Source organism: Rhamphochromis sp. 'chilingali', assembly GCF_963969265.1.
Source record: "Rhamphochromis sp. 'chilingali' genome assembly, chromosome: 4".
NCBI classification, from domain to species: domain Eukaryota; kingdom Metazoa; phylum Chordata; class Actinopteri; order Cichliformes; family Cichlidae; genus Rhamphochromis; species Rhamphochromis sp. 'chilingali'.
The window spans coordinates 21252882-21320831 of record NC_137948.1 but is presented as its reverse complement, the minus strand read 5'-3'; the positions used below and the strand labels follow the sequence as shown (position 1 = coordinate 21320831).

The following is a 67950-nucleotide window of genomic DNA, read 5'->3' as shown; positions in this document are numbered from 1 at the left end:
TGAAAAAAAAAATCATACAAAAGCAGTGGTGGCGTGAGATTCATTCACACGTCCATTCATTCCCACAAATATCTGTTATCTTAATGTGGATGTGATGAATGATGATAAAAGGAAGCGTTGAAAATGGGAGGACATGGGGCAGGATGTTCACTATTAATTCAATCATTCATTTTCTTTTATTTATGCAAAACATTTGCATGTTCTTTTTCACTATCCACTTAGATTGAACATTATGCTCTTAGCATTTTTATTCAATCAACATTCAATCAAAGATGATGGTCAAAGAGAGCCTGCAAATGGCTTGCATGTGTAATATTTTAAGAGTGGTAAAAGCGTGGTAGTGTGGAAGTGAGAGCTGTCGCCTCGCAGTAGGAAGATCCTGAGTTTGAATGCACCTGCTAGCATCTTTGCATTTCAGAGTACTCAGGCTTCCTCCCACAGTCCAGAGACATGTGTGTTAGGTTAACTCCATCCAGCCATTTTCTACAGCTTATACAGAGTCAGACTTCCCTCTCCCTGCCTACCTCCAAGCCAGCCAAGACATGTATCCTCTCCAGCATATCCTGGGCCTGCCGCCGGGCTTCCTCACAGCATAACATACCTAAAACACTTCAACTGGCTCCCTTTGATGTGGAAGAGTACTGGCTCTACTGATCAACATAACGCTCAGCTCTCTCTTCAGCACAACAGATCAGTACAGTACTTCATCCACATCACTGTAGATGCTGCATCAATCTGCCTGTCAATCTCCTGGTACTTAAGGTACTTAAATTAAACTTAAAGTTGGGGCCATCGCCTTTTTCTGGTAGAAAATAATGGCTTCACAGCTGCATGTGTCAGTTGTCGTATCTGATTCAGATCCATGAGGCCACAACCTGATTAAACCAAAAGACCCACATCATCCACCGTCCCAGCGAAAATAAAGAGTTTGATTCCCTAATTCTGGAGCACATCTTCCAGGAAGGAAGTCAAGGTGAATCTCATCCAATCCAGTGAATGAGGTTAATTGATGACTGCAAATGGGTATTAATGCATGTGTAATTGGTTGTCTGTCTCTGTGTGTCAACTATGCAACACACTGGCATCCTATGCAGGGTGTAGCCTGCTTCTCACCCAGCAGGAATAGGCTCCTTTGCCTGCTCCCAGCCACCCTGAAAGGATCAGCAGAAATGGGTGGATGAATGGATGGTAAGAGTAAGACTGTGCACCACAGTGACTGACTAGAGGCAATGAAAACTATTACATGAGCTCCACCACAGTGAGTACCTCTCAAGGATGCTCACTCTTTATCAAACGCTTTAGTGAACCAGACCGAGGTGAGCATTAATAAGACTTTACTGATTACTTTAAAGGTTCTTTGCAACATCACATCTTGATCTATATATGAAGAGCCTTAATAGTAAAGGACCAAAGGGACTCACTTAGTGGCTTTTTTCTTATTGGAATTTTGCTGATAGCCATTTTAATATCGGTCATTTTTTTTGTAAAATAACAGTTCAAACGTGTTGGTAAATGTATGCATTTTCTGGCAAAGAGAAGAGAGAAGAAGGCTACCACTCCTGCTTTCTCATTTGTACTGTTAGGATGCCTGGGTCGTTGACCCAGGCTTTTGAGTTTATTATATTAATATCATTTCTAGTCTTCGGTTTCTTTGTTAGAGTTCTGTCTTATGGTTTATGTCTCTGTGTTCTCTAGTTGCTCTGTCTCCCCTGTCAGCTGTATCCCCTTGTCAAGTTCGCGTCTCTGTGTTATGTTTCCTGTTTTACTTTGAAAGTCCGTGTCTCATGTAAATGCGTCTGGTTTTGCTTCCTTTGTCTCGTTAGGCCTGATTTGCCTCAGCTGTGTTTCCCTCCTGTTACCCATTCCCTGATTGCTCCCTCTGTGTATTTAAGCCTTGTGTTTCTCTGTGTCCCTGTTGTAATCTACTGTTATCTACCCTCACTCATGCTGTGTGTTTTGGGGCTTCCTGCCTGCGTTAATGTTTGTATTTTGGAAGTTTGTTACTTTGAGTTCAGCATTAAAGCTGTTTTTTGAGTTCATATCTGTCTCTGGAGTCTGCACTTTGGGTCCTTTTCCTGCCTGCACACAGCTGTTCCATAACATGTACACTGAATATAAAGTGGCAACAACCGTCTGTTATCTTACTTCAAACACGGGGAAAGACTAACCTGGCTCTACACGAAGCCAACTAAATCTGCCGAGCAACATCTTTAAGGGGCTTCTTCCTCTTGTGGCATGAAAAAAAGCAAGATGACAGTGCCAAACTGAATTTTTAAAATCCTCTTTGGGGACATCCCACCCAAAAATAAATTATGCATGTTTTTTCTCTATCCATCTGTTTTTGGTTAGAACTGGTGAGTTTTGGCAAGAATGGACTGTTTATCTCCCTGGCCAACTAATTGCACTGTCCTTGTGGTTCTCTCAGCAAAAATGCTAAAAAATGTGATGCTCACATTCTCAAATGCAACTTGCTCAATGGAAAAGGAAGGCCATTATTGTATATATGCTGTATTTGGGATTAGGGGAATGTGAGATTTCTCTCTTTATAAATATAATATAGGATGCAAACATGTGTACACCTGACATGTTACCCAGTAACAGCTTTAAAACTGTAAGGCCAAAATCAGTGGCCTTGGGTTCCTTGAATAAGAGACAGGTTTTAGAATATTTTCTCTTCCTTATCATAAATCCAGAGTAAAACATATAAACTCTGCCTCTGCCTGAAAACCAGAAAAAAAAACTGAGAATAAATAACAACCAGTGAGTCACTAACAGCTATTGTACCTATTCTAAAAGATTCTCAAGTGTAGCTTGACCAAATTTTATCTAACAGAAATGCAACGCAACAGTTTACAACCTTCTGAAGTGAATCTGCCATGTTTGATACCCTTTGAAAAACATGGCTTATTTCCTCTTTATACCAGACCTGGTAGAGGGACCAGTGAGAGGGAAGGATCAAGAGTTGAATTTCTTTTTATTTTGCCCAATTAATGGCATTTTAACTTTTAAAGTTCTCATTTTCAACTAGAGTCACAAGAGAAGGGATACAGACTCACCTGTGTTTACAGGGACCTCTCAGCAAACTGAAGGATGGTGGGTAACGTCAGTAAACATCTCATTTCTGAAGTGCTGCACAGAGGGCACATTGTCATCATATAATGCATACAGTAGCGTCTGGGTTTTTGCTCTGGCTCTGCTTTGAGCAGAGGCAAGCAGTAACATACTGCTTTAACAAGGGATCAGCAGCATCATTACAGCTGCACAAAGACATCTCCTCTACTGCTGCGGCGCTTTGTGGAAGTTTCCCAGCCGAAGCACAAGCAAACACCAGATCACCAATAACGCAGGTTGCCAAAGTGTGTGTGTGTATATATATATGTATATGTGTGTGTGCAAAAACATATTTGTCAGCACAGTTGCCCACACACACTTTTTTGCATGATTAGATCAAAACTATGCAAAAAGTATGAAAAACACATGCAGTATTTTGCATGTGGATGTACTTACCAATACCTGCAGTGTTGCAAACCACATATTTTGTACCTGTCACTCTGAGGTTTCTTGTTTGTTTGATTTTCATGTCTAAAAAAATTCCAGGGTGATGCCATCCTGAGTGTTGCTAATGCACTCACTCTGTTGACTAGTTAGAGCCCAGGCCTATTTCTATTATCTTGCTGATGAGCCATCTGATTGATTCACGACTCTCGGTGCAAATGCCCTCAGAAAAATTTTAACAGGGTGGAAAAGAAGTCTTTTATATTTTAGCTTTCCAGCTGTGTTGACATGTGTCAAAAAATGAGAATAAATTCTTGTGACATTGCTTTGATTGGCTTAATTTCGTTACATTTCAAATGAGCTCCAAAAGATGTGTTGTTTTTTGCAGAATGGCTGGATGAACAACCTTTGCCTCGGAGAGAGTGTTGTGGAGATAACAAGGCAGCTGCTGAACATTAATCCTTGGCTGAGGTTTAAATACTATAAAGGCTCCAGGCGAGATCTCGCAAAAGTCCGTCTTAATTTTTTTTCTCCCATGTCCCCTGCGGGGCTCCGTAATTTATAGCTGTTCGAAATTAAAGTTATTCCAGCAGGTATTATGAAAAGCAGGAGTACACTGTGTTTCAGGGATAACAGCGACCTCTGTGGCCACAAGTGGAAATTACATCATTTTGGCACAGCTTATCATGTGCCCGCGAACCCAAAACAAAATCTCATCTCATTACAAAACAGCAATTTTACAGTTCACAGTCATTTAATTTAATTTAACTTAACGCGAGCTCAGTGTAAAATGTGGTGGATAAAACATGCCAGCTTATGCAATGTTAGTTTATTTTGTATCTTTCACCCTCCTAATGTGAAATTTTTGAATCATGACTACAAGCAGCAATTATGAAATAATAACGTGATTCCAGCATTAAAATTATACCATCACAGCTGATATCTGCACATTCACATTTGGTTCTGTTTTAAAAGAAAAAAAATGTTTATTGGTTTGAAAGGCATGCCTCAAAAGCTACAGTATGTTAGGGGTCAGGGTGAGATGGTGCTAGATGATCCCTACAGGGAGCAGCTGAAAGAAGAAGAGACATGAAAAAGAATAACAAAGTGCTGAAAACTTTGATGGTTTGGCCTACAGCAAATTGCCAGACATTCATTGTGATAGTTTCAGCCTGGCCATTTTACCGCTGCCAGTCTTCAGGAATAGTGTCCAGGCTCATTGAAGCACATTCAGAGCTCTTCAACGCTTCACTAAAACCGAGGTCGGAGCTCTGGAGAGGCCAACCCGTGACAGACAGTTTGTTATTGTGTGTTTTTCTATTCATGTATGTTTTTATTGCATACCTGGATAGAAATGTTTTTATTGATTTTTTTTATTATTATTATTGTTACATTGGCAGTGTGTTTGGGGTCACTGTGAAAAATTAAGCTGCTGTTAATCAGATGCTTTCCAGATGGTATTACATGGTGGATCAATATCTAACAGTACTTTTCTGTGTTCATAATTCCATCATTTTGATGAGAGCTCCAATAATACTGCCTGAAATGCAGCCAATGGACAACTTAGTTTTGAGTTGTGGGAAAAAACCATGACAGAGCCTCTACTGTTGCTCTTCTGTGTTGGCTGTAGACTCTCACTTTTGTACCTCTCCTCACCCTCTCCTTACATACTCACTCAAAAGACTTAAAACAAATGTTTCAAATTTAGATTCATCACTCCATCAGACCTGTTGCTAGTGATTTTTAGTTTGGTTCTTGTATAATTTAACACAGTGGCCCCCAACCTTTTTTGCGCCCTGTCGCGACCTTTAAGGTGTCACGGATAAATACGTTAAAATAAAACCAGTGCTGGTAACAAAAAAAAGATTTATTCATAACACATGGGAAAAGACCCAGAGAAAAAGAGTTAATGATAAATGTGATTTTTTTTTAAAATAACTCTAAAAATCAATAAAAACCCTGAAAACCATAAATTTCACGCCAAACCTCAACTCTCACGGCCCGGTACCAAACAACTCACGGACCGGTACCGGGCCATGGCCCGGGGGTTGGGGACCACTGATTTAAGAAACCTTAGCCTTTTCTTTCTTTTTCCTTTCATTACGAATGGCTTCTTGACAGCCACCACCTTGATACCACGTCCACTGAGACCATTTCTGATGATTAGACTGATTAGCTGAAGGGCCAGATGCATCTCTCAGGGTCTGTGTCAGATTTTTTTCTGAATTTTTTACTCATTGTGAAAGACATGACTTTCAGATACTGTTCATCTGGTGTAGATACTTTGTTAGACCTGCCACTTTTTCTTTTGTCCTCCACTTTGTCCAATTTCCTCAACTTTTTTTAGGACACCTTGCACATGATATGTCAAGTTTTCAGTTAACAGGTCTTGGGAATCACCTTGTTGGTGCAAAAATAAAATTTCATGCCTGTCAAATTATGTTTACTTTGACATTTCTCATGGATCCAACCAAAGAAACTAGAACAAATGATTATTTTTTTCCCACAACTTAAAACTAAGTTGTCCGTTTTATACAGACACAACCAGTGACGGTCCTAGCCTGTTTGGCGCCCTGGGCGAAAACTCCCTCCCTTATTTCTGGGATTTCGCACAACCTAGGATCCAAATCATGAATACATAATGGGCTTGGATTTACAAGATTATGAATGAAATGTGCTCTATTTGGAAGCAGCCGGCCCCCTCCCCTTTCGATTGTTTGTGTGTGAGACTTTAAATCATCAAACTGTAAATTATAAATTTTGAATTGTTATTGATCCCTTTACCCCTGGTCCTAAAGTGTATATTTATTTTCTTACTCTTCTTATATTTATTGTTTGTTTACTTGCACTGCTGTAACTGGAGCCTCGTCGCCTCGTTTATGCTGGACTGTATGTAGCGGAGATGACTTTGACTTCGGCAGCGAGCAGGCGCACTGAGGGCTCTCGCGCTCACTTTTCGTGTATAGAATTTCGAAAAAACATCGGTGCAAATTATAAGTCTGTATCATAATATCTGGTGTTTTCGTGTTTGTTGGTTTGTTTTTATTTTGTTTTATTTTGCGAGTTGGTTATTAGATGCCACTCCAGCCAGCCAGAGAATCCCCTGCTGCCCCGACCTCTCCTCCCTGTGCCGCAAGCAGCAGGCGCACCTCGCAAACGGAGGGCACCCTTACTCCCAGCAAATAGGCGATAGAAAACCAATTGGTGCCTATACCATTCCCAATATGCGCTGGCATGACGTTGGGGCAGCATGAGTAGGCTACGAGCATTCTTTTTTTTTTTTTAAATTTTGCCGATGCCCGTGATGCCGCCCCCCACAAGGTAACCGTATCAAACCGTATCAAAAACCGCTACTGGACACAACACCAGTTGACCCCTTTAATCAGGTGCATTTTTATGTTTGAATGGTTCACAGGTCCGTGTTAAAACACTCCTATGAAAAAGTTCACGTAAAAGGACTGGACTGAAAATGAGTGGAAAAAGCAGCCAGTGTCCAAAGAAAAACTTCCAAAAGCCTTCAGAAAGCCTGGAGAACTATTGTTCAAGATCACTTTAAAAGATTACCAGAAAGTCTCACTCCTTTTAAAGAAACACAAAGATGTCAGGCGGCTCAATCCGATCACTCTACACTATAGATACAAATGCTGGTATTGATCAGTGCCAGCACAACTGGATCAATACTGTAACGTTCACAAGAACCAGACGGTTGGGGTCTCAGTTTGTCCGTTTATTCGGCACATAAGCCAGCGGGTTGTTAACTCAGGGGGGAAGCGCTCTCGAACTACACCTCTCTTCAGCCTGGCACACACACAGAACAACCAGGTCCCCCCACCCCTTCCTGTACACCACCCTCACTACTTCCTGCAGCCCAACCAAACATGAATCTTAAAGGAACAACAACAGTGTGCAGAGAAAACCAACATGTCACTGTCCAGTAACACTTAACCATCGTTACAATACTTTATTTCTATCCTCTAAGTTTGGTATGTAGCCCACTAAATTGTGTTTAAAAAAAAATTTTTTTAGATGACTGCCATAAAATATATTTTCAAAATAAATCAAAAGCAGGTTTGTTTTTATTAGGAAATTATTGTGAAAACTAAAACTCACAGTGCTTTAGTGATCAGAATTTGCAAACTAATCATAATTCATCTCATAAACCATGGCACACTGCTCTCCCCTACATTAGCTACCTTTTTAAGTTTAAAAGTATCGATATCGGTATGTTCAACACTTCCTCCGTGTTCACTACTAACTGTTTAATAAATCTGTATTTATAACACCGGCACCAATTGTTCTGCCAGACGGAAGCAGCAGTTTTACTACCAGATGTCGAATAAAAGAAGAAGTAACCCTCCGCGAGCGTTTGTGGGTAATGGAGTCTTTCAATGGCGTGTCTGCTTGGCGCTAACTAGGCGAAGAACTACATATCCCGCTTGTCTTCACTGCAGCGTGTTTTTGTGTGGACGAGGTGAAACGTACTTCGCTTTGCTTTTCTATGCTAGCAGTTAGAGCAGTTACACTCGTGTCTGTGAGCGGTGCTTCACAGATAGTGGACGTCAAAACACGGCCACCATACGTCACGGTGCGGAATGTCAACAACGGCATCTGGCGGAACAGTTTCAGGTGTGTAAGTGTGAATTAAATGTCGTGAACTGCTTGTAAAATTAATCTAACGCCTTTGTTTCACTCATAGTCACTTGGATGAGTGACGAAACGTTTCTCCCACTGAAAACGCTCCGTCCAGATGAACAGAATCAACCTTTGGAGGTCTCCTAATAAAGTTGTCATGTTCATTTTTAAGTGAACATTTCTCAAGGAATAGGGTCGTTGTCAGGTCATTTAGGACCCCTTAAAGATGTTTTATTTTCATTGAGTTGCATTACAGCTCCAGTTCTAAACCCTACATTATTTTTGCTTTACATTTGAGCATGAATAAAGACTTAATGCTGAAGAAGCATTGATGAAGATAATAAATTTTTAATGCACATGAGTCAGGTTAACAAGGCTTTTTTTCTTTTGCATTTACAGTCAAGTGAAACGATGAGCAAATTTTAATACTATACAAAGGTAACCCGAGTAAATACAAAATGCAGTATGTAAGTGGTGATTTCATTTATTAAGGGCAAAAGTTATAAAAACCGCACCGGCCACTGTCAAAATGTAATTCCCCACCTTGTTAAGTCACAAATTCAAAGCCATTAATCACATTTTTTTGGAAAGCTAGCCATGCAAAGACCTGGTTACTGTTGGACCTCTTCAATTATGAAATATGTAAATAGAACCTGTTTTTCAAAGTGAAGTAGATTTAAAGATCTCTAAAAGCAACACATCATGCCACAATCTAAAGAAAGTCGAGAACTCCTGAGAAACAATTTCTCATCTATCAGTCTGGAAATTATTACACAGATATTTCCAAGGTTTTGGACTCCAGCAAACTGCTGTGAGAGGCACTGTCTAGAAATGACCAGCTTCACCACTGAACTTTTCCAGGAGTGGCCAGCTTACCAAAATTCCTCCAAGAACACATCAACGACTTATCCAGGAGGTTGCAAAACAACAAACAGGCAAAAACCACTGCTGACCAAAAGGAACACGACGACTTGTCTCACATTCGCCCAAAAACATCTTGATGATGCCTTAGACTTTTGGGAAAATATTCCATGGACTGAGTCAAAGGTTTCATAAAAAGAGCATCGTAGCAACAGTCAAGCATCGTGGTGGTAGTGTAATGGTCTGGGGCTGCTTTGCGGCTTCAGGATCAGGATGACTTGTCGTAACTGATGCAACCATGAATTCTGCTTTCTACCAGAAAATTCTGAAGGAGAATGTCTGACATTCATGCCCTGAAGCTTGAACACATTTGAGTCCTGCAGCAGGAAAAAGATTTGCAGTCCACTTCTTAACGGCTCCAAAACAAAAATGTTTGGAGTGACCTAGTCAAAAAAACCACACCTGATGCCTCTTAAAGTCACCTTTCTCTGCACCTCTGGACCGTTTCCAGTGCAGTTTTCTGGAAATCCCTTTCACTCTCCTCAATCCTGAGTGTCACTAATGATGAGAGCGGAGCCTCACGCGACAACCGGGTGACCAAACAGAAGTTCCCAACATCAAAGCCTGAAGATAAGCCCCCTGAACAGGAGCATGTTTGTTTTTGTTCTGACATTTACAGTATTCTGCACTGAGAGTCCACCCACAACAGTTGCACTGTCAAACCAGGGTTGTGCTCTAACATCCTGAGTCACCCAAACTCATCCGATTTATTGTCCTAACCCTATTTTAATAAGCAGCAATCACTTAAAGTTTTTTGATTCACACCATGTAAAATTAAACATTGTTTTTACTTTGATACAATTATAATTTTCATCACTTCCCTTTCAGTAATTTTTCAGTTAATTATTTTTTAGCCACTGAGAGTAGTCAGCTTTGTCCTACCCGAGAGATTTAATTTAGACTGACATAAAAGGGAGAAAGGAAAAAAAAAAGCTAAAAACCTGATGCGAGAATGTCTGATCATAACAAAAATGACGATAAAATGGTTTCTGTTGTAAAGTCTGCCAGTCAATTAACCATTCTGATATTGCAAACTAGGAATAATGGAATGACAGCTCACATTTGAGAAACTTGAAAGGTCTATATTTGACATTTTCCAGTTACCAAAATAGGTTTTAATTATTTTTCTACTCATTAATTCCCTCATTGTGTCAGTGCCGCAGCTAAGAAAGAATCTGACAGGAACAACAGATGTGATGGCTTATTGTTTGTCTACTCTTAAAGGTGCGAATATCAAATTTAAGAAGCAACAGACCAAAAATAATTATGAAACCATCTGTGCATGCCAGATTCTTCTATAATGACTGTTTGTCAGCAGTGAGGTAGCCCGAGCCCGGCAGCTGGATATGTTTCTGTAATCCTAATGATGCTGGACATTTTTTATCCAATGCGGTCTATAAAGAACTGGGGGAAATAAATGAGCCACAAGGCTTTAGGTCGTTGCACACTTACATTTTAAAGATCTGGTAGATCATATCTTACACAAACACTAGGTAGAAATTAATTGGTTCTTTGGGTGGCTCACTGGTGTTTGTGTCTACTTCAACCTTAACACGAGGAACAAACTAATAACTCTGACGTGTCTTCTCTGTCCAAAGCAGCGACTGATGGAGTTTCCAGAAGATTTTAACCAGCTCGAGCTTCTCGACACACACGGACACCTGATCCCCCGAGGGTCTGGCAGCGTGTGGACCGGAAGCAAGGACGATGAAGAAGAGCCAGAGGAGAGGGAGCACAGTGAGGAGTGGTATCTGGAAAAGGAGGAAGCTCTCAAAGATGAACCCAACGAGCTCATTCTGTGGGCGGCAGAAAACAATCGCGTAAGTCCAGTTTTGTTTTCAGATTAGGGGTGAGCGGTAGAGCTTTAAAATAATATTATTATTTCAAGGAAATTTGTGAAAATGATATTATGTATGGGGAAAAATCTTTTCCATCCTTGTTTTACAGTGAGCTACTGTCACTGCTGACAGGCTATCTAATTTGAAGTGTGAATCTATTGAAACAAAGTGCCAGTTTTTCCTGGTGCCAACTGGTACCAATTCCCTTCTGGCTTCATCTTCGTTTTTGCAGCGTTTAAAAAAAAAAAAAAAAAAAAGAAAAGAAAAGTTTAGTTGTTTTGCTTCTCATTTCCTTCCTTCTTCACGTGAACTACAGTAGAACCCAAAGGAAGGAGATAATATCCTCGTTTATATTGTAGCCTGAATAGTTAAACTTTGAGTTTTTCTTCCATCTGTTGCAGCACAAACGGTATCATCAGTCATTCAGGTCTTTAAACTGAAACATGGTTTGATTTTCATCCTTTGGGCATCCAGTTTTTTTTAACCATCTATCAACATGAACATCTTGTGCTGCTGCAGTTTAGCTCACTTTTGTCAACTACTGTAGGTTTTTTTTTTGGTAGTTTAAGATGAATTTTACCCGTTTTGATCCCAACTCTCTGTAGATGACCTTTACTTAACTAAAGATACCAAACTTATACAAAGTTCACCTAAATACGCTGCAGTCTCAGAAGTGACCAGGAAACGAGTTAACACTATTATTGTACCGAGATTAAACGGCTGTCGCAGTACAGCTTCTTCTGCAAATGACTTTTTCCTGTCGTGAAAATGGCGACAGCAGCTTTCAGTGGTCTCAACATAATACCACAAAAATACATTTTGCTGTCATCTTAAAAGCAGCACTTTGCTTCCCCCTCACACACTCCTGCCCTCTTCCCCATCATCTTCCTCTTTGCAGTCAGCAGCTGCGAGCGGATCAGTCTGTTCTTTTTCCTTCTTTGTCGCTGGTTTTCTTTGTAAGATACTGAGTTATCCAATGTAGCATCTGCTGCTGACTATTTGTTGACAGTAAAACTACTCCTCTGGAAACCTATGTTATTTTAAAGCATGAGCTTTTTTATTTTAAAGGTCACTGGGAAATGAAAACTGAAGGTATAGAGCCGCCGGTCTTTGCTGTTGCTGATGTCTCCCCTAAATTTTAGTTCAGGATACACTGACTGCCACGTCTATTTACTGCAATTTCTCAGCCAAGCATCCCTCTTGGTCAATTACTAGACACTAGTTATTCTAGTTTGAATTAAAGTCCTGGGGGCACACACTGGGGAAAAAATCACAACACAAGCTGATGCTTTATGAATTTCAAACCAGTCATGACCTTTGAGTCTTCATCTCAGGATAGAAGCAGAGCTGAATAAATAGTAATTACAGCATTTAGGGACACAAATTAAAGTCACTCCATTAAAGTCAAATGTTTGTCAAACAAATATTTTCCCCCGACAGATCTCTGGCCTGCTGCGAGATCTAAGCAGCAACTAATCGTAACTGCATAAAATTCCTACTGGCTGAAGCTGGACATCATCCAAGTGTGAGGGTAGAGCAATGGCAAAACTAATCAGCTTCGTATATTCACTTTATTTTTACACTTCACCTTTAAGGATAAATACAAAGATAAAAGCACAGTTTCATCATATGCATCCTTTATTTTGGCAGATTTTTGTTCTAATCCCACGGAGACGTTGACCACACACAGGATGGTTTGTGGTATCCTTTAAGTTGTTTCCACTTGAGAAGGTTAAATAGTGTAAATAAATAGTCTTGAATGTTGATTTTTTTTTTTTAATGATTATTTCTTCTAGTTAAAATTACACATGGCTCTCTAACCACAAATGGGAACTCGTGAATTAGTTGTAAATATTTCACAGGCAGCAGTGATTATATTTGAATTTCAAATTTTAATACTCAGAAGGCATCAATACCTTTTCCCCAGTTATATAAAAAATAAAAACAAAACACAGTCAGAGTTTACAAAGTGACCGTCTAGATTAAAAATGATAGAACTATATACTAATGCACCAGTATAGCTGTATGAGTAACCTGCTGTCTGAGACTTGTGGTAAATTCAATATTAAATGTCAAGAATTGCAGAAGTTCCACCGAGGAATAAAAAATCTCATGACTTTCTACACCATGAGGCAGGAAGCAGCACAGAAACACAGCTGCATTTAATACAGCCTGAACTCCCGAAAAAGACAAAGCACAAAAGCTGAATGAAAAACAATATACACTTGCAGATAATTAAACTTGCGTCAGCGTAATTTAATCAAAGTTCATTATTTGCATTATAACACTGTCACATCCAGCAGTTTCCCTCAACACACCATAATTGAAAAAGATTCGTGCGTGGAATAAATTCCCAAATAATTCAAAGTTATTTGGAGTCATGACAAATTTTCTTGATTTTTGTCTTGATTAAGTGAGTAGAAGAATTCAGCTGAGCAGTTTCCAGACAGTAAGTCCTGATAATGTCAGGAGAATAATTTCATGGAGCTGTCCAGAGTTTCCTTTTTGTACATGTAGCCCACAGCAGGAGATTTTCATCAGATGTGTTCTCATTGTTCTCACCTCTGGAACAAGTCAGCTTAACTTTGGAGCTAAGAAGCTGGGTAGAGCATGTAGGAGGCAGGATGCGCAGCACCCACTCATTTGCTGTAAATTCCCAGAGCTTTTGCCTTCTGTGTTCTCAGTTTGACCTTGCACTGACTTTGTACAAGGAAGCTGGCAGGGAGAAGATCTTTTGACGCCTGATCCGGGGCTACAGTGCATGTGTGAATATAATTTAAACAGCAGTTCTTCCTCCTGCAGGGTGATTTTCAGTCTGACATTACTGTCTTTAAATCATAATTTGTGCATTGCGCTGTATTTAGCAGTTGGACTTGGGCCCCAGTTACTCAGGCATAGCAGGAGGTTGGTAACTCCCTGATAACCACCAGCTGCAAGGAAAGACTGTTTATTGCCAACCGGTTGCTGGAAGTCAGTAGTTAAAATAGGTATACGGTGAAAAAACACTTAAATGGAACTGAAGTAAATCAAAATGGCAACTGCAAATATGCTTATCTTAAGGTTTAAAAATTGGTGACATCACAGTAACTACATTAATCTTTTGTCTGTCTGTAGTTACAGTGGTGAGGCATACCCATATGGAAAAGAAATAGTAAAAACTTATATGTGATTACTCATGAAAGTGGCCACTTTCTAATTACTTTCATACATTGTTTTAGTAAGTATCCAAAACATACAAGTTTCATTATATACTTTTTCAAGGGATCTTATATCTGTTTTCACTCTTATATGCTTTTCATACAAGTTTCACACAAGACAGATACAAACTTTATAAGATTTATATATATCTTTTCCATATGGGTAACCTTTACTTTGAAGCTGAACAGTCTACGTTTCCAGTTTATATTAAAGTTTCTCCACTGCTCAGAGACTAGTTGACAAGTGTTTGCAGAGTGTTCCTTTTGACCTTTTTTCTTTGTTAGCCTACGTTATTGGTATCAGTTTGTTGGTTAAACCGAAGCTTTGCTGAAGAGGTATCAGAAAGTCTGAAAATCAAACTGCTGCATCAGGTCCTTTGACAGCTTTTGGTGCCTTTACCGCAAAGTAAAAAATAAACGAAGGTGCTTATGTGACTATTTAAAGTTTGCATGAAGCACAAATGGAGCCGACCTTGTGATCAATGTTGCAGAAATGAAGTTTTATTTGAGAAAGAGCAGCTCAAATGAAAGGTTTTCTTACAATCACTTTATGTGGTTTTCTTTCAGCTTGCCACAGTCCACAGTTTGTTAGCTGCTGATCCTTCGCTGGTGCACTGCTGTGATGAAGATGGTTACACTCCCCTGCACCGTGCAGCATACAGCGGTCACATCGAAGTCGTCTGTGCTCTGCTTGCCGGCGGCTCTAAGGTCAACCCCCGCACCATCGACGGCTGGACTCCCCTTCACAGCGCTTGCCGCTGGAGCCGCGTTTCTGTGGCGAGTTGTCTCCTGCAGCACGGAGCGGAACTGAACGCCCAGACCAACGGTGGACTCACACCATTACATCTCGCTGCTTCATACACAAGCTTCTCAAAAACAGACTCCAGACACACCTTAGAGCTGCTGCTCTCTCAGCGCCATCTGAAGCCGGGGCTCCGCAGCAGCAGCGGGGAGACTGCCGGAGAGGTGGCTCGACGTAGTGGGCCCCATCACTTTATGTTTGAGATGGTGGAAGACTATGTGAATGTGGTGCCCATCTCATGAACAAAAGCACAGGCCCACACAGGCTTTCACATTAGTATTGATGTCTTGCTCATGGTCAGGTTTCCTTTTGAAGCAACATAATAAACGTGAATGTCAAATCTCCAATTCATCTTCTTTACAATTAGACTGAAAGTTTCTTCTCTTTTATTCTGCAATAGACCACAGGTTAAAAAAAGGTCTCTTTAAACCTGAAATTGCAGGATTTCTGAGGAGCTGAAAAGATGCTGTGATAAGATTCAAGCTGTGTTTCTGAGTGCCAATTGTTCAGTGACATTTAGATATTAGAAATTCAAACCATTATATATGAGTAGTTATTTTAGTATCTACCTGTTAACTAAAAGTCTTTTTCAACCTTGAAAGGTTTTCTTTGGATTTGTGTAGGGCCTAACTTTTACACTCATTAGCCACTTTATTTGTTGCTCGAGTAGGCTCTGGTACTCAAACGATGATCACTTGGTACTATGGTGCCCAAAATGTGCCAAGTAAATATAACCCACACCATTACAACACCACTACTAGCCTGAAACACTGATTAAAGGTAGGATGGATGAGACTTATCAGATCAGGCAATGTTTTTTTACTTTCTATGGTCCAGTTATAGTGAACTTGTTGTGTAGCCTCAATTTCCTGTTCTTAGCTGACAGAGATGGCATCCAGGTTGGTCTTCTGCTGCTATAGCCCATCTGCTTTAAGGTTTGACATGTTTTAAGAGATGCTTTTCTGCATAACTTGGTTGTAACTTATGCTTATTAGTGAATATTCATACTGATCTTCTTTTGGCCTCTGACAGTGGATTTATGTCTGTGCTTGTATGGCTAAACCTCAGTGCAGTGTTTGATACTGTTGAGAATATTTTATTATAGAAATTAGAGCATGCCATAGATACTGCACTGCTGTGATTTGAATCATATCTAATAAACCCCAATGTGTTAATGTAAATGGGAAGTCCACAGGGTTCTAGGATTCTGCTGACATTATATATGGATCCCTTAGGCCAGGGGTCCCCAATCCCAGTCCACGAGGGCCGGTGTCCCTGCAGGTTTTAGATGTGGCCTTGATCCATCACAGCTGATTTAAATGGATAAATTACCTTCTCAACATGTCTTGCAGTTCTCCAGAGGCCTGGTAATGAACTGATCATGTGATTCAGGTGTGTTGACTCAGGGTGAGATCTAAAACCTGCAGGGACTGGCATTGGGGACCCCTGCCTTAGGCAATATCATTAGCATGCATTTTTATTGGTTTGCAGATGATACCCAGGTTTATCTATGAAGTCGGAAGTCAGGTAGCACACACCAATTAGTTAAACTGCAGGAACATCTTAAAGACATAAAGACCTGGATGACCTCTAATTTCCAGCTTGTAAATCCAGATTGTCACAGAACACGGAGTGTTCAGGTAACAGGACCCCAAAGCAGACTCAGCACACCGCAGCTCAGAACTATGTACAAGTTTTTATTGAACTGAAGAATCTTTTAACAACGCTAAGGAAACGAAAAACTAAGGCTCATACCACGGGGGGAAACGAGGAGCGTGGAGCCCAGGAGCACCGTAATCGGGACCGTGGGGAAACTGCAACAGAAAGGGGAGACACAGTTAACAGCACGCAGGTTGTCAAGAAATGAACAGCTAGACTTCATAAGTTGCCGAGGCTTACAGGTAGAGCAGGACCGTGGAGCTTGGAGGGGAGAGGTGCCCGTGAAGGGAATCCTAGGGAGGGAGGGAGGCCACAAGCTTCCACGCCGAATGCTGGTCACACTGGGAGGAGACTTACGGACTGGCGAAGAGAAGCTGTCAGAGCTGGCTGAAGTAGTCCTCCGGTGATTGCCTCAGATGAGACGTAGGTGGTTTGGAGGCGGCCCAGCCCGAGGGTGTGGCCACCGTAGCCTCCCACGGCTCCCTGGATGCCGAGCCATGGGCCGTGACACAGATAAAACTGAGCGACTGTTATTGTGATTTGGTGCTGTCTAGTTAAAGTGAGGTTTAATTTTTGAGTTCCCATTGAGTTAATATTTGATTTACTGCTGGCCTCCCTGTCAGCTCAAAGCAGTCTGGTTATGCTCTGACCTCTGGCATCAACAGTTAAAGTAGTTTAAACATGCTGTGTGCAACATAGATCGCAACTAGAATATTTTTCTTTTCAGTTACTGCTAAATATTAAAGTTTTTAATAATAGCTTCTTACTTTGTGTGACAAGGTTTTACAGATCTTCTTCTCTGCATGCTTTTTCTCAGGCAATGACCATTAAAAGGAACCCCGGCTATTAAGACATGTTTGTGTTAAAATATGTATGTGCTTTCAATAATATATATGTGGAATTAAAATACGCCAAATGTTTTCCTTTTAAGCACATTTTACAGGGAGTGCAGAATTATTAGGCAAGTTGTATTTTTGAGGAATAATTTTATTATTGAACAACAACCATGTTCTCAATGAACCCAAAAAACTCATTAATATCAAAGCTGAATGGTTTTGGAAGTAGTTTTTAGTTTTAGCTATTTTAGGGGGATATCTGTGTGTGCAGGTGACTATTACTGTGCATAATTATTAGGCAACTTAACAAAAAGCAAATATATACCCATTTCAATTATTTATTTTTACCAGTGAAACCAATATAACATCTCCACATTCACAAATATACATTTCTGACATTCAAAAACAAAACAAAAACAAATCAGCGACCAATATAGCCACCTTTCTTTGCAAGGACACTCAAAAGCCTGCCATCCATGGATTCTGTCAGTGTTTTGATCTGTTCACCATCAACATTGCGTGCAGCAGCAACCACAGCCTCCCAGACACTGTTCAGAGAGGTGTACTGTTTTCCCTCCTTGTAAATCTCACATTTGATGATGGACCACAGGTTCTCAATGGGGTTCAGATCAGGTGAACAAGGTGGCCATGTCATTAGTTTTTCTTCTTTTATACCCTTTCTTGCCAGCCACGCTGTGGAGTACTTGGACGCGTGTGATGGAGCATTGTCCTGCATGAAAATCATGTTTTTCTTGAAGGATGCAGACTTCTTCCTGTACCACTGCTTGAAGAAGGTGTCTTCCAGAAACTGGCAGTAGGACTGGGAGTTGAGCTTGACTCCATCCTCAACCCGAAAAGGCCCCACAAGTTCATCTTTGATGATACCAGCCCAAACCAGTACTCCACCTCCACCTTGCTGGCGTCTGAGTCGGACTGGAGCTCTCTGCCCTTTACCAATCCAGCACGGGCCCATCCATCTGGCCCATCAAGACTCACTCTCATTTCATCAGTCCATAAAACCTTAGAAAAACCAGTCTTGAGATATTTCTTGGCCCAGTCTTGACGTTTCAGCTTGTGTGTCTTGTTCAGTGGTGGTCGTCTTTCAGCCTTTCTTACCTTGGCCATGTCTCTGAGTATTGCACACCTTGTGCTTTTGGGCACTCCAGTGATGTTGCAGCTCTGAAATATGGCCAAACTGGAGGCAAGTGGCATCTTGGCAGCTGCACGCTTGACTTTTCTCAGTTCATGGGCAGTTATTTTGCGCCTTGGTTTTTCCACACGCTTCTTGCGACCCTGTTGACTATTTTGAATGAAACGCTTGATTGTTCGATGATCACGCTTCAGAAGCTTTGCAATTTTGAGACTGCTGCATCCCTCTGCAAGATATCTCACTATTTTTGACTTTTCTGAGCCTGTCAAGTCCTTCTTTTGACCCATTTTGCCAAAGGAAAGGGCGTTGCCTAATAATTATGCACACCTGATATAGGGTGTTGATGTCATTAGACCACACCCCTTCTCATTACAGAAATGCACATCACCTAATATGCTTAATTGGTAGTAGGCTTTCGAGCCTATACAGCTTGGAGTAAGACAACATGCATGAAGAGGATGATGTGGACAAAATACTCATTTGCCTAATAATTCTGCACTCCCTGTATATATAACCGATTTACAAGTAGGCCGCCATTGTTATTTACTTCTCAATACACTCTGGGTAGTGTCATCATACGGTTGCACCGCATCACAGTTTGAACCAGAACAAACCGAGAGAGAGGATGAAAATAGTCAACCAGTACTTAGTTTAGATGAAGATGAAAACAATCTGTCACACGAGGACGCGAGAGTGAGGGAAAACTACTGGTGTCTATGGGGCTGCTGCCTGCCAATGGCAACGGCGACTGAGAGCGTTTGTTGTAAAGAGCTCAATTTTATGGCAGCAGCTATCCATAGTATCACATAACAGCATGATAAAAACATTAATAGAATTCTAATTTTTATTATACAGTGAAATTACAATATCGTTATTTTTACAGATATTCCATGCAACACAATGTACCAAAACTTTGAAGCCGTATGTCTTATTCCAGTTCTTTGAGCAGCCCTTGTTAGTCTCCATGACCAGTATAGCACTGGTCTACCAAGTCGTAACTAGGTCACTAATAGGCAAGTTAATTAATACCAATTAACTTATATAGGAGATCACAATGCAACACCATAAAAAACAAAACAGGTTAGCTGAACGAAAGCGCCTATACTGCCGACAACCACATGTCATCGTCCCAGAATGCATTGTGTGCGACAAAAACATGGCCGCTCCCACGGCTCCAAAACAATTTTAAACAACAAAGATTTAATGAATAACAAAAAAAAAAATTAGTTATTCTCAAGTATGTTTTTATGTAGTGGAGATAATTTGTAACATATTTAGAGTAACTTGTCAGGGTTCCTTTTAAACCACATACGACCATAACAAAGCTGTGAGAAAGGTTAAAAAACCAATACAGACTTAAGCTGTCAGCTATCACTGAGTATCTGTGCTGACACCAAATTCTTGTGTCGGGAGTTAAAAAGCATCACGAGTACAAAATACAATAGCAGAAGCAGACACGTCATCCGGTTTTTATCACACTCCTTGGCTGCTTTGACGCCTTTGAACACAATGACAAGTGATCTGCTCTGTGGGACAAACCCACCACTTTAACTCTCAATGCCACGAAAAGACTCAGAAGAGAATTTCAAAAGGAATCTGACTGAGGCACTGCCAAACTGGGAAAACCAGGGAGGAGGTGTGATTAGACTTTAGGTTTGTTGCGGCTTCCTTTTGTAAGTACCTACAATGTCCTTCTTAGTCATGAGACATGGATGTATTTATGAGTCACAGAACTATAATACTGTGAATTCACAGCAGCAAAAATTCTCTGTTGCATGTTGGTTGTGAGCATTTTAACACAATATTCATGTCTCTGTCTCTCTCCTGGTTGGGCCAAGCTTTTTATTAAGGCACCGTTTACAACAGCATATTGGGTGTTTTTGAAGGACTGCATTCTGATGGGCTGCGCGGTCTGAATAGCAGAGTGCAGTTTTCTCACTGATTGGAGGATATTTCTGTTCAAGGGCTCTGTGCAGAATGTACAAAACTTTAAACAACACAAACACTTTTTTGGTCCTCAGCTGTCAGTAGTTTCTTGTATATAGACAAGACCAGCAGCTTATACAGTAGCATATTATACATTTAATATGTATATGAATTCAAGAAAAAAATCCATCTACTTTCGCTTATTAGGGTTGTGGCTAGGGGCTGGATCCTATCCTAGCTATCAGAGGGCAAAAGCCACAGTACACCCTGTTGCCAGACTGTCCCAGGTCCAACACAGAAAGACAGACAACCGCTCATATTCCAGACTACTGGGACAGACTATGCAAACGCCACACAGAAAGGTTCAGGCCAGATGAATGATTCAAACCCAGAACCTTCTTGTGGTGAGGCAACCCCCGCACCACCGTGCTGCCCAGTTCAAGAAAGCACAGAATATAATTTTACTAGATCCATATTCTTATCTACGGAGCCCCGCAGGGGACATGGGAGAAAAAAAAAATTAAGACGGACTTTTGCGAGATCTCGCAAAACAAACTCGGGATCTTGCAAAAGTTTTAGCTGCATTCTTCAGAGGCCGCCAGCTCGAAGCCGACTGGGAGGTCGAGGCAGGATGTGCCGGGAAAGCGACGTTCCTCCTGGCTGTAGTAGGTCTCGACCTCCCGTTAGCTTCGAGATGGTGGGTGTCAGATCTCCGAAAACGTCGGAGCACTTTTGCAAATATGTGATGTCTTTTAAACCGAGCAGATATCTGACGTTTACACAACTACATTCACGCCTCAAAATATCTTAAAAGTGTATTTTGTAACCCAGAAAGAGTAATATTACAACTAAGTAGCTGCCGCCATTGTTGGAATCCAACTTTTGCGACATCTCGCATTGTCTCGGTCATTGTGTCCTTGGGCAAAACACTTCACCCGTTGCCTACTGGTGGTGGTCAGCAGGCCCGGTGGCGCCAGTGTCCGGCAACCTCGCCTCTGTCAGTGCGCCCCAGGGTGGCTGTGGCTACAATGTAGCTTGCCATCACCAGTGTGTGAATGTGTGTGTGAATGGGTGGGTGGATGACAGGTTGTGTAAAGCGCTTTGGGGTCCTTAGGGACTAGAAAAGCGCGCTACAAATACAGGCCATTTACCATTTACCATCAGGAAATCAAGTTCCTGGAGTGTGAGGTGTGGAGAGACTCTAAACCCAATGTGTTTGAAGTCCAGTGTGATGTTTCTGCAGTCTGTAATGATTTGGGTTGGCATGTCAGCTGCTTCTGTTTGCAGTCGTTGGTCCATTGTGTTTTATCAAATCCAAACTCAACACAGCATCTACCAGGAGATTTAGGAGCACTTCATGCTGCCATCTGATTATAGGGTTTATGGAGATGCTGATTTCCTTTTCCAGCAGCACCTATCACCTCTGCACAGAGCCCAAACTAAAGATTTGATGACCATGTTATTACTGGGCCAGTTAACTCACCTGACCTAAAACCCACAACATATGTATGCAGTTTTGTTAAGCAGAAAAGGAGATACACCCGACTCAAAGTACAGACGAGCTAGAGGTTGATATCTGTCACGTTCCTGGGTCTGTTGACCCAGCGTTTTGAGTTTTAGTTTATTTTGATGTTTATGGTTTATTTTTTTAGTTCATTAGGTTATCTAAGCTCATTTGTTTATTTAGATTCCCCTTGTGTCTTCTACCCCTGTGTTTTAGTCTCCTTTTGCCCTTTATGTGTTTCATGCTGTGTGTCTTATGTTGTCAAGGTTATATTGTCTTGTCTGTGTCTCATGTTTCCTGTTTTATTTTGAAGGTCTATGTCCTATGTCAGTGTAGTCAGCTTTGCTTCCTTTGTCTCGTTATGTCAGACTAGTGCCAGCTGTTTCCCCATGTGTTTCCACTTCCCCTAATCACCCTTGTGTGTATTTACTCTGTGTGTTTCTGTTCATTCCTTGTCAGGGCCCTGTTTCAGGAAGCCGGTTTAGAAAACTCAGAGTGAAAAACGATACGCAGGGTTGAGTAACCCCGAACTGTCCAACTCGGAATATTCGGTTTCAGAAAGGCTGATAACAAGTAGTTCAGTCAACGCGGAGTTGCTTTAACCCCAAGTGAAGCGCGCGGACGAGGATACATAAAGCCCTGATCAGTGGAGCACAGATTAAGTGAGTCACCATGGAGACGGAGGGAAAGAAGGCGCGGTCAATGTATTTTACAGCGCTTGAGGCCGAAATTCTGATGGCAGCATATGCCGATAACATGCAAATTCCGCGGAAAAAAGTAACACAGCGACAGCTGCAAAAGAAAGTGAGCATGCATGGCAAAACATAGCCGACAGAGTCAATGCGTGAGTGTTAATTTAAACATTGATCTAGGGATTTCCACCCATTTAACACGTTATTTTATCATATGTTATTTTATTTGTTATTTTATACATTTTATTTTGTGACGTGATGTGAGCGCAGGTGCAACCCAACAGGCCCCAAACGTTCCTGGCAGCAAGTAAAAATGAAATATAAAAATATAGTCCAAACAGGTAAGGTGTAATTGTATTATGAGCCATAGTGCTTGGTCTGTTTGTCCGATGTAAATCAATTGCAGTTAGAGGCTACATTAATTTTCTGTCTGTAAGCACTTATTGAAATTATCTGAGCACATTACAAGTACATATTTGCTTACTCTGTATGCTCAAATGTGGCCCGTTATAGCCAACAGAAAAAAAGCGGAGGCCCGAAAAACAGGTGGGGGTCCTCCACCACTCACAGAGGCTGAGCAGTTGGCCCTCAGCCAAAACAGTGGGCGCCCTGTGGCCGAAGGCATCTCTGCGGGGACATCCTCTGAGTCAATAACCCCGCAAGACACAAGTGCCTACATAAGGGGTAAATTCAAAATAATACATGATGTGCATACATCCTTTCTTCACAGTCACCTTTGCAGTGCTACTCATTCATTTGATAAACTCTTTACCATAATGGATTATTTTGTAGTGAAGTTATTTTCCTACTGATTTTGCCTTCCCTCAGTCTTGGTTGTCTTTGAGAGCATAATGACAATGAAGTGTAAGGTGATTGGTATGTTTGTTAATTGCCATTTGGTCCCTTGTAAGTTATAAGTGACCTGTATAAACCTCATATTCTATCAGTTGATGGTGATGGTGTACTGCATCTGGTGCAGCCTCCTGTTGAGCCAGACCAACATGCAGTTGTGAGTAATACTCCACAGATTATATGAGTTTACAGTAGAACAGCAATGTTGTTTATTTCTTTACTACAGGAAAATAATGAAGAAACATTGACAGCTGTTACAGAGGAGGAAGCAACAGAGACACTTTATGAGGTTTACATCTTTTAATACTTTGTGTACAGGAAACACAGGTGACCAATAAAGCCAGTTGAACAAAAAATCTGTTTATTCTTCTTTCAACATGTTGAGGTGATGGGTCAAAAGAAATGATTGTGACATATGGTGTCTCTGACTGCTCTTCCATCTTGTATGTCCGTGGGAGGGTCAGGATGTTCATGGTTTGGATCACTGCTGTTTGGTTCAGAAGGACAGTGTTCTCCTCTAATTGTGGCAATGTTGTGAAGAATCACACATGCCACAATAATGTCACATGCCCTTTCTGGGGTGACCCTGAGTCTTTGCAGGCACTGGAACCGGGCCTTAAGCATTCCGATAGTCATTTCAACTCTGGCTCTTGTCCTGCAATTAGCCAGATTATATCGCTGCTGTGGGCCCGGTTCAGGGTCAGAGTAAGGGGTAAGCAAATAGGGTAAACATGGATACCCCCTATCACCAAGCAAGTAGCCAGTGAACTCTCCTAAGACAGAAGGATACACTTCAGTTCAAATGTCCCTGAAGCAATTGGTCTTTATATATTTTAAAGTATTTTCAACTCACCATGTCCAAATTTTGTGCTCAGTGTACATTCACGGAATATTTGTGAGTCATGGACAGAGCCTGGCCACTTGGCTTCCACATTTGTGATAATGTTGGCAGCATCACATATGATCTTCACAGTGCAGAGAACACAAATTAGCATCCATTACTATGATGAAATAATTTGTTAGTTTGAAATGCTACAGGGAACTATGTACCTGTACATTAATGCTGTGGAAAGACTTCCTGTTCACATAGTCTCCTTCATTTACTGAAGGAGCAATGATTGGAATGTGAGTACCATCTATACAGCCAATCACGCCTGGGAACCCTGAAAATAAATGTAAAATTTAAGTAGTAGTTCAAGTATCACCACATCATAAATTAAGTTTTGGTCATCCTGATACCTGCAATTTTGTGGCATCCCTCTTTGATGAATCTTGTGGGTCTATGACCGGGGAACACCACAAACGTGTACAGGAGACGTTTCAGTGCAACTGTAACATTCCTGACTGCCCGACAGACGGTAGCCTTGGAAACGTGCTCAGCGTCACCAATATTATACAGAAAGCTCCCGTTTGCAAAAAACCGAAGTGCAATACAAATAATATGTACAGAACTGAGAGCATGTCCGCGATGTGTCACATGCGTAATATATGGCCTGAGGATGTTATCCAAATAAATTATAGATTGTGCTGAGAAACGGTAACGTTCGCACAGACAATCATCAGGAAATGATAAAATGTCCAAACGCGCTCTGATCACTCTCTCCCGGCGGAGAGCTCTGCGGAGAATTTGGGCTTCACGATCTACTGGCTCTTCAAGGAAGGGACACGCCATGTCTGACACTTCCTACTGTCAGGTTTCCGACAAAGGGGCGGAGACAGTCAGGGTTAGTTGTAGTAAACCTGCTAGGGGGCAGGTTAGCTTCACGGCGTGTGTCGTCATAGTGACTCACTCAGGCTTCAGCTGAACTCGCTTTGTGAAACCGAAAACCCAGAGTTTTCGTTAACTCAGGGTATACTTACTCAGTTTTTCCACTAAACCGGCTTCCTGAAACAGGGCCCAGGTCGTCTGTTGTTCACGCCAATGTTTCCATGTCTAGGTTTTTCTTGTTGTTTATTTAGTTCTCCCAGTTTAGGTTGAAGTTAGTTTACTTCAGGTTGCCTTGCCCTTTCTTTGTACCTTTTTTACCAGTCTTATTAAACGGCTCGCTTTTTGTTAATACTGAAGCTCTGGTCCAAGTTCCTTAGTGTCTGCATTTTGGGTCTACTCTTCACAATTAATACAGTCTGCCACCACCAGACTGTAACACTATCAAAGCAACTTGGACTTCATTAACACCTCAATTAAATGAACATGCTTGTAGCTGGTGGTTCACCATTGGAAAGAAGCACATTAAAGAGTGTGGCCTGCACTGTCTCCAAAGTGCACAACTGGAAAAATGTATATTTAACCCAGCATGGTACAACCTCTGGGCCCTATTTCAGGAAGCCGGTTTAGAGCAAACTCTGAGTAAGTATACCCTGAGTTAACGAAAACTCTGGGTTTTCGGTTTCACAAAGCGAGTTTAGATTAATTCTGAGCGAGTTACTATGACAACACACTCCGTGAAGCTAACCTGCCCCCTAGCAGGTTTACTTCAACTAACCCTGACTGTCCCCGCCTCTTTGTCGGAAACCTGACTGTAGGAAGTGTCAGACATGGCGTGCCCCTTCCTTGAAGAGCCAGTAGATGTTGAAGCCCAAATTCTCCGCAGAGCTCTCGGCCGGGAGAGAGTGATTAGAGCGCGTTTGGACATTTTATCATTTCCTGATGATTTCCTGTGTGAACGTTACCGTTTTTCAGCACAATCTATAATTTATTTGAATAAAATCCTCAGGCCTAATATTGCTCATGTGACACATCACGGACATGCTCTCAGTTCATTACATATTATTTGTATTGCACTTCGGTTTTTTGCAAACGGGAGCTTTCTGTATAATATTGGTTACGCTGAGCACGTTTCCAAGGCTACCGTCTGTCGGGCAGTCAGGAATGTTACAGTTGCACTGAAACGTCTCCTGTACTCGTTTGTGGTGTTCCCCGGTCATAGACCCACAAGATTTATCAAAGAGGGATGCCACAAAATTGCAGGTAGCAGGATGAACGAAACTTAATTCATGATGTGGTGATACTTGAACTACTACTTAAATTTTACATTTATTCTCACGGTTCCCAGGCGTGATTGGCTGTATAGATGCACTCACATTCCAATCATTGCTCCTTCAGTAAATGAAGGAGACTATGTGAACAGGAAGTCTTTCCACAGCATTAATGTACAGGTACATGGTTCCCTGTAGCATTTCAAACTAACAAATTATTTCATTATAGTAATGGATGCTAATTTGTGTTCTCTGCACTGTGAAGATCATATGTGATGCTGCCAACATTATCACAAATGTGGAAGCCAAGTGGCCAGGCTCTGTGAGTGGTGGTGGTGGAGGACCCCCACCTGTTTTTCAGGCCTCCGCTTTTTTTTCTGTTGGCTATAACGGGTCACATTTGAGCATACAGAGTAAGCAAATATGTACTTGTAATGTGCTCAGATAATTTCAATAAGTGCTTACAGAGGGGAAATTAATGTAGCCTCTAACTGCAATTGATTTACATCGGACAAACAGACCAAGCACTATGGCTCATAATACAATTACACCTTACCTGTTTGGGCTTTATGTATCCTCGTGCGCGCGCTTAACTTGGGGCTAAAGCAACTCCGCGTTGACTGAACTAATTGTTATCAGCCTTTCTGAAACCGAATATTCCGAGTTGGACAGTTCGGGGTTTCTCAACCCTGAGTATTGTTTTTCACTCTGAGTTTTCTAAACTGGCTTCCTGAAATAGGGCCCTGGTCTCTTTTTTTGGTTATGCTTGGACTTTTTTTCTTTTTTAGAAAAAAGGGAATTATTTTGAAAATATAACTTCAGTGTTATACTGTGTCATCATAATACTTACCTAACCCTCCTCCCCTAATGCATCAATTTGTATCTCTTTCTGCGTAAATTTATGCTGGATATGTCTTCATTGATGCAAAGAAAACACAAAATGAGTCAACACTGTTGAAACATAATGCCAGGTGCATCCCGGGCATTTTGCATTGATTTCAAATTGTTATTCTCAGCTCATATTATTTTTGAATGTACTATTATCTCTGATGAGTCAACACTCATACAGATATGATTCACTCTTCTCTCCTCTTTTTTGTTTGCCTCAGTCCACACAGGAGATTCTGAGTTTTTGTGTCTTTTTGGGAAGTAGCCTCCTTGTTTATGTGAATGATAAATTCATTTATTTTAATGCACCAGCTGCGCATGTTGAATGCTCAGATGTGTTGAAACACACATCTGTGGTTTTGGATCATTTTCAGGATCGTGTTCATCTCAGCTATGTCACTGAGGCTCACTAAAAACATGCCCAGGCAGTGGGTATCTACAGATTTGTTAACAAACTAAACTTAATAGACGCCTTTCTTGTTTTTAAGCTTTTTTGAGAAAATGTCATTGCACATGAGGGCAGGGATAGCTCAGTAGGTAGAGTGGTGGCCCCATGATCGGAAGGTCGGTGGTTCGACTCCACTTAACAGCTACCCTGAGGTACCCCTGAGCAAGGTACCGTCCCTACACACTGCTCCCCGGGCGCTGCATTGGTGGCTGCCCACTGCTTCACTGGGTGAATGGGTTAAATGCAGAGGAACTATTTCCCTACGGGGACTAACATGCACACTTTACTTTTACATTGTCATTACTCCCTTTTCTCCTCTGGCACCTTATTAGTTATAAATCTGTGTGTGTATGTGGTGGGGATAATTATGTTTACCATAAAAGTGATTGGATGCACTTGTTACTCATAATCAAACTTTGCTGGGAGAAAAAGACCCTCACATTTTTCTGCTTGGAAACATCAGCGGGACATGACCTCTTCATCTTCCCTGAAATATACACCTGTGCTTCTCACGTCTCACCTTCATTGGTTCCCTGTAAAAGCCACAAATTAATTCTAAAGACCTCATCATATTATCCCAGCAGACCACTAAGATCTTAGAGGTTCCCCACTTTCACCTGTCGGGCTCCTCTCTTTTGGAACCAGCTCTCAGTTCTCTACATTTAACATTAGATGCCAAACTTTCATTTTTGGTACAGTGTACTTAGAGCTGTACCAGTTAGTTATGCATCTAGCCTATTCTGCTGGAGGCACTCTGCTCTGCCCTCCTCCCCTCGTGAATTTATATTCCACTACATAACATGTACACTGCGTTCCAAATTTTTATGCAAATGATGTTTTTCTCTGATTTTCCTAAATAGTCGATTCAAATGACAGTCAGCATAATTTTCGAGTCATCAACCATTAGAGTATAACTCAAATGTTACTCAACAAAACTGCCAATGAAAAAGTATGTTTTTCAAAAATAATAAACTTAAAATACACTGTTCTAAATTATTCCGCACAGAGTTTCAAAACATTTTATAGATAGTAGAGAATTGAAAATGGTCATTTGTTGAATTTGCAGCATTAGTAGATCAATTTTACTGAAATCAAAAGCTATTTAATCAAAAACATCTTAACAGGTCAAGTTACATATTAACATAGGACCCCTTATTTGATAGCAGTTTTACAATTCTTGCATCCATGGAACTTGTGAGTTTTTGGAAAGTTTCTTCTTGAATGTCTTTGCAGGATGTCAGAATAGCCTCCCAGAGCTGCTGTTTGGATGTGAACTGCCTCCCACCCTCTTATTTTTTTGTTTGAGGATGCTCCAAAGGTTCTCAATAGGATTGAAGTCAGGGAAGAATGGGGACCACACCATGAGTTTCTCTCCTTTTATGCCGATAGCAGCCAATGATGCAGAGGTATTCGCTGTAGCATAAGATGGTGCATTGTCTTACATGAAGACGGTTGTGTTGCAGAGGCACAGTTCTTCTCTTTCTACCATGGAAGAAAGTGGTCAGTCAGAAACTCCACATACTTTGCAGAGGTCATTTTCACACCTTCAGGGACCCAAAAGAGGCCAACGAGCTCTCTCCCCGTGATTCCGGCTCAAAACATGACTCCACCACGTCCTTGCTGACGTTGCTGCCCTGTTGAGACATGGTGGCTGTCCACCAACCATCCACCACTGCATCCATCTGGACCATCAAGGGTTGCATTGCACTCATCAGCAGAGGTGTGGACTCGAGTCACATGACTTGGACTCGAGTCAGACTCGAGTCATTAATTTTATGACTTTAGACTTGACTTGAAAAAATGTTCTAAGACTTGTGACTTGACTTGGACTTTTACACCAATGACCTGGGACTTGAATTGGACTTGAACCGGTTTACTTGAAAAGACTTGATATTTCACCCCAAATATAAAATTTAACATGCATATTATATAGAGATTGAAAATGTGACGTCATTCAGGGGTAAAACCGCAAAGGATTCTGGGAACTCGTGGCAAGAGGTACTAGCACACGCAGGCTTTCAATTAAAATCAGTTATACAGCGATAAAAAGAAACACAAAAATGTCAAGAAGCTGTTGTATTATTAACTACAATAGCCGGTCGCATGACAGCCACGGGAAGCCGACGGGTAAAGAGATCGGTTGTTATCGGATTACGTCGTTGAAGAGAAATTGTTCGAGCCATGTTTCCGAAGTAACAAAGACGGCCTGGATTGCAGCCATTCAAAGACCAAATATAACGTCTCAGAACTCTCCAGCTCATAGGTTAGTCTGCTCAAGCATTTACACAAAGGTCAGTCTGCTGTTGTAGTTAATGCGTCATTTTTCTTAACATAATTGGTGATATAGGTTACAAGCAAGTCTGGCGCTGAACAGAAATTGTGGCGCTATGCTCCTTTATTTATTGTGCATAAATAGTGAATTGTCCTGACACAATATTGCGTTTCGCTTCTGTTATTATGGTACATTGACAAAAACATATACTTTTATTCACAGGATAAAACAGGTTTTTTGTATCACTAATTGCCCAGTACGATTACAGCATACAATATTGTTGTCACTGCTACATTTCTGTAACGTGTACCAGAAATTATTTCCACTACTAATTAATTACCGTTGAGCTCAAAGGTCCTATTAATAAACGGTTAAGGAATGTGTATTTATGAAGACGATTTGTGAGACTGGTAAACTTATGATACGTACGATGGTCTTTCGTTCTACACGGTGCATTTCAAGGTCCTGTACCCATCCGTCGGTAAACTGTACCTGGGCTTGTTGCAGTGACCTGAAGTTACTAAACTTCATGAGTGTGTGCACTCACTCCAAGAACCGTATGATTATAAATATGCATATAAATATGCTACAATGAGATAGCTGACTTCATCTAACTAGCAAATGTTGTCCAGGCTACGTTGGTGATGCAGTTTTTTTTGTGTATGATATTTTTGTCATGCGATTTTAAAGCTGGTCCTACAACCGCATCCAAGAATAACATGCAGCTTATCTCAGAACTGTCGGTGAAAATTATTCTTGGAGCTAGGTTTAATTGAGCTGCATTTTAAAGAGGTGCAATTTCACAATTTGTGTATATTTTCTAAGTTCACTATTTTGTCATGTGTTGAGAAAAACACAGATTTAAAAATTACATGGTCTAATATTTACATTTAGCATAACTGCAACATTTTTTTTTCATTTTTTTTTTTAAAGACTCGAAAGGACTTGAAATTCAAAAACTGAAAATTGAAAATTTCAGACTTGTGACTTTACTCGGACTTTTACACCAGTGACTTGAGACTCGACTCTGACTTGCCTGACATTACTTGAGACTTGACTTGAGACTTGAGGATAAAGACTTGAGACTTACTTGAGACTTGCAAAACAATGACTTGGTCCCACCTCTGCTCATCAGTGAACAGGACTGTTTGAAAATTAGTCTTCATGTAGTTCTGGGCCCACTGCAGCCATTTCTGCTTGTGAGCATTGGTTAGAGGTGGCCAGATAACTGCAAGTCTCTGGAGGATTGTACACCTTGATGTTCGCAGGGCTCCAGAGGCACCAGCAGCTTCAAATATGTGTTTGCTGCTTTGTTATGGCCTTTTAGCAGCTGCTCTCTTAGTCTGATGCATTTGTCTGGCAGAAACCTTCATCATTGTGCCTTTATCTGCATGAACCCATGTGTGCTCTGACTGAGCCACAAATTTCTTACATTACGGTGATCACGCTTAAGTTTTCGTGAAATATGAGGTTTTCATTACGTGTCCAAGGCATTCAACTATTTCACGCTTTTCAGCAGCAGAGAGATCATGTTTCTTTCCTATATTGCTTGAAAATGGTGGTCTGCTTAATAATGTGGAACATCCTTCTTTAGTAGTTTTTCCTTTAATTGGGCTCACCTGGCAAACTAATGATCACAGGTGTCCAAGATTGAGTTTAGTCATCCAAAGAGCCCTGAGACACAATTTCATCCATGGGTTTAATTGAAAAACAACTTATTTAATCTTCATGACACTTAAACACAATTTGCATAATAATTTGGAACGCGGTGTAATGTGGTGTTTGTGTCTCCTGTAGTTTGTGCTTCTTTCACTCCCTCTCTTCCTGCAGGTATTTCAGCATCCAAAGCTGCTGCTAAAAGGCTTCTATTTCTTGTAATATTTGCTTTATTTGCTTACTTGAAGCAAATTGTTGGGTTTTTCTTTGTATTCTAGGGTTTTAGCATTCTGATGTAAAGTGGTTTAAGATTGCTTATGCTGTAATTGGCCAATAACAAGTAGCTTTAAACTGATTTATGCCTTTGGCATTTGCACCATGTGGACTGGGAACGTAGATGTATAGTTGGCACATGGTTGCCAGCAGGTAGAAGGTTATTTTTCTTTTGTAAATCGCATGAATGATTCATTTTGTATTAAACTAGTTCAAGGTCTTGATGTACTAAAGCTATTTTGAAATGCCGCATGCATTTCCATTAGAGATTCACTTCTTCTTAATAGCAAGACAGTCCATAAACCAGTGCCTTTATAAAGTAACTGATGTGTGTGTGTGTGTGGTCCAGGTTTTTCTTATGATGCGGGGACCTTACTCTGATTTCACTGTAATATATCAGGGACTATCTTCCTTATGGGGACTAAAACGTACATCAGTAAGTTTTAAATGTTTTAAAAGTTTTAAAGGGCACTGTGCTGGTGTCTGAAGCCACTGTTTGTGTACTCCATGTCATTGTGAGGACCTATGGGATTCTCTGATGCTGAGTTTGAGGACATTTGGTGTTTGATGATTATGAATTATTTTCCTCAGTCACTCAAAGGGTTGTTTGAAGTTTTCTGCCTTTTCCACACAGTTACTACAGTCCTGAACCTTTCTAGACACAACCTGATTAATCATCAGAATCAGAATCAGAATCAGAATACTTTATTGATCCCTGGGGGAAATTATTTTTTGTTACAGTGCTCCATTTTAAACCAACATTAAGACAAGACAGACAATACACTAACTAAGAATAGTACAATATATACATATATATACATACATACATACATAAGTCACTCATAAATAAATAGTTGGAAAAGAAACATGTGTAGTTGTAGCAGCAAACAGTGTGTTAAGTGGATGCGTTGTACAGGGAGATGGCCACAGGCAGGAATGATTTCCTGTGTCGTTCAGTGGTGCTTTTCGGTAATCTCAGATTAAGCTGCATGATGAAAAGCAAATGTCCACAGCATATTCAACAGGCTTTAACTCAGCAGCTCTAAAAGCTACTGTGAAAAACTCACCAGAGAAACTGATTATTTAATGTTGTTTATTTGCTTCTTTAGGAAATGGATGGGATTACTTGATAATCAAAGTTTGAGGTAAAATACAATGACAGAGAGTACGAGTACATGAGCACAATAATTACAACCTGTCCCTGTATACATTTATACAAGTACTCCGTGTATAAATACGCATATTTGACCAACAGTTTCATCAAAACTGTGACTGTTTGGTGCAGTGACTCCCTACATATTAGACAGTCGAGTATGAAAATTCAAACCAAAGACATCTCAAATGAAATTCCAATAAAAAAAAAAAAAAAAACATACTTCCTTCTAAACATAAAAGATTGAACTCCTAGAGCGACCTCCTCTCTGAAAGTAGATTTCCCGAAGTGCATTAAAAACCAGCTTAAGCATTAAATCCTGCGACAAGCTATTTGGAAACCTCAGATGTGTGACAGTAAAACCCTCACCGACACTCTGTGTACCAGCTGTGACGTGTGCGCATGATGAGACATTGATGAGATAAATCTATGTAATTATTTACTTTTCAAAGACAAGTGGTTAATGAAGGTTTTAACATTTAATCAGCGTGGCAGCTGGTGATTTTGTGCTAAAACACTCACCCCAGTTTTAGCTTTTTAATTTCAAAGGTCATTTTGTGGCATTTCACATAAACAGCTTTTTATCATTGCAGGAACATTTCTCTCTCTGTGAGCTGCACGTGGAAAAGCCGTAGCTCTCTTTTATAACCTGCAGGTTGGACAGAATACAGTAATCGGCTGCAGTTCATCCATAAATATCCACAATTAGTCAGAAACATATTCATTTATAATTTTAAAGTTTAGTAATTATTCTACAAATAGCCGTAATCTCTTCACAAGACTATCGAGAAATGCTCAACAGTATTTAAACAAAAGAAAGCCTCATAAACTCCTCTGTCTATTCTCTTATCTGCTCCAATACAAAAATAAAAAGAGTCCATGGTGCTCATTTCAGTCTTTATGTTGTGAGTCTCTGGAGCAGCCTTCCACAAGATCTAAGAACAGTAGAAGATACTCCTATCTTTAAAAATCCAGCGGTTAAGCCTGGCTTCTATGGGGCATCTTTTAATTTATTAAATGTTCTTATTGATTAAATGTATCAGTGGATACACTGTTGCAACTGTTTTTGCACAAAGTATCCTAAAACTACCTTATTGAACTGAAAGAGAGATAAAATTATATGTTATGCATTCATTTATTTATTAGGTACAAACATTCAGCGCCCACCTCCTATCAACATTTAGGCTGCTGGTGGCGTAAGGGTGTGGAGGATATCTTCTTGGCACACTTTGGTCCCCTTAATACAAAGTGAGCATCATTTAAACACCACAGTCTGAGTATCGTTGCTGGTCGTAACAGAAATTTGTGACCACAGCATATCCATCTTCTAATGGATGTCACAGAGCTCCGGTGATCTCAAACTGGTTTCATGAAAATAACAATGAATTCACTGAACTAAAATGCTCTCCACAGTCACCAGATCTCAATCAAACAGATCACTTTTAGCATGCGGTGGAATAGGAAATTCAGCTTTGCAGCTGACAAATCTGCAAACTGTGAGATACTTTCATGTCAACATCATCCACAATCTCCGAGGATTGTTTTCAGCACTTTGTTGAATCTGTGCTGTGAAGAATTAAGTCAGTTCTCAAGGAAGACGGGGTCCAACCTCATATGAGCAAGGTGTACCTGATGACCTGTGAGCGTGTATTTATTGTCTTTATTATTATTATTATTATTATTATTATTATTATTATTTCTCATATCCTCTTTCACTGTTGTATTACTCAAGTAAATATTTTAAAATGAGTTTTCATTATTATTATTTGCATTTTGAATTTCATTAACTTTAGAAGTCTGGCTTCGTTGTTATTTTATTTTTCGACGTCGTGCATGGTTGTACAAACATAACCCCACAGTGGATTGGATTCATTCTGAAAATATTGCTCTTTTTGTGGCTTGCAATTATGGTCAGGTCACTAATGGCTAATCAAAACAATATTCACAATATCATATCTTCAGCTTATTAGCATATAAACTGGGTAACAAAGTTTATTGAGGTCAACAAGAAATATCGTTTTCTTTGTTTAAATCTCTAAGTCATAGCTCTTGTAAAAAACAAACAAATTTATAAATAGATAATAATAATAATAAATAATAATAAATATAAATAAATAACCCGATAAATGCTACAAATGCAGAGTCCTCAGAGGGACCAGTCAACTTTTTTGGAAAGTGCTGATCTCATGGACTGTTTTGGAAGATGGGCTGTTTTGTTGTTTTGAGTGTGTCGGATGAATTTTAGGAACCATTTTAAACGAATTTTAGGAAGTTTATTTACTTATTGACTTACTTCCTCCCACCGCAGAAACATCCAGCCTGACGTGGACTGAACGCGTTTTGCACTGACACATTTTGGTTCACTTGGAGTTTTATCTTTTCGATAAAAGCTGGAATTGTACAAATTCAACAGATGATTTTCACCAGAGTAAATAAAACTATATTTATAAAACTAAACAAACACCCTTAGTCTTTGCTCACTCTCCCTCTGCCCAACTTCGTGCTGTTTATTTAGTTCCTTTGGCCTGGTTATTCTAGGTTACACCACCTTACATGTTAATTTAGGGGCTTTTGGCTGATAAATTTGTATCTTTTGTTACGGCTTCGTCTCTCCGCCTCCCATCATTAGCCATGACTAATGATAAATTTAAGTGGAGGGGTTAAACAATGCTCTAGGCCAGAATTAATTACTGCTATTTTTATACACAGCCCCCTGTTCTTAAAGGTGTAAAAGTAATGGGACATTTTCCTCACAGAGAGCTTTTCTTTCTCACTTCTAGAGCTGGGCGATAGAACGATAACGATATGTATCGCGATATAACTTTTACTCGATAGAGAAATTAAGCTATCGCGATAGACCTCGCCGCTCTTGTCCTCAAAAAAAAAAAAAAAAAGGTCAGCCAATCCAAATTAAGTAGCGCAGAGCCGAACCAATCACAGCCGCAGCGTCACGTCGCGTGACTTGTTACGTACAGCACAAGTGCCAAGCCGCACGTGTGTTTGTTTGGGAAGCAGCCAGCGGGTAATGGAGCCAGCGCATAATGGAGGACATGAATGTGCCGACTAGAAAAATCAACCGAGCGTGACCGAAGAGAAAACAGATGATGGTTCCAATGCCGGAGAGATTGTCAAACGGAAGAGCCATAGAAGTTCCGTAGTGGGAAGGTATTTCGGCTATTTCAAGTCTGACAAAAATAGAGTAGCGTGCACTGTAAATTGTGCCGAAAGCAAGTCTGGAAATACAATAAACTGGTGCATGCGTCACACTGTGCGCCACGTTATTGTTTCGGTGAAATGAATTTCTACAATACTGTTACTGTTAATTCTACTCTCTGCAGTGTTTAAATGCTTACATATACACACAGTTACTGTCCCTCCACACATACGACTCGGTTCTGCTTCTATGCCGCAGCTTTGTTTACTTTTTCCCACCGAGGCTTCTAGACTTCTGATTGGCCAACATTTCTGCACGGTTAGGAATCTAGCGCCACCTGCTGCTTTGGCATGTTCATAGCAGCGTTTTCCTTCATTTCTGCCTTTATGTGTGGACGGGATTATTTTTTAAAACGAAAATGGAAAATCTCCGTTTTCAAAAATACCCGTGTACGTGTGGACGTAGCCTCTGTCTCTGACTGGAAGCGCTAATTCGTCATTCGGCTTTTGTCAGACTAAAGTAACTGTTAAAACTGTTTGAAAAGCTCAGCTATACAACAAGGAGAGATTGAGAATTTCCTTTTAGTTCTCAGTTTATTTGATATTGACAAAAGTTAGTCAGTTTTGTCTGTTCTTCTGTAAAACAAACTAAGATTTATTTTTAGAATTAATATTTTGTTTCTAAGTGGAATTGACAATTTAGTCTGTTTCGTTTGTCCTATTTTGAAACTTAAACGCTTTAGCGGCTGCCTTTTGTGTAGTTTGCAATATTTGCCTTTATTTATCTGAAAAAGTCTCATGTTCCTTAAGTACATCTACCCTGTTGAACTTATTATGGGAAATAAATATTTAACATTTCACTACATATCGTACTGTGTATGACTGTGTACGTGACAAATAAAAAAAAAATTTGAATTTGAATTTTAAATAAAAACAAGCTGCTGATTATTTCACATTTTACTTGTGAGCAACGGCACATTTAAATCTTACAAATATAGTTATTTGGCTTATATCGTGATAGATATCGTTATCCCCTGAAATGAAAAAAACATATCGTGATATGAAAAAATCTCATATCGCCCAGCTCTACTCACTTCTATATAAATTCAGCAGGTAAAAAGGTTTTGGAGAGGATTCCATGTGTGGCACTTGCATTTGGATCCATTTGCTGTGATCGCACACAGGAGCTTTTAATGATTGGTGAAAATAGCCATCATTAGACTTCCAAAGCAAAGCAAGTCCATCAAAATAGATCTGGACCATTAGGAACGGCCAAATCAAGAAAAGCAGCACAGACAGCAGCACACACTGGTAATTTAAAGGAAAAAAAGTTAGAAAAGGCATTGAGAAAACAACAGTGGTGGAGGATTGTGGGATCCTTTTCAAACCTTTACATAATAACCAGGAGAAAGACATCTTGATGCATTCTCAATCATCCAGGAAAGTATCTCCAAAAAGTTGATTCTGTTCATCTGGACGTAGCGTTTTGTCACTCATCCAAGTGACTTCTTCCACGCTACGCTATGTCCAGATGAACAGAATCAACTTTCTGGAGACAGGAGAAAGACACTTTCCAGAAGGAGACGGTTCACCGTGAGATGCAAACGAATAATCTATGAAATATTATGGTTTGAGTTTGTTTTGGAAAATCTTAGGTAATAGGAAAATAGGTGAAGTGACACCACCCGTCACCTCCCTATGAGCAGGATGTCTGGAGATCTTCAAGTCTACAATGTGCCCTCTGTGAAGGTGCAATAACACTTGTGATAACATTCTACATGCATGCATACAACTGGTGTCAGGAGCGACCTTGCTATACTAAAATGATATGATTAAAATATGTGATTAATACATGAGAAAAGAAATTGCCACCACATTAGCCTTAGTGTTGTGTTTGGGTCACATTTTGCCTGATTTATAAGTTTTACTTCAGAAAAATGCAGTTTGTGTCTAATTTGTGTGTTTTATTCAACATACTTTTGGTATTCCAAGTCAAACATAATTGGTCATTAAAAATGAACGGGGGGAATACAGTAATTACCCTAAACAACATGCATGTGTGTGCACACACACATGCGTACAGCTTGGGTTCATTGGCAACCACTACAAAAACTTTTGCCCAGTAGAGTTTCTTCTCCATGAGAACCATTCCTGTGTTGGCATTTCTCATAGACAGTTACAAAATTGTTTCAATAACTCTGAACTTTTCTCATAGCTTTGTTGTATCATGCTTTTTTAAAGCCTTGCTCACAGGTCACTGCGTGGCAGCACCATGGCAGGTCGATATACAGTGGGGCAAAAAAGTATTTAGTCAGCCACCGATTGTGCAAGTTCCCCCACCTAAAATGATGACAGAGGTCAGTAATTTGCACCAGAGGTACACTTCAACTGTGAGAGACAGAATGTGAAAAAAAAATCCATGAATCCACATGGTAGGATTTGTAAAGAATTTATTCGTAAATCAGGGTGGAAAATAAGTATTTGGTCAATAACAAAAATACAACTCAATACTTTGTAACATAACCTTTGTTGGCAATAACAGAGGTCAAACGTTTACTATAGGTCTTTACCAGGTTTGCACACACAGTAGCTGGTATTTTGGCCCATTCCTCCATGCAGATCTTCTCGAGAGCAGTGATGTTTTGGGGCTGTCGCCGAGCAACACGGACTTTCAACTCCCGCCACAGATTTTCTATGGGGTTGAGGTCTGGAGACTGGCTAGGCCACTCCAGGACTTTCAGATGCTTCTTACGGAGCCACTCCTTTGTTGCCCGGGCGGTGTGTTTTGGATCATTGTCATGTTGGAAGACCCAGCCTCGTTTCATCTTCAAAGTTCTCACTGATGGAAGGAGGTTTTGGCTCAAAATCTCACGATACATGGCCCCATTCATTCTGTCCTTAACACGGATCAGTCGTCCTGTCCCCTTGGCAGAAAAACAGCCCCATAGCATGATGTTTCCACCCCCATGCTTCACAGTAGGTATGGTGTTCTTGGGATGCAACTCAGTATTCTTCTTCCTCCAAACACGACGAGTTGAGTTTATACCAAAAAGTTCTACTTTGGTTTCATCTGACCACATGACATTCTCCCAATCCTCTGCTGTATCATCCATGTGCTCTCTGGCAAACTTCAGACGGGCCTGGACATGCACTGGCTTCAGCAGCGGAACACGTCTGGCACTGCGGGATTTGATTCCCTGCCGTTGTAGTGTGTTACTGATGGTGACCTTTGTTACTTTGGTCCCAGCTCTCTGCAGGTCATTCACCAGGTCCCCCCGTGTGGTTCTGGGATCTTTGCTCACCGTTCTCATGATCATTTTGACCCCACGGGATGAGATCTTGCGTGGAGCCCCAGATCGAGGGAGATTATCAGTGGTCTTGTATGTCTTCCATTTTCTGATGATTGCTCCCACAGTTGATTTTTTTCACACCAAGCTGCTTGCCTATTGTAGATTCACTCTTCCCAGTCTGGTGCAGGTCTACAATACTTTTCCTGGTGTCCTTCGAAAGCTCTTTGGTCTTGGCCATGGCGGAGTTTGGAGTCTGACTGTTTGAGGCTGTGGACAGGTGTCTTTTATACAGATGATGAGTTCAAACAGGTGCCATTCATACAGGTAACGAGTGGGGGACAGAAAAGCTTCTTACAGAAGACGTTACAGGTCTGTGAGAGCCAGAGATTTTCCTTGTTTGAGGTGACCAAATACTTATTTTCCACCCTGATTTACGAATAAATTCTTTACAAATCCTACCATGTGGATTCATGGATTTTTTTTTTCACATTCTGTCTCTCACAGTTGAAGTGTACCTCTGGTGCAAATTACTGACCTCTGTCATCATTTTAAGTGGGGGAACTTGCACAATCGGTGGCTGACTCTGTTACGCTGCGTCCGCACCTACACAGGTATTTTTGAAAACGCAGCTGTTTCGTCCACATGTAAACGACGTTTCGAATCACCGAAAACAGATTTTTTTTAAAACTCCTTTTTTGCGTTTACGTGTGGACGAGGAATACAGAGTTCGTCACTCAACGTCAAAGGTATGTGCCTTTTTTCACATCACGCTGTGCGCTACGTTATTGTTTACATGAGATGAATTGCAGAATGGCAGATAGTCAGATTAACAGTATTTTGTCTCTATCTGCAGGTTTTACACGCAGTTACTGTCCCTCCATTTAGAAAGGCAGAGACCTCACAATGTGATTATTTTACGTGGAGTTGTTTTTTTCCTGTGTAATAATGTTCAACATTGCTATCAATACATTTTTCAAAAAATGCCTCTGTGCAAAATAGGTTTAAAAACATCAACAGCTGTGGGATACTGTTTGAACCGAGGGAACAAATCGCGGCAGGATCAGCCTGATGTTATTTGTATCCAGCTGTAACTTTACTGTATGTCAGGAGTAGTTGGTCATTACAAGAAGTGTTTGTGAACTAAAAATCAAGAATGTGGGATACTGTTTGTCCGTGATTTAAACAGCCCAGCGCTGCTCCCGAGTCGACGAAGGGAAAAGCAATTCTGCAGGGGAGACCTACCTTGGCACTTGTGCAGGTGAAACCAAAGGGCAGATATGCTTCACCATATTTTCTAGTCTTTGGCTTAGAATGAAGTTGGTTTGGAAGCATATTCAGCGATGCTTCATCTCCTGCTTTGCGTTTCTGTAGGCGGCCATGCTAGCAGTGTCCAAGCGTTTTGTCCCCCCCCCCCCTTTTCATCCCGTGCCCCCCCTGCCATGACTCTGCACCTCCCCTAGGGGGCTGGCCCCACTCTTTGGGAAGGTCTGGATTAGAGGAGGAAGCGTCGGAGCTAAAGACGGCACGGAATAAAATTAGTGCAATCCAGACCAAGAAATGACTGGTGGGGAGGAATTCAGTGATGAAGAGGACGGCCAAAGAAGAATCAAGTTGGGCTTTCAATTGAAAATATCATCAGGATGATGCAGGGGCAACAAAATGTGCCATATCCTGAATTGATGACATCAGATCCTGCTTTGAACACTTCCTCAGTCTATTAAAACCATAGCAGTAAACATGATCGACTCGGAGAGGAAAAAGACTTACAAGGACAGCTGGAAGGTGGTAACCCAGAAAGACATCAGGCAAATCAGATCAAAGCAGATCAAGAAATTAATCTACCAACAGTTTATGGGATGCAGAGTCTGGTCAGAAAATATTTCAGGCCATCAACTCACTCAAGAAATTTTATTACGCTGTTACGGTGATTCGCTTTGACAATGGAGATACAAGACCAGGTTGCCATCAACAATACAAATTGGCAGTGATCAAATAGGTTTGTGGAGCAGCTACTCATCTGTATCCCAAGTCCAAAATCACAGTCGATGAGCATCTGTCAATCTAAAAATGGTACAAAGATATGGGTAACATATGATGCCAGAACAAGTTATGTCTGGAGCATGCAGATTTATACTGGGAGACCCACCAGTGTAGTTTTGGGATAATTTCCCTAATACACAAATAAAATCTTCCTAGTCAAACGTGACTGGGAACACTACAGGAGTTATTTTTTGTGAAAAGTTTGTGATCAGCAGTACAATATATTTCATCCAAGTATTTCTTAAAGTTGGAAATTCTTTTTTTAGAACTCAACTTCAAAGCATATAAACTCAGATTAATGAGACATACGGGCCACAAATACCAAACAGAAGTTTGAAAATTGTAATGTTCACAAGAACTTAAGCAGATAAAAAGATCTAGAGCAACAAGTAGTGATAGCATATCAATAATTATAGTTTTTATGATGAGTCTTAATGAGACGGTCATTTTTGACAGGAACACAAAGTTGTTTGACATGAAATGAACACAGACAGAAAGGCCCACAAACAATATGATAAGAAGTGAAACATAAAAGCACTGATAGGTTGATTTTTGATTTTATTTTTACTTAGAGTAGCACAAATGTCATCATTAAAGACAAAAAAATTTCTCAACAGGCTTTTAGCATGAAACAAACCAATGTACTGTTAGAAAACTGCAAACTACATTTAGCAGTCTTGTGAACTGTAGGGTTACTTTCTTTGTCAAATTTCACTTTGCAATACAAGCTTTAAAAGTTAGTTTTTGCTGTAATGTTGGAAAAAAACAAAAAAACAAACAAACAGTGGCACAGCCTTCCAAGGGGGCAAGACACTCTGTTCTCAAGCAATGGAAAACATGTTTATTAAATATGTAGAATACCAAAAAAAGAAAAAAAGACAACTATGATTGTGCTCGGGTCCAACCCTGAGGCCAACACATCTGCAAGTTGTTAAAGCTGTAATTTGATGGAGTTATTCTAGCACATTGTATTTGCAGAGGGAACGCGTAAGTGGTGATAATAATTCATTAACTTCAGGACATTTTCTTTTTACGCTGAACTGTAGCAAAGCAGGGCTGCAGACGAACACGGTGTGCCGGATCGAGGCTAATGAGTTTTCACAACATCACAGCCAAGAAAATATATAATTTAAAATCAAATGCACTCAAACTGCAGGTATGATAATTATGACCGATTAAGCAAGAGGGGGGAAATCATTCTTACACATGCAAATTTGGGCAATTTTCACAGTGTGAGGAAAAAGAGGACTAGGTGAATAAAAGAGCATTACACAAAAAGCTGCTTAAATGCTAGTAGGAATAGAAGTCATTAGAGTGCCGAGAATGAGCAACAAAACCAAAAAGATTGGGCTTATAACCCTCTGTAGAGTCATATGGGAAGCCCCTATAACGTTAATTGCATCAGATGATCACAAACCGGCTCAGAGGATGTCACTGAAGAGCCCATTGAGAAATAAAGTGATAATAAAGTTAAAAATATTACTAATGCAAGCGGCGTGCTGATGTGTGCATGCGTGCTGAGGAGCAAAAGAAGTCAGATCCCTGGAGGATGGACAGCGAGACATGGTGGAGCTTTGATGGCCCAGAGAACCGAGCTGAGTGCACGAGATGATGACCCTTATGCTGGCCGAGGTCTCCTGCACAGCAACAGCGGGGTCGCGGGCAGTGTTGGTCAAGTTACTTGAAAAAAGTAATCAGTAACTAATTACTTCCCAAAAAGAGTAGTCCAGTTACTTTACTGATTACTTATTTTCAAAAGTAATTAATTACTTAGTTACTTAGTTACTTTTTAAAAACACGATTTACAACCTGAAGAGGTGATAAAGCGATAGAGCTTTCAGCCCAATTCTACTTTTTCTACATAATCCATCATACAAAATGTAATCAAATGGAAAAGTCTCTTTTTAAAACTTGTTTTATTAGTTTTAATCTTTTAACTTTAAACATCAAGCAAAAATTTAATTATATGCACCATTCTCTGACTTGAATAAATTAGTTTAACATTTAAACCTATTTTCTGCACATTCCAGCACATAAAATAAAATATTTTTTGTGTTTACACTCAGTCTTTCAAATAGATGCAAGTAAAACACAGCAGAAAATAAATAAAGTCAAAGACTCAGCGGTCCTTTTGCTCTATTTTCACCTGTAAAGCAGGAGTGGGGTAGGCGGAGGTTTACCCTGGTGCAGGTGTGCCGCGGCGGTCAGTGGAAGAATCCGCGAGTTTCTCTATGAGTTTCCCATTAAGTCGTTGCGCACTCGGTGCTTGTTTGGAAGTTTAGGGGGTTTTTTCGCTGTAAAAAGAAGTTTTCTTCCCACGCACAACGGACACTAATGTTTTTGTCACTTTTTATGGAATCAAACTCAAAGTAAGGTCAGTACTTCCACGCTTTAAACGCTGCACGCTCATACTCTCTCCCACAATCGATATATGATCCATTGTTGATCTGCACACAGCTGTTGTCACGAACGTCGCACTTGCTTACGTCACTATCATGAGACATTCTCACAAAAAAAAAAATCACGGTTTTAGTAACGCAGTAACGCAGCGTTCCTACGGGAAAGTAATGGTAATCTAATTACCATTTTTGCAATTGTAATCCCTTACTTTACTCGTTACTTGAAAAAAGTAATCGGATTACAGTAACGTCTTACGCGTTACTGCCCATCTCTGGTCGCGAGTTAATGTATTATTCAAGGTAATGTATCCAATATTTATCAGGGTGGTGGAGGTCTGTTAAACGCACAGCCAAGATTCACTTTACCAGGCACGTGCAGAGGGGGGGGGCTAGAGGGGCTTGAGCACCCGCCCCTTTCCAGATGGGTGCCCAAAGTGCCCTTTTGATAAGGCAACTTTTTAAAAAAAAAATATTTATTTTTTTATGTGTGTGCGCGTGCGGAGTCCTGTCTGTGCCCCTCAACAATAATATTTAACTATTAATCATAGTTTTGCTAAATAAAAGGATCTGGCTTGCATCAGTCACATGATCGCATTTAACCAATGATCGCCCTCGACGGCAGAACGCGCTGGTTACGAGCCGGGAACGAGCTCACAAAGAGCACGCGCATTTTTAGCGGTCCGGAGCTGTAGGAGAAACACAAGTTAACTCAGAGACACAGACTGATGCGACAAAACCAGTAAGTAGGTGTACAGCATACACTGTAGTGTATAGCACCCAGAGTATTGGCTTATTACGTACACGTTGGTAAGCTGTCTTGTTGCAACTGACGAACTGAAACAAACGAGCGTGCTGTGTGTGCAACAGCGCGACAAACATTACCTGTCCTTTTATTAACTGCACAAGTAGTGCTGGTCATAGCTGCTGGCTACCTGGCTGTCATGGGTCTGTAGCTCTGTCACCGTTTTAGGGAACATATTTAGTTTTAAAGTAAGTTACAGGGCTTTTCCTGCCTTTCTGGAGGGATTATATTTCACTAAAAAACGATCTAATATGCATGTCCACATAATTATTATAATTATAATATATTAAAAACACACGCTGTATTTTAAAGAACATACATTAAGAAGCAGATTATATTAGATTTATATTTTAAATAAGACAAATTTGGATTTTACAGCAGTAAAATGATTGTATCTCTACAGTTTAAAAATGTAATAAGCTTTGCCCCTGCACAGAGTGGATAGTGAAACAAATGGAATCATCATAAATACATTATTTCATATTTATTACTTCCCCCTCCTCATTGCTTTATTATTGTAGCTCTAGTAATAAATAATAATGTAAGGATTCTGGATCAGCACAGTGATGCCCATAGTATATACAGTATTCTGAAGAAGGTCTAAAATGTCCCTGTGTGTGCGTGTGTGTGTTTTATTTAGATGGATTTTTAAAAAAACTATTACTCATGATATAACATTGTCCAGACATGGCTGGTAAGGACATGAGGAGGAAACAGCAGGAGCTGTGTGAGGCTACTAAAGGCAGGGCTATAACATTTTTATGTCATCATTTTATTATAGATTAAGTGCAAGAGTTGTTAGGTGTGGATAATTAGATTATAGTTTATTGCAATAGCAAGTTGTGCCTTGTTCTCACATAGACAGCAAGTGGAGAGTGATATATGAAATGATGGGATGGAAGGAAGAAGAGAAGCAAAGAGTGATTCACAGGCAGAGCCTAAGCGCTGTCACCAATCTTTGCATTTTGTTATTATCTCATGACACTTGTTTAATCAGCTACCATCTCTCCTATGGACTTTTTAATGTCTACAGTCTCAGATCAACACAGCCCTGCCCTTCCCATATTAGATTCTTGATGAATGTGTGTTGTTGTTATTCAGCCTGGTTCAATGTGCCCCTTTTTAACTTTGAGCACCCGCCCCTTTAAACCTCTCTGCACGGCCCTGCACTTTACCAATACTTTTTTTTATTTAAACAAATACAAATAAACTAAGAGTACTGAGTCCTGGTTAAAAGAAACAAAAAGGCGGTCCAGAAGAAAGGAAGACCTTCGCAAATGGCTGAAGATGTTTGAGGGTTGAGAGAAAAACCGGGAGATAGTGGTTTCTCCACTTCAACACACCTGCGGATCAGAGCACTGAAAGAACACGAGCAGAGAGAAACAGGGGAGCAATGAGCATGTATGACAGTCTGCCTGAATTAAGTTTGTTTATGAAAAATGTAAATGAACACATGCGGTGGTCGACCGAACAACTTTTGTCCGGCACCTGCAGCTGTTTAAATTTTTTTTTTTTTTTGCGTAATCAGGAGCACCGTAGAGCTGTAGAGTTACACGATTCACAGCTGTGTAAAGAAATGTAAATTATTCAGACAGATCTGTATGTTTAAAAGAGAGAAAAGGTCTATAGGTGACTGGTGCTTTGCAAATATTTTTATGCTTAAATGAGGATAAAACTCATCTCAATTCCTCTCCTCTTCAGAAATCCTCATCTTCTACCAGTTTTTAATATGAATGTGTATTGCACATCCATGTTTATGTTTGAATCGCCTAGACAAGACTTCTGTTGCCAAAAGTATTCACTCACCCATCCAAATCAGTGACTTCTGTGTATAAATTGAAGCACGTAGGCATGCAGACAGTTTCTGTCAACATTTGTGAATGAATGGGTCGCTCTCAGGTCCACAAAGACATGGATGAGTCAGTTTGGTGTGGAAGAACTTGACTGGCCTGCACAGAGTCCTGACCTCAATCCGACTGAGCACCTTTGGGATGAACCAGGCCGTGTCATCGCTGTGTGTGGGCAGGCAGGAAGAGAGGACCCAAATTGCAGGACTCAAGGACGCGGAAAAAACTCAAAATACACAGCTTTATTGCTGGGATGAAGCAGAAAAACACTAACTAAACTGGGAGTACCGAATAACTGGACAGGTTGGCAGGCTGGCAAACAGAACACACAGAGGGAGTGAGGGCAGAAGACGTTAACGACACGACGCTGAACACTGGAGGATACGCGCTATAAATACTGAGGCAGGAACAAGAAGGAACGAGGAACAGGTGGGAACACAACCGAGACGCGGGGAGCAAAGCTAGACACACAGACATAAGACAGGAACATGAACCTCCAAAGTAAAGCAGGAAACAAGACACACTTTTCCAGGACACGGACTCGACAGAGTGAGACAGACAAGACACTGAACTAAACCTGCAATAACAACGAAATACAACCCGAACATTAATCCTAATACAGAAACACACCAGAATAACAGAAACATAGATTCATAATAATAAAAATCAAAGCACCATAGAAACATAAAGAACAATCCATCTTTCAAAAATAAACCAAAACACAAGGAACTCAAAATGCTGGGTCGAACCGACCCAGAACCATGACAGGCCGTCTCGTCCCAGTGTTCAACTTCATAAATCCGCTTCTGAAAGAATGGACATTAAGATGTCACTCAAGTTCACAGGCGTGTGAAGGCAGACCAACCCATTCTTTTGGCAGTATGCTGTATTTACACTCAAGACTTGCCCAGTGCTTTCCAGAATTTATTTAAGCTCTATACAGAAATTAATTCATGCTTCGGGCTTTCTAAGGACTTCCATCTTTGTTACACTTTCCTTAAGATAAGATAAGGGCTGATTATTTAAGACCTTGAATGTGAGGAGCAGGATTTTGAATTCAATTCTAGATTTAACAGGGAGCCAATGCAGGGAAGCCAATACAGGAGAAATCTGCTCTCTTTCTAGTCCCTGTTAGGACTCTTGCTGCAGCATTTTGGATAACTGAAGGCTTTTCAGGGAGTTTCTAGGACTTCCCGATAGTAATGAATTACAGTAGTCCAGCCTAGAAGTAATAAATGCATGAACTAGTTCAGCGTCAATCTGAGACAGGATATTTCTAATTTTAGAGATGTTGCCCAAATGGAAGAAAGCAGTCCTACATATTTGTTTAATATGTGCATTGACGGACATGTCTTGCTCAGAGAGGGGCAGCCATCTGCTGTGAGCGGTTGTGGTTGAGGGGAAGAATTCTTTGAATTTGATATTTCGGTGTGTTTTGATTAGCTGTAACCTCCCCTGTGTTTCTATGACTAGTTGAGTGTTAGTCTCTTGTCTCTGTGTGTAATTAGTTCAGTTTCTGTTTTCAGTTTTTTGTCTCTTGTACTTTGCCTTTAGTTTTATTTTCAATTGCTCTATTATTTAGATTGAGCTCAGCTGTGTCTTCTTGCACTTATTCAATTTCAAGTCACTTTTATTAATGTAGCGCCAACATCACAACAACGTTTGCCTCCTATGCACTTTATATTGAAAGGTAAAGACCTGACAATAATGCAAAGGAAAGAAAGAAAAGCCCATGTCACAAACTGGAAATGAGAGTGCAGTTGGACCTAAGAGCAGACTCAATCACTTGAAATATTTACAAGATTTATTCATGAGAGGAATCAACTTAAACAGGAGCACGGTCATTAACAGAAACTCTGCACAGGTGCCGTGGGAAACCAGGGGGCAGAGAAACAGTCGGGCATGTGGAACACAGGAAGAGCACGGGCTGGAACTTCTGCAACAGAGGAGAGAGGCGTGACTGGACTGGGAAACGAGTGAGAGAAGGCAGAGTGAGAGAGACAAGGCCAACTTTTACAGACAGGTAAGAGAGCGCAGACGGTCATTAGCATCACAGTGGATTCTTTTGTCACACATTAGGTGATCAGTCAAACAGCTCTATTAAATTTATGGAATTCACATTGAGTATAGATGGATATTAAGAAATATGGCTGGGTATCGTCACTGATTTCTAGAATCGATTCGATTCCGATTCACAAGGTCCCGAATCGATTCGATCCACGATTTGATTTGTTTCGATTCGATTTGAATCAGGGAAATTTTGCCTCAGACAGTCAGAAATATTATAATTCTGATCACTTATCAGTACATATCTATATTTTTATATCTATAAAAAGAAAGCTGACGCTTGCGAGACTTGGTCTGGGTTTTTATAGCAGATGACATTAAAAATATTGTGCAGTCAAAAACGAAGTGAAGCAGAGCAAAGTTACAGAGGTTTGATTAGAGACACAGCTAAGCGTACGTGCCGGCGGGTGAGAAAGCCACATCTCAGTGATTCTGATCCGTCGGGTCCGCGTTTTTTGTTTACATCTTTGTGCAGAATCCGTGTACCTGCTCTCATTTACTGTTTTAGCGGTTTGGTGGTTGTAGAAATTTTGTGAGGTTTAACCTGAGATTCTGGCGTTTCGGGCAAAATAAATTTCTATTTAAAAATCGATTCAGGTTTTAATGAATCGATATCACGTTATCCAAGCCAGAATCGATTTTAATCGATAAATCGATCATCAAAACCCACCCCTATTAAGAAATATAAAATTTTCACTACTGAATGGACATTAATGATTCAATTCAACCTTAACTATAGCAACAAGTCACATCTGTTGTCTAGAGGCACTTTACATTGGAAGGCAGAGACCCTATACTATTAGAAAATGAATCCCACCAATCAGAGAGCCCACTATGAGCAAACAATCAGCAACAGTGGGAAGGAAAAACTGTTGCAACCTCTGTTAGATCCAGGAAATCTGTTGAGACGCATTAGAGGTTAGGGCAACAGATGCAAGTCTTCAGAGCAGTGACAGTGTGACTTTCGTTGTGCATACTTTAACCTGATTGAGTTTTCAGTTTTCTTACTTGTCAAAATGCATCATGAGTAAAAAACAATCCTTGACATGGTAATGAAAGAGTATTCTCAGCAAAGTTGAGTTAAACAAGTTTTAATGGAAGTTTAAGTTAAATCTTTTGATTTTTACTAATTTTGATTACATCAACGTAATTTTATTACATTAACCTAATCAAATAAGGCCAATTTTGATGAAGCTCCTGACCCAGCCCAAGCTCTCTATGAAGACGAGGAAAAACTCCCCGGGGGGCCAGAATGATGGGAAGAAACCTCGGGAAAGCCAATTCAAAGAGAGATCCCCTTTCCTGGGATGGCTGGGGGGGTTACAGGAATTTCAGGATAGCAAAATTTAGAATTGGCCAAAAAAACCCAAAAAACAACCTTTTCCTGTTAAAAAAAAAACAAAAAAATGAAAGAAAGACAAAAATAGAAAGTTAGGTCACGTATCACACTTATATGATAATATATGAAATGTGTGTGTGTGAGAGATGGGTTTATCTGAGCCAGGGGTGACGCTGGAGGTCCCCCAGCGTTGGGCGCTTCTCCGGGACATCGGTTAAACACGCATCCAGGAAATTCCGGCAGTCTGGAAAGAAAGAAAGGAGAGAAAAGATGAAGATGATAGTTCCAGTGATCCAAGCCATCAGTGAATCTTGAAGTGTGATGTTTTCTTACGTGGGGACAGATGCTCGTTGAATTTCAGTTCGTTTTCAATGAACGTCATGATATTAAAGTCCCCCACATGAAGCGCTTCGTACAGCACCACTCCCATTTGCCACACCGTGGTGGGTCCAGGCCTGTATTTTTTGCCCCAGTAACATTCGGGAGGGCTGTGGATAGGTGTACCTAATAAACAGACACAATTACAATTTCTTCTAAAACAAAAGGCACAAATTGCTACATCTGTGAAGAGCAGGAGCTGAATATGTTACCATAGAAGAAGCAGAACTGCGATTGCTCCGTAGCAAAGCAGCTCAGGCCAAAGTCAATGATACGAACTCGAGGCACATCTGAGCCGGTCTCAATCAGAATGTTCTCACTCTTGATGTCCCGGTGAAAGATGTCTTTCTCTTCCAGGTCCTTTGCTGCATCAACCAGTTGCTTCAGAATGACCTGGAAAAGATGAAAAAGACAGTAATGAGTCAACAGGTTGATGCTTCTCTGATACTCTGTGCTGTCAGTGCTGTACAGTCTAAGGCTCTTCCAGTCAACTTACCTTGGCCTTTCCTTCTGGTAAACATCCTCCATTTTCTCTTATGTATTCAAACAGGTCCACCGCGGGGACAGGTCTCTCCTGCACCAGGATCAGCTCTGTGCCAAAGTCAAACCAGTCCAACAGAGACACAGGAGCCGACGTTCCCACTGATCCATCTGCTTCAGCTGCAAGCTTCAGCAAAATGGCCACTTCCACTGAGACTTCCTTCCCGTTTTCATCCTGATATATTACAACAAAGTGGATGATGAGGAACAGATGTTTCACAGGTGAACGCTGCACTCAGTCCAGGAATGTAAAAACAGTTCAAGTGTTGCACACTTACCGTCACTTTGATGGGGATTCTGTTCTTGGGAACGTGTTTGATGGCTACCTAAAAGACACAGAGCATTGGTGAGCATTTCCTCAGTATGACATCATTAAAGGTGTAAAACGGCACCTTTAATGCTCAGCTGACGATATTATCCGTTATCTGCATTACTGCCTGTCTTACTCCCACCATCTGAACACTTACTGGGAAATGATCTGTTATCCTGTAGCCAGCAAACACTGCTCCACAGCCGCCATTTCCTAGATGGTGCTCCTGCACATATCTGGCTTGGTATTCCCCTGAAAAGACCCAAATGTTGTTTTACTACAGCTGTGACACAAATTACTCTCTGCTGTACCCTAAATGTTCATTTTGCTCTTCACCTGAGTATAAAAGCCAAGCTGCTTGCTACTTACGTTGCTGGTCGGCTGCTGGATTTTGGACGACGTTTTTGGTTTTGTCCTTTTTCTTTTTCTTGGGTGACTCTTTGCTGTCTCCCGCAGACTTGTTTCTGCCATTTTTTGTGCACCCCTTTGTGTTTTGACTGCAGTCTGCAGATGTGGAAAACAGCAAAAGCACATCAGCGTATTAGATCATACACACAAATATCTCCCAAACACTAATATCTTAAACCGAGCAACCAGCTGTGCACTTAATCTACCCCTCACTCAACTAATTAGCCTACCTTTACCAGTGTCCACGGAGGAAGACGCTTGCTCCCTGTCTTCACTCGTAGGCTCAGCAAGTTTAATCTTCTTCGGTGCACTGGTTGTGGCCGCTCCATCTTGCTGGGCCTTACGCTTCACTGCTTTGACCTGGTGTGTATCTGAGCTGGTGGAAGGAGCAGCCTGCTCAGTGACCCTCCCTCTTTTTACGGGGGTCTTCTTTTCAGGACTGGCCTTTCTTTTAGCCATCCTGCTCTTAGAGTCTATAAACAACAACAACAACACAGTAGTGAAAAAGAGTGCTCGACATCAGGACCGGAAGGATTTTGATGCCATTTTAGGAAGTATTGGTTAAATTATAATAACAAGTTTATCCTTTTGATAAAAAACAGAGCAACACGAGTCCATACTAGGTCTACTAAGACTTAGATCTTCATGACACTTGTTGATCTGTTTTTACTGCTGAGTCCAAGAATAAACTTGTCACATTATTTTACCAAAAGACAAAGTGCCCCATTAACCTTTCTTTGATTAGACGTGTTGTAATTATGCTATTTTCAGTCAAACTTACCCATATGGAAAAGAAATGGTACAAATTTATAAAAGACTTGCATAAGATGTGGCCTACTTCATGCAGTGAATCATATCAGGCTTATATGATTTACTCATGAAAGTGGCCACTTTCTCATTACTTTCATATATTGTTTTAGTAAGTATCCAAAACATACAAGTTTCACACAAGACAGATACAAACTTTATAAGATTTATATATATCTTTTCCATATGGGTAGGATTCAAATGTTTCATTTTATACACAGACTGTCAACATTTTTAGAAAAGTAGATTCTGTTATTTGAGGGATTTTACCCAGATTTGATGTATTTGTTTACTTACTTTGATCTCCTGGATCTTTCTTATCTCCTGAATTTGTATTTTTTCTCGTTTCCTTTTTCATGTTAATTTTTGAGACCGTTTAAAAGTGAAAATGTCACCGTGATGAGGGAATACTTCTTCAAATGTGTGCGCTTGTCTTTCCTAAGCTGTTTAAGCGAGTTCCGTAAGTGAGCTTTCAAAATAAACTCAGGAGACTATGGCAACAGAACCTTGCCTTTCAGTGACATCACCGACTGCCAGTAAAAGTGTTCCTAAGTAGTTTAAAGAAAAACACTATGGCAGACAAAGCCATAATAATTCATATAATTTAATGAGAAGTCGATATACCTACCTATAAATTTTGTTTTTTAAATTGTGCATTTATTTTTTTATATAGTGTAACTACTGGACCTTATTTCTCTTTTTAAATCTAGAGGCAACCACGTTTTTGAGGTTGTATCACCTTTCCCATAGCTATTCATTTGTGTGAATAGCTATGGGTTAACTAGCTATTGGTGTTAATTTACTGATTAACTTATAAAACACATGCTCAACTTACTGAAAAAGTCCCACAGTGGCTTCCATCCTTATGTTGGTTTGTCCAGTTTACGGCAGAACACATCAAACCTGGGGCCCATGTCAGCCCTACTTGCGGCCGTATATTTAAGTGAAGAAATATAAAGCAATTTGGCACTTGAAGAGCCTTTTTTGTTAGCGGGGGATTTATTTATTTTTGAGTCCAATGTTAAAATGCGTTCTTAAAAAAAGTTTAAAAAAAAATTAATATGAAGGTCTAACCCAGGAGTCAGCAACCTTTCTGATGATAAGTGCCATCTAAAATTTCCTTAGAAGTCAACGTGCCATATGATTGCATTAGCAATAAATTAAATAACGCTCTATATCAGGGGTGTCAAACTCAAATACACAGTGGGCCAAAATTCAAAACTGGAACAAAGTCGCGGGCTAACAGTAATATTTATTGAAATATATTTATTGCTCCAGATATAAGAATGAATCTTTTCTTATAGACTCAAAAACGTTTTGCTGAAAAACTGAATATGGAACAAGCAAAGCCTAATACTAGACAATATATATATTAGCTGTATAATACCAGTAGGCCAGCTCTGATAGTAATTTGGTATGGCTTCGCGGGCCAAATGTAATTAGTCTGCGGGCCAAATTTGGCCCGCGGGCCAGAGTTTGACACCTATGCTCTATATCAACAGTTACACACTATATAGACCAACTTTATAGAATTATATTTGTTCGCAGATGTTGGCATAGAGCAGATCAGCTATTTTGAAACAAAAAATACACTTTTTTTTTTATCAGTAACAAGAACTCCATAACAGCAAATGAACTGTACAACAGAAAAGTATCTCCCAAACACTAATATCTTAAACCGAGCAACCAGCTGTGCACTTAATCTACCCCTCACTCAACTAATTAGCCTACCTTTACCAGTGTCCACGGAGGAAGACGCTTGCTCCCTGTCTTCACTCGTAGGCTCAGCAAGTTTAATCTTCTTCGGTGCACTGGTTGTGCCTGCTCCATCTTGCTGGGCCTTACTCTTCACTGCTTTGACCTGGTGTGTATCTGAGCTGGTGGAAGGAGCAGCCTGCTCAGTGACCCTCCCTCTTTTTACGGGGGTCTTCTTTTCAGGACTGGCCTTTCTTTTAGCCATCCTGCTCTTAGAGTCTATAAACAACAACAACAACAACACAGTAGTGAAAAAGAGTGCTCGACATCAGGACTGGAAGGATTTTGATGCCATTTTAGGAAGTATTGGTTAAATTATAATAACAAGTTTATCCTTTTGATAAAAAACAGAGCAACACGAGTCCATACTAGGTCTACTAAGACTTAGATCTTCATGACACTTGTTGATCTGTTTTTACTGCTGAGTCCAAGAATAAACTAATAATAAAGATTTGAAATAAAGATTTAAATAAAGAAATAAAGATTTCAACTAATTCTTCTTCAGTCATATGGGTATACACACTATATAGACCACCTTTATAGAATTATATTTTTTTCGCAGATGTTGGCATAGAACAGATCAGCTATTTTGAAAAAAAAAAAAAGACACTTTTTATTAAGAACAAGAACTCCATAACAGCAAATGAACTGTACAACGGAAAATGCAAATGCCATTTATGGTCTCCTCAAAACAATGATAAGAGACATAGGTCTCCGAGTGTCCAGCATGCAGACGGCTACCTGAGGACACTCTTCGTGTGAGAGAAAATCTGCTCACAGGGATATGTAGAGCCAAATACTGTCAATAAGGCCTCTGCAATGTTCTGAAGACAGTTAAACTTGTCAGGTAGTGATGTCCAGCAGGTGAAAATGCAAGCCCCATGAACAGGCACACCTATGGATTCCAGCTGTGTTCGTAGTTCTGCAAACTTTGACCCCCACAGAGTCAACCTTTTCAGTTCAGTCAGCTGCATTTCAATGTCATCTGTGTCCAGCCAGATTCCATACCCAAATCCACTTGCTCATTAAAGCTTTCTGGTTTGATCATAAAAGAAAACATTGGTCCATACACCTAAAAGCCCCGAAAACGCATTGTGAATTCTGCTCGAGTCTACGGATGTATCCGTGTATTTCCGCGGTGCTGATGCTGCGCTGAGCGGAGAGCTCCTGAAGCCTTTGAAGTGTCGGAATGTGGAAATTTCAACATCGCTTGAAAAAACTACCAGCTAGCAAAGTCCCTCTCACTGGTAGGCTACGTTATTTTTAGCCAACTACAAGTTGAATCTGGTACATGGGGTTGTTAGTTTAGATACCGTCATTAAGAAGCAGTACAACTAATGTGTCTATGCGAGTTAATTTGCGATGTGCTCCGCTGGCACGGCCATTAATTTTTTAATACACCTTCTCAGATTAATTCACTGGGTGGCGTGCCATCAGTTAACCCTTCGCGTGCCAGCTGCGTGGCAGGAGTGCCCAGGATTGCCGACCCCTGGTCTAACCCATGCGAAATACAGGGCTGCAAATTCCCCTCTTGTCATCTAAAACGATTGCCTATTATTGTCACAAGGGGGCGCTTTGATGCAGTCTTGCTGCGTTACGACCTTGCGTCTTGTGCGCAGGAAGCATTGGCTGTCTCTTCCTATGAGAGCTTCGCAATAATGGCGGTCAAGTGTTTTTTCAACAAAGTATGCAGTGCTGCAAACTAGATAATGAGACCAAATTGTTTTTGTTTTTTTTACATATCAATGCTAATAAGCTACTCTTTTATTAGGCCCCGAACTCTGACCACAAAGGGAATAACGTGTGTCGAGTTACTTGTGTTGGAGTTATTTGTCCCGGTGAGTCACTCGCTTTCGTTAGCTACCTGTTAAGTTTAGACAATGTATTTTTCCCGCCGATTAAGCTCAGAAACATTTGAAAAAAACTAAACAAAACACCAATACAATCGGGAACTGTGAGAATGTAGTGTGTTGTTTTACTTATCTTGTTGTTCCTTACAGTAAGTACTAGGGGTGCAACGATACACAAAATTCACGGTTCGGTTCGGTTCGATACTTTGGTGTCACGGTTCGATATTTTTTCGATACAAAAAAAATGTTCATGCCTTTTTAATTTGTCATTTATTAAAATTATAAATATATATTTTAACTCAAAAGTACAGTTTTTAAATTTAACCCTAACCCTTGTGCGCGTTTTTTATTTTGACAGCGAATGCGCACCTGCGGACCACTTATGTGCAGCCCTGGTTATTTAGCTCGTCATATTGCAGCCACAGAAATTCTTTTGTCCATGAAACCATGAAGCTGCACTTTCTTTTTGCCTTGTAGTCTGATTTGTCATAACTTCTCCGTTTTGTGGTAAGCTTTTCTTTGGCTGTCACTTCTTCACCCTGACCTGTCTTATTTGGCTCAGAAGAAATGAAATATATATCCTCCTGCTTTTACACACGCACTCACATAAGCTCAGCGATTCTCTGCGCGATCAACCTCTCACATGTTTAAGCTGCGGGAGATTTCACTTGTCATGTTTGCATAGTGAGCTAACGATTAATAAGACGATGTCAGAGGAATTGGTGCACAAATTTTCATCACTCACAGATCAGTGCTGTCGCTCTCTATACACAGTTCGCGCGATTGCAAAGTGAAAGCAAAAAAACAAGCGCAAATTCAAACGCGATTTCAATATGTCACATATTGACAGTGGCTCACCGATGCCAATGACATAATTACCCAGCTACATTTCTGAAAGAATGCAAAAGCATTGACATATATTTTTCTTCCTACAATAGCCCGACGGGCAGGGAAGAGATAGATTTTGGTAGCCCGACTGAAAAAAATCGCTAGCCCCAGGACGTCGGGCTAGCGATATTGCAAGCCCTGTATCTGATTGAGGAATCACTCATCTTTGGAAAAGAGAGTTTATTACAGAGAAATGTCTCTTTCCAAAATAAAAGCTATACTATCCGCTTCTTCCGGGCTATATTCTCAGCAGCATAAGGAGAATCATGTGCTAACAGCTGTCTAAATGACTCGGCTAAAGTTAGTAGCATGCTTGTTGTTTTTGTCTTTGCACTAGGATGATGTCGGCGTAAATGTGCAGTCATATTCGTTGTGTTCCCACTAGTGATTTCAGGTTAATCTCGTTGAAATGACCTTAACGCCACAACACGGCAAATCTTCGTTAACGAGCTACCGCCAATCACCCCGTGCATGGGGCTAGACGGCCAACACGTTAACGAGCTAACTGCGCTAACACACTAGCTCCCACCCATGTAATTGAGCATTGCACGGCACATCCAACATACTGTTTTACTTTAGTCCATGACTCGCTTACCTTCAGAGTCATACGTCACATGAAAACCAAAATAATTCCAAACGCCAGATCTGGAGAGCTTAACTTCTGTCTTGCTAGCTTGCCCTGCGCTCTTCCTTCTGACTATGCTGTCTGTGTTGAGCACTCAGTGGATCTGCGCTCGACAGTGCAGCCTAGGCGGAGTAGTCGAACGCAGATTCACTGAGCGCTCAACACAGACAGCATCGTCAGAAGGAAAGTTGATAAAATAAATTACAAATGTCGTATTGTTCGATACATATGCGTACCGAACGGTTCAATATCGATACGAATATCGTTGCACCCCTAGTAAGTACAATAAGTGTTTAATGTTCTAAGCTACAGATGGTACTGCCGATGCTAGGTGTGATGCTATAGCTGCTATGTGCGGTTACTCAGGACTCAGGGAGGGGCGGCCCTCTGCTGCTACCGGTTGGTGTGAGAGAAGGAAAACGGGATAAAGACATGCTGTGGAAGAGAGACAGAGATTAATAACAGGTACGATTCAATGCAGAGAGGTCTATTAACTAGGGTTTTGCGATAGAAACGATATACGATAGAGATTTTGACTATACCGCTCTATCACGATAGCGAATGTTGATGATGTCATCAAGCTGCGCCTGTTTTGGTCGAAAGCATCGCAGTGGCTACAACCATTATCATCTGCAAATTATGCTCACAGTCATAGCAAAGAGATGAAGCACTTTTGAAATATGGGGAAAGCCAAAAACTGCGCTTCCTCCACTTCCGTAACATTGATACATTAATGTTGAATTCTCTCGCAGCTGCTCTATTCCCATGTTGTTGCAGTATATTAATAACTAACCTCGTATTGTGGATGAATAATCTCAGTTGTTCTCCTGACTGAAGTTTGCCCCGTGTATAGCATCCTGCTATGCGACTGCATTTGTCCCTGACCACCAGAATCCCTCACGTTAACCTTTATTAACACTTAAGTTGGCTTTATTAAACATTAGATCTCTAGCTGGGAAAACATTTTTAATTAATGATTTAATCACTGAGCACAGCCTTGATTTTATGTTTTTAACTGAAACTTGGTTGGACCAAAGTAACAGTGGAGCTGTTCTCATCGAGACGACCCCTCCTAACTACAGTTTTATCAGTGAGGTCAGGGCGAGCAGGAGAGGAGGAGGGGTTGCTGTCTTATTTAATGAATCATTTCAATGTAAGCAGCTATCTCCTGGAAGTTTTCAGTCTTTTGAATATGTGGCTTTACAGCTGAAGGCCCCATCCAAAGTTGTGTTTCTTAATGTTTACAGGCCTCCCAAATACTGCACAGACTTTTTTAATGACCTCAGTGAACTGCTGTCTGTGATCTGTGTTGATTTTGACTGTGTAATTATTGCTGGGGATTTTAACATTCATGTGGACAACCCTCAGGACAAAGGGACTAAAGACCTGAGTAACACTCTGGGCAACTTTGGGCTGACTCAGCATGTAACAGAGGCCACACATAATAGAGGACACACTCTTGACCTACTGATCTCCAAAGGCCTGAGCATTTCAAAGGTTACTGTGTCTGATGTGGGCCTGTCTGATCATTACTGTGTTTTCTTTGAAAGTAAAATCTCAGCCCACACAAATATATCAACAACAGTGATCACAAAACGGTGTATAACTGAACACAGTAGTGCAATTTTTAACCAGGTCTTCCCATTAACACCTGACCTGTCCAGAGGGTCAGTCAATGAGCTCGTCAATAGCTTCAATGCTAACATGTTAAATGTAATGGACACTATTGCTCCCATTAAGGTGAAGGTTATCTCTGGAAGGAAAAAGTCTCCATGGAGAAACTCCACACTGGTGAAAAATGAAAAAAGAGAGTGTAGGAAAGCTGAGCGCAGATGGAGAAAAACAAACCTCCAGGTTCATTATGACATTTATAAAGAGAAACTTCACAATTATAATTTACAACTGAGGAATGCAAGGAGGTCCTACTTCTCTGACATCATCACTAAAAACAGCCATAATGCTCGGGTCTTATTTTCTACAGTTGACAGGCTAACAAACCCCCCTGTGTCAGTGGCAGCTGAACTTCATTCGACCATGGCCTGCAATGACTTTGCCAAATTCTTCACTGAAAAAATCCAAAAAATTAGACAAGCAATTGGTACATCAACAGCAGATCCAGGATATGTACTGTGTCCACCAAAAAACTGTTTAAACACCATGAAACAGTTTCAACCTATTAACAGCAAAGACCTGGAGGACATCTTAGGTCAACTGAACTCCTCCTCCTGCTGTTTAGATGTCCTGCCAACAAGTTTTTTCAAAAAGGTCTCAAAGACTTTAGAGTCAGACCTGTTACAGATCGTCAACTTTTCTTTATTATCAGGTGTGTTTCCAGAATCACTAAAAACTGCTGTAATCAAACCTATACTGAAAAAGGACAATCTTGACAAGACACAAATGAACAACTACAGGCCGATCTCAAATCTCCCGTTTTTAAGTAAGATCATTGAAAAAGCAGTTTCTCAACAGCTCAGTTACTTCTTAAAACAGAATAATTGCTACGATGCCTTCCAGTCAGGTTTTAGACAGAACCACAGCACTGAAACCGCTCTGACCAAAGTGTTTAATGACATATGTCTGAATACAGACAGTGGAAAAATGTCAGTCCTAGTTTTACTGGATCTCAGTGCAGCATTTGATACAGTTGACCACAACATATTACTCAAACGACTGGAGAACTGGACAGGTCTTTCAGGAACTGTACTAAACTGGTTCAAAACATACGTAGAAAACAGGAAATACTTTGTATCAATAGGTAACTTCACATCTGAGCAGACAAGTATCACATGTGGAGTTCCCCAAGGTTCCATCTTGGGACCCCTTCTGTTTAACATCTACATGCTCCCACTGGCACAGATTATAAACAACAACAAAATAAACTATCACAGCTATGCAGATGACACACAAATATATATCACAATGTCACCAGGAGACCGAGGCCCTGTACAGGCTCTTGGTAAATGCATTGAGGAAATCAATGACTGGTTGTGCCACAATTTTCTCCAGCTAAACAAAAACAAAACTGAGGTAATAGTCTTTGGCGCCAAAGAAAAACGATTACAGGTCACCAGAGAACTTCAATCTATACATCTAAAAACCACAAACCAGGCGAGAAATTTGGGTGTAGTGATGGATGCAGACCTAAACTTAGAAAAACACATTAAGACAATAACAAAGTCAGCTTACTATCACCTCAAGAATATATCAAGGATAAAAGATCTGATGTCTCAACAGGACCTGGAAAAACTAGTCCATGCATTCATCTTTAGTAGGCTTGATTACTGTAACAGCATCTTTACAGGTCTACCTAAAAAATCAGTCAGACAACTACAGCTCATTCAGAACTCTGCTGCTCGAGTCCTCACTAAGACCAAAAAAGTGGACCACATCAGTCCAGCTCTGAGGTCCTTACACTGGCTGCCTGTCCGTCAGAGGATAGACTTTAAAGTTCTGATGCTGGCCTATAAAGCTCTGAATGGTTTAGGACCAAAATACATCAATGACCTCCTGACCCAGTATGAACCATCCAGATCCCTCAGGTCATCTGGATCCGGTCTTTTATCAGTTCCCAGAGTCAGAACCAGACACGGAGAAGCTGCATTCAGCTTTTATGCTCCTTATATCTGGAACAAACTCCCAGAAAGCCTCAGATCAGCTGAAACACTCAGTTTATTTAAATCCAGGTTGAAGACTCACCTGTTCTCAGCTGCATTTGAATAAAGCACCAAATCCACACTTTAAGCTTAAATGTCAAAACTTACATTTAACTACTGATTTTATCTACTGTTCTGATTTTATCTGTTTTGATTTTATATACTGTTGTTTGTTTGTTTGTTAATTAGTTAGTTAGTTTATTTGCTTGTTTTAATCAATTTTAAATCATGCTTTTTATTTGTTCTTGTTTCTAATGTCTCTGTAAAGCACTTTGAATCACCTTGTTGTTGAATTGTGCTATACAAATAAACTTGCCTTGCCTTGCCTTGCCTTTATCGAGTGGGAAAAAAAGTTGGCGTTCATCCTCCAGCTTCACTGTGCTAATGTTATGCTAACATAGCTGTGTGGCTAGGAATCGCGTAGCACAACATTATATTCCAGGTAGTCCAACTTCAGTAACCATACAAACGCCACTGCTGTTTAGTTTTCTGTCTTCATTTATGTCGGAAGTGGTAGCAGAGCTGTACGTTTTAGTTAGTTTCAAAAATCTCTGTCAGAACATGGTATGTCACGTTTAGGTGGAAAGTAGCGAGCTAACTTCCTGCTAACTTCTAACTCCGTTAAATTTAATAACTTCTGTTTTCATGGATGCCTGGATGTTAAACTTAATTGTTACACCTGGTAAAGCAGCAACGATGATGATTTTATTAAAGATTAAAGAATTTAGACCGTTTTTAACTCTGTGTTCGTTTGACTTTGGGACCTGAAATGGACGGCATTTTGGACCCAGAGTATTCCGCGAAGCTCCTACTACGGCAGCCGTAATTCTCTGACAACCCATCAAGCAGTGCGGCTTACCAAAGTTGTACTAAAACATTTTTTTAACAGATCTCTGCACGCCCAAATCGGTTCGAGGTCAGTAAGCACAACCAGAATTCATACATAAGGCGCACTCTCGATTTTTGAGAAAATTAAAGGATTTTAAGTGTGCTTTATAGCGTGGAAAATACGTTATACAGAAGAAAAGAATATATCGCGATATATATCGTTACCACGCATGCTTCAAATTATATCACATTAACACATAGTGAGTGTGAAAGGTGACTAGAAAGGAAAAACTCAATGCATCATGGGAATCCCCAGCAGCCTATGTCTATTGCAGCATAACCAAGGGAGGATTCAGGGTCACCTGGTCCAGCCCTGACTATATGCTTTAGCAAAAAGGAAAGTTTTAAGCCTAATCTTGAAAGTAGAGATAGTGTCTGTCTCCCGAATCCAAACTGGAAGCTGGTTCCACAGAAGAGGGGCCTGAAAACTGAAGGCTCTGCCTCCCATTCTACTTTTAAATACTCTAAGAACAACAAGTAGGCCTGGAGTGCGAGAGCAAAGTGCTCTAATAGGGTGATATGGCACTACAAGGTCATTAAGATAAGATAAGGGCTGATTATTTAAGACCTTGAATGTGAGGAGCAGGATTTTGAATTCAATTCTAGATTTAACAGGGAGCCAATGCAGGGAAGCCAATACAGGAGAAATCTGCTCTCTTTCTAGTCCCTGTTAGGACTCTTGCTGCAGCATTTTGGATAACTGAAGGCTTTTCAGGGAGTTTCTAGGACTTCCTGATAGTAATGAATTACAGTAGTCCAGCCTAGAAGTAATAAATGCATGAACTAGTTCAGCATCAATCTGAGACAGGATATTTCTAATTTTAGAGATGTTGCCCAAATGGAAGAAAGCAGTCCTACATATTTGTTTAATATGTGCATTGACGGACATGTCTTGCTCAGAGAGGGGCAGCCATCTGCTGTGAGCGGTTGTGGTTGAGGGGAAGAATTCTTTGAATTTGATATTTCGGTGTGTTTTGATTAGCTGTAACCTCCCCTGTGTTTCTATGACTAGTTGAGTGTTAGTCTCTTGTCTCTGTGTGTAATTAGTTCAGTTTCTGTTTTCAGTTTTTTGTCTCTTGTACTTTGCCTTTAGTTTTATTTTCAATTGCTCTATTATTTAGATTGAGCTCAGCTGTGTCTTCTTGCACTTATTCAATTTCAAGTCACTTTTATTAATGTAGCGCCAACATCACAACAACGTTTGCCTCCTATGCACTTTATATTGAAAGGTAAAGACCTGACAATAATGCAAAGGAAAGAAAGAAAAGCCCATGTCACAAACTGGAAATGAGAGTGCAGTTGGACCTAAGAGCAGACTCAATCACTTGAAATATTTACAAGATTTATTCATGAGAGGAATCAACTTAAACAGGAGCACGGTCATTAACAGAAACTCTGCACAGGTGCCGTGGGAAACCAGGGGGCAGAGAAACAGTCGGGCATGTGGAACACAGGAAGAGCACGGGCTGGAACTTCTGCAACAGAGGAGAGAGGCGTGACTGGACTGGGAAACGAGTGAGAGAAGGCAGAGTGAGAGAGACAAGGCCAACTTTTACAGACAGGTAAGAGAGCGCAGACGGTCATTAGCATCACAGTGGATTCTTTTGTCACACATTAGGTGATCAGTCAAACAGCTCTATTAAATTTATGGAATTCACATTGAGTATAGATGGATATTAAGAAATATGGCTGGGTATCGTCACTGATTTCTAGAATCGATTCGATTCCGATTCACAAGGTCCCGAATCGATTCGATCCACGATTTGATTTGTTTCGATTCAATTTGAATCAGGGAAATTTTGCCTCAGACAGTCAGAAATATTATAATTCTGATCACTTATCAGTACATATCTATATTTTTATATCTATAAAAAGAAAGCTGACGCTTGCGAGACTTGGTCTGGGTTTTTATAGCAGATGACATTAAAAATATTGTGCAGTCAAAAACGAAGTGAAGCAGAGCAAAGTTACAGAGGTTTGATTAGAGACACAGCTAAGCGTACGTGCCGGCGGGTGAGAAAGCCACATCTCAGTGATTCTGATCCGTCGGGTCCGCGTTTTTTGTTTACATCTTTGTGCAGAATCCGTGTACCTGCTCTCATTTACTGTTTTAGCGGTTTGGTGGTTGTAGAAATTTTGTGAGGTTTAACCTGAGATTCTGGCGTTTCGGGCAAAATAAATTTCTATTTAAAAATCGATTCAGGTTTTAATGAATCGATATCACGTTATCCAAGCCAGAATCGATTTTAATCGATAAATCGATCATCAAAACCCACCCCTATTAAGAAATATAAAATTTTCACTACTGAATGGACATTAATGATTCAATTCAACCTTAACTATAGCAACAAGTCACATCTGTTGTCTAGAGGCACTTTACATTGGAAGGCAGAGACCCTATACTATTAGAAAATGAATCCCACCAATCAGAGAGCCCACTATGAGCAAACAATCAGCAACAGTGGGAAGGAAAAACTGTTGCAACCTCTGTTAGATCCAGGAAATCTGTTGAGACGCATTAGAGGTTAGGGCAACAGATGCAAGTCTTCAGAGCAGTGACAGTGTGACTTTCGTTGTGCATACTTTAACCTGATTGAGTTTTCAGTTTTCTTACTTGTCAAAATGCATCATGAGTAAAAAACAATCCTTGACATGGTAATGAAAGAGTATTCTCAGCAAAGTTGAGTTAAACAAGTTTTAATGGAAGTTTAAGTTAAATCTTTTGATTTTTACTAATTTTGATTACATCAACGTAATTTTATTACATTAACCTAATCAAATAAGGCCAATTTTGATGAAGCTCCTGACCCAGCCCAAGCTCTCTATGAAGACGAGGAAAAACTCCCCGGGGGGCCAGAATGATGGGAAGAAACCTCGGGAAAGCCAATTCAAAGAGAGATCCCCTTTCCTGGGATGGCTGGGGGGGTTACAGGAATTTCAGGATAGCAAAATTTAGAATTGGCCAAAAAAACCCAAAAAACAACCTTTTCCTGTTAAAAAAAAAACAAAAAAATGAAAGAAAGACAAAAATAGAAAGTTAGGTCACGTATCACACTTATATGATAATATATGAAATGTGTGTGTGTGAGAGATGGGTTTATCTGAGCCAGGGGTGACGCTGGAGGTCCCCCAGCGTTGGGCGCTTCTCCGGGACATCGGTTAAACACGCATCCAGGAAATTCCGGCAGTCTGGAAAGAAAGAAAGGAGAGAAAAGATGAAGATGATAGTTCCAGTGATCCAAGCCATCAGTGAATCTTGAAGTGTGATGTTTTCTTACGTGGGGACAGATGCTCGTTGAATTTCAGTTCGTTTTCAATGAACGTCATGATATTAAAGTCCCCCACATGAAGCGCTTCGTACAGCACCACTCCCATTTGCCACACCGTGGTGGGTCCAGGCCTGTATTTTTTGCCCCAGTAACATTCGGGAGGGCTGTGGATAGGTGTACCTAATAAACAGACACAATTACAATTTCTTCTAAAACAAAAGGCACAAATTGCTACATCTGTGAAGAGCAGGAGCTGAATATGTTACCATAGAAGAAGCAGAACTGTGATTGCTCCGTAGCAAAGCAGCTCAGGCCAAAGTCAATGATACGAACTCGAGGCACATCTGAGCCGGTCTCAATCAGAATGTTCTCACTCTTGATGTCCCGGTGAAAGATGTCTTTCTCTTCCAGGTCCTTTGCTGCATCAACCAGTTGCTTCAGAATGACCTGGAAAAGATGAAAAAGACAGTAATGAGTCAACAGGTTGATGCTTCTCTGATACTCTGTGCTGTCAGTGCTGTACAGTCTAAGGCTCTTCCAGTCAACTTACCTTGGCCTTTCCTTCTGGTAAACATCCTCCATTTTCTCTTATGTATTCAAACAGGTCCACCGCGGGGACAGGTCTCTCCTGCACCAGGATCAGCTCTGTGCCAAAGTCAAACCAGTCCAACAGAGACACAGGAGCCGACGTTCCCACTGATCCATCTGCTTCAGCTGCAAGCTTCAGCAAAATGGCCACTTCCACTGAGACTTCCTTCCCGTTTTCATCCTGATATATTACAACAAAGTGGATGATGAGGAACAGATGTTTCACAGGTGAACGCTGCACTCAGTCCAGGAATGTAAAAACAGTTCAAGTGTTGCACACTTACCGTCACTTTGATGGGGATTCTGTTCTTGGGAACGTGTTTGATGGCTACCTAAAAGACACAGAGCATTGGTGAGCATTTCCTCAGTATGACATCATTAAAGGTGTAAAACGGCACCTTTAATGCTCAGCTGACGATATTATCCGTTATCTGCATTACTGCCTGTCTTACTCCCACCATCTGAACACTTACTGGGAAATGATCTGTTATCCTGTAGCCAGCAAACACTGCTCCACAGCCGCCATTTCCTAGATGGTGCTCCTGCACATATCTGGCTTGGTATTCCCCTGAAAAGACCCAAATGTTGTTTTACTACAGCTGTGACACAAATTACTCTCTGCTGTACCCTAAATGTTCATTTTGCTCTTCACCTGAGTATAAAAGCCAAGCTGCTTGCTACTTACGTTGCTGGTCGGCTGCTGGATTTTGGACGACGTTTTTGGTTTTGTCCTTTTTCTTTTTCTTGGGTGACTCTTTGCTGTCTCCCGCAGACTTGTTTCTGCCATTTTTTGTGCACCCCTTTGTGTTTTGACTGCAGTCTGCAGATGTGGAAAACAGCAAAAGCACATCAGCGTATTAGATCATACACACAAATATCTCCCAAACACTAATATCTTAAACCGAGCAACCAGCTGTGCACTTAATCTACGCCTCACTCAACTAATTAGCCTACCTTTACCAGTGTCCACGGAGGAAGACGCTTGCTCCCTGTCTCCACTCGTAGGCTCAGCAAGTTTAATCTTCTTCGGTGCACTGGTTGTGCCCGCTCCATCTTGCTGGGCCTTACGCTTCACTGCTTTGACCTGGTGTGTATCTGAGCTGGTGGAAGGAGCAGCCTGCTCAGTGACCCTCCCTCTTTTTACGGGGGTCTTCTTTTCAGGACTGGCCTTTCTTTTAGCCATCCTGCTCTTAGAGTCTATAAACAACAACAACAACAACACAGTAGTGAAAAAGAGTGCTCGACATCAGGACTGGAAGGATTTTGATGCCATTTTAGGAAGTATTGGTTAAATTATAATAACAAGTTTATCCTTTTGATAAAAAACAGAGCAACACGAGTCCATACTAGGTCTACTAAGACTTAGATCTTCATGACACTTGTTGATCTGTTTTTACTGCTGAGTCCAAGAATAAACTTGTCACATTATTTTACCAAAAGACAAAGTGCCCCATTAACCTTTCTTTGATTAGACGTGTTGTAATTATGCTATTTTCAGTCAAACATACCCATATGGAAAAGAAATGGTACAAATTTATAAAAGACTTGCATAAGATGTGGCCTACTTCATACAGTGAATCATATCAGGCTTATATGATTTACTCGTGAAAGTGGCCACTTTCTCATTACTTTCATATATTGTTTTAGTAAGTATCCAAAACATACAAGTTTCACACAAGACAGATACAAACTTTATAAGATTTATATATATCTTTTCCATATGGGTAGGATTCAAATGTTTCATTTTATACACAGACTGTCAACATTTTTAGAAAAGTAGATTCTGTTATTTGAGGGATTTTACCCAGATTTGATGTATTTGTTTACTTACTTTGATCTCCTGGATCTTTCTTATCTCCTGAATTTGTATTTTTTCTCGTTTCC

General features: G+C 40.6%; 4 protein-coding genes across 6 annotated transcripts in view; 1 reads left to right on the top strand and 3 right to left on the bottom strand.

Moving 5' to 3' along the window:
* Positions 1-7965: 7965 nt before the first annotated feature.
* On the top strand, positions 7966-17403 carry ankrd49 (ankyrin repeat domain 49). Of its 2 annotated transcripts, none has more exons than XM_080881239.1 (3): positions 7966-8121; positions 10647-10868; positions 14651-17403. In XM_080881239.1, the coding sequence occupies exons 2-3, from the start codon at positions 10656-10658 to the stop codon at positions 15125-15127; spliced, it is 690 nt and encodes a 229-aa protein (XP_080737365.1). In that variant the 5' UTR covers positions 7966-8121; positions 10647-10655; the 3' UTR covers positions 15128-17403. The 2 variants fall into 2 exon arrangements, with proteins under 2 accessions (XP_080737365.1, XP_080737364.1); XM_080881238.1 differs by having other exon boundaries at positions 7973-8121; positions 10650-10868; positions 14651-17401.
* A 5939-nt stretch (positions 17404-23342) lies between these two features.
* On the bottom strand, positions 23343-25393 carry LOC308395660 (putative nuclease HARBI1). Of its 2 annotated transcripts, XM_080880575.1 has the most exons (4): positions 24744-25393; positions 24555-24667; positions 24358-24469; positions 23343-24277 (listed from the first exon to the last, which is right to left on the bottom strand). In XM_080880575.1, exons 1-4 carry the CDS (start codon positions 25174-25176, stop codon positions 23898-23900), a joined length of 1038 nt encoding a protein of 345 aa, XP_080736701.1. In that variant the 5' UTR covers positions 25177-25393; the 3' UTR covers positions 23343-23897. The 2 variants fall into 2 exon arrangements, 1 of the variants encoding a protein (XP_080736701.1); XR_013971428.1 differs by having other exon boundaries at positions 24025-24159; positions 24555-25393.
* Positions 25394-50211: 24818 nt separating this feature from the next.
* The window catches only part of LOC308396029 (uncharacterized protein), a 21403-nt gene continuing 3664 nt past the window's right edge, over positions 50212-67950 (bottom strand). The window contains exons 3-12 of the mRNA XM_080881088.1: positions 67021-67263; positions 54282-54524; positions 51974-52216; positions 51705-51839; positions 51493-51587; positions 51304-51351; positions 50982-51200; positions 50698-50878; positions 50441-50611; positions 50212-50351 (exon numbers count right to left, since the gene is read on the bottom strand). Of these exons, the coding sequence (XP_080737214.1) occupies positions 50260-50351; positions 50441-50611; positions 50698-50878; positions 50982-51200; positions 51304-51351; positions 51493-51587; positions 51705-51839; positions 51974-52216; positions 54282-54524; positions 67021-67263 (1670 nt within the window). The 3' untranslated portion in view covers positions 50212-50259. The remainder of the gene's footprint in view (positions 50352-50440; positions 50612-50697; positions 50879-50981; positions 51201-51303; positions 51352-51492; positions 51588-51704; positions 51840-51973; positions 52217-54281; positions 54525-67020; positions 67264-67950) is intronic.
* Positions 65259-66923, bottom strand: LOC308395910 (serine/threonine-protein kinase pim-2-like; the record flags this gene model as incomplete). The annotated part of the gene is made up of 7 exons (XM_080880961.1): positions 65259-65398; positions 65488-65658; positions 65745-65925; positions 66029-66247; positions 66351-66398; positions 66540-66634; positions 66752-66923. Coding segments are annotated over 7 exons (978 nt in total), but the record flags the coding sequence as incomplete, so codon positions are not given.

Bases quoted from the DNA above. Each gene is read 5' to 3' on its own strand.
- ankrd49 (XM_080881239.1), top strand. From the start codon at position 10,656: ATGGAGTTTCCAGAAGATTTTAACCAGCTCGAGCTTCTCGACACACAC. The intron at 10,869-14,650 runs GTAAGTCCAGTT...GTTTTCTTTCAG, and splicing joins GGGCGGCAGAAAACAATCGC to CTTGCCACAGTCCACAGTTT.
- LOC308395660 (XM_080880575.1), bottom strand. From the start codon at position 25,176: ATGGCGTGTCCCTTCCTTGAAGAGCCAGTAGATCGTGAAGCCCAAATT. The intron at 24,470-24,554 runs GTACATAGTTCC...TGCACTGTGAAG, and splicing joins TCCACAGCATTAATGTACAG to ATCATATGTGATGCTGCCAA. The intron at 24,278-24,357 runs GTGAGTTGAAAA...CTTCTGTCTTAG, and splicing joins GAGCACAAAATTTGGACATG to GAGAGTTCACTGGCTACTTG.